The following is a 72089-nucleotide window of genomic DNA, read 5'->3' as shown; positions in this document are numbered from 1 at the left end:
ATTCAATTTCCTGTTAGCCTTCTCACTTGAGAGCTCTAAGCTTATTTTTGAAAGTTGCACAGTGTTAAGGCAAACACAGTATATTTGCAAACATGTAGCTCTCTAGTGCAATAAGAAATGGCACAAATTAGGTGGTAGCATTTTGATGGATGTGTTATTTCATTATATAAAAGTTCAGGAATATTACAGTGTATGTCATTGAAGAAATACATGCATTTAGCCCATATAGAAGTCACAATTAGTGATAATAATTGTGCCTTGGGTGTAAACAATATAAGTATCACTTATCCTGTTATAAACTGGTCCTTTTCAAGTAAATGGAATACTGGGATGCTTGGGTGGCTCAGTCGGTTAAGCGTCCGGCTTCGGCTCAGGTCATGATCTCATGGTTCATGGGTTCGAGCCCCGCATCGGGCTTTGTGCTGACAGCTCAGAGCCTGGAGCCTGTTTCGGATTCTGTGTCTCCCTCTATCTCTGATCCTCCCTTGTTCAGGCTGTCTCTCTCTCTCAGAAATAAATAAAACATTAAAAATTTAAAAAAAATGGAATACTTACTCTTGCAGCCATAAATGCAGGTGAGTTGTTGTCTTGATCAATGCCTTCCCCTATTTCCTTCTAGCAAATTAGCTCACTGCATCCAGAGATTTTATTGATTTAAATTAAACTATGAAAGTTCAGAATAATGAAAAATTAGAACTGGAAGAAAGACTATTAATGATCTACATGATACTGTAATCCATCTTATACCTATTGACCATGATATTTGACCAGAAAATGGAAGAATCCATAACATAACAGTAGGAAAGAAAGTATAAAAATACAGTGATGTCAATGGACTGGAATCCCAAGGAGATCAAAGTATGACAGAGAGATCTGGGATGATCTGAGGTGCTGATCAGAGAGTGACCTTCAAAAGATGAAATTTTAGCAAGGACACAGAATAATGATGTGTCCAGGAAACTGAGAGGAGCTAAGATCTTCAGAAATGTCAACAATATCACAGTGCCCAAATCCATAATGAATGATTCACCTAAGATATTGTCAAGTCAAGAGGAATAAGAGCCAGTAAATCATTATTGAAGGTAGAAATGAGAAAACAATAATGCTACAAGGTGATAATCCCCCATTCAACACATTTAATTGTTTGATATAATATTTTTTTTCTGTTATAGTCTAGATGTGAAAAAAATTGGCTTCTTATTCCCAAGAGAGTGGAGAACTTCTTATTTGTCAATAACAAATCCTAATTTCTGCCTCAGAGTTCTTGTCCATGGCATTTTCTTTTTCTCTTAACAATTTTCTATCTCCTCTGTAATTTCATATCATTAAACTTCATGATAAAACAGCCCAACATTCTAGGATATTTTCCTAATAAATTCTACCATACTCTGAATTTTTACTTTCTCCTCAGCATTTTGCCATTTGCACATGATTTTTTATTGCTTAAAATTTGCATTATTAAGTTCTTTCAATGTTGATTCAATGTACATTTAAGCTGTCAAACTATTTATCAGCAATAGCGGTGTCCTTCCCCCACAGTGATCATTTATTGTATAAGGAGAAAGGTGAATATTTAACAAAAAATTGTTCCCTAGGTCTCTATGATTTCCATAAAACCTGGGTCTTTTTGAACAAAATCATATAAGCATAATATTATCAAAGGAACTACAAAATGCTATTCATTAGACTGAAATTTCTCAATCAGGAAACATTTTATTGTTCTATAGAATCACAAGCTAGAAATACGAGATTTGTTTCATTTTCTATCTTCCTCTCCACTTAAGAAGGCGACAACAGTGTGTATCATGTTTATTTGGTATCCAAAATAAATAAGGCAGGCCTGACTAGTAGCAGTTGTTTACTCAATAGTTGCAGAATAAAATAAGAAATGAGTTCATTTTTTAAAGGGACTTGCATGTGAGTTTCTGGACAACATCAGTATAAAAGTCATAAGTTACTAATGTTCCCATTTTCCCATTTCCCTACTTATTGATACAAGTAAGTAAAATATAAAATATAGATATTTTATGGTGACAGTGTATTAAGACTGGAAGGACATATCCACCATTTTATTAAAAATTGTTTGTAATAGTTGATTTTATTTATACTTTCTCGTTGGAAAACAAAACAAAACAAAGCTGTAACCCATTTATTAATACAGGGTATATTGTGTCATGTTTAAGCACATAGACTAGGAAAGAGGGGGAGATGACTTAGGTTGAAAGAATTATGAGTTGACACCTATAAAATGCTTAGAACAGTACCTAGCACACACAGTGACTATTACGTAAATATTAGCAATTCAATGATCCTTATTCATATTATAAAATACAGACTGAATATGAAACAATAAACTGAAAATGAGGAAATAAAACCAAAAGTAATATCAGTGAAAGAATACAATTAAACCTTGTCTTCCTAATTTTGTCTTCCTAGGAAGCTCAGAACCAAAAAATGAGAATTTTAGAAAAATATTTAAAAGTAATTTTGCTTCTCCTTTCTCTGGCCTAAATCAGTGTTTTCCTTTGGTAATATAACTTAGATGTATAATCTAATTTTACAAGTTACTGTTACACAGCTATCCTTGTGACTTTGCTTATTCTATGTCTGTTTCCTAATCTGTAAACTGGATATAAATAAAGCACGTACTTCATAGTACTCCAGTAATAATTAAACAAGTTATGCAATGTGCAGTACAATTTTTACGTCATTATCACAATGTCATCATCATCATCATCATCATCATCATCATCATCATTTACAGCTTGGGACATAAATGGAAACAGACCTGAAACTGAGAGAATCTGGCACTACTAGGTACCAGTCATTGCAATGATCCTAGATAATAAAAGTATATATGATACTATATTTATAAATAAAATTCTACTTGTCAAGTTTTATTGTTTGAATTGTTTTCCTCACATCTTTCTCAAAGTGCTTGTGGAAAACTAGGAGTCAGGTATGTGAATAAATAAACGTCAAGACTGTGTGATGAGTAAAATAATAAAAGTATGTTTGTGGAAAAAGGCAACACAGAGAGAAGAGTTATTGGGTATTTTGCAGTGCAGTAAGGATTTTGGAATATAGTGAAGGGTAAGAGAATTTTTGAGATATCAACCTTATCCTTATTCTGACATGTAACCAATGTTTGAATATACCTTGAAATATTATAGACTGACAAAACATTTGATCTCATAGACTGTATCAAGTTAATGCACCTTAGTCAGTTTACAAGTTTAGGCACTAAAGATATTTTATAATTGCATAATATTTTACAAACACTGCATATATTAAATATCCACAAGTGGAGAGCAATTTCCTTTTTTGCCAAAGGGAAAATAAAAACACAAGAGTAAAATTTATGGGGAAAAATTTAAAGGGAAAGTCAAATGAACTCAACAATTTTTGACTTAATAACTTCATGTCTCTTCAAGATTTACTCCCACCTTGATGTGCATTAAGAAGCCTTAGGAGTGGATATACCACTTTGAGTGACACAGTAAATAATAGGAAAGTCTTATGATGTCAGAGGTCCTGGAAAGACTGTCATGGGTCTAGGGGCTTCCATGTATTTTCTTCTCAGGGAAAATGTTTATAAATGACAAGAGCGACTTTTTATAAGAATTATTTTTACTGAGGTATAATTGACATTATATTTGTTTCAGGTTGCAGCAAGATTCACTATTTGTAAATACTGCAAAATAACCACCATAGTAAGACTAATTAGTATCTATCACTGTCCATAGTTACATTTTTTCTTTTTTAATTTTTTTAATGTTTTATTTATTTCTGAGAGAGAGAGAGAGACAGCCTGAGCAGGGGAGGGTCAGAGAGAGAGGGAGACACAGAATCTGAAACAGGCTCCAGGCTCTGAGCTAGCTGTCAGCACAGAGCCCGACGTGAGGCTTGAACCCACGAACCGTGAGTTCATTACCTGAGTCGAAGTCAGATGCGCAACCAACTGAGCCACCCAGATGCCCCACATTTTTTCTTGTGATAAGGACTTTCAAGGTTGCTTCTCTCATCAAATTTCAAATATACAATGCAGTATTATTAACTACAGTCACCATGCTGGATATTACATCCTATGACCTATTTTATAACTGAAAGTTTGTACCTTTTGGCCCATGTTATGAAGGAGACAGAGGGTCCAAAATGGAGTCACTTGTGCTAAACCCCACCAAGATGCAATACTTGACCTAAATGCAGCTTCAGTTTCTCCCAGAAATGTGACCTTTAACCAGCTAGACATGGAAATTCCTGCACAGCACTAAGAGGTAATCCGCTGATACACCCCTTCCATTTACCTTAGGAGCATGACCTTGCCTAAAACAGTGCATTTTTTGTTAGAAATTTCCTTTTCTCTCCTCCCTCTTTGACTTTAAAAACCTTTCCCCTTCTATAGCCCTTGGAGCTCCTTTCTGTTTGCTAGATGGGATGCTGACCAAGTCATAAGTCATCAAATAAAGCCAGTTTGATCCTTATGTTTACTCACATAAATTTTGGTTTTTAACATTTATGTTAAAAAAAATGTCCTTCCCTATATGGCTTAGATTGGGTTCACAGATGCTCCTGTGTTTTCCTATGACAAGGCCAGACACAGACTCTCTAAATTCCCATTTTTTGCTTCCTAAATGATTTGCTGAATTGCTTATCCCAGCTGATCAATTGAAACAAAAGCGCTTGCTAACTAAATTTTGGTTAAAATTCTCTCCTTCCCCAGACCCCTGAACTGTGACCCAGCCTTGCCTGAGGAAGCACACAACACCTCTGTAAAGATTTCTCTGCCAAAGAGACTGACCTCAGGGTAAAAAATTCATCCCCTGTTCAATTATGCCACCCTTGCTCATCCTACTTCCCCATGTCCATATGTCTAGCATGTGTGTGTGTGTGTGTGTGCGCGCGCGCATCCCTGTTGACCTAACCTTTACAATGCTTTCAGATTCCTCCTATTCTAACAGCCCCTTCTCTCAGCTTCTCCTATTGTCATAGTCCTTTCTTCCCTCCTGCAATAATGCTTCAAAGAAAGTCTCTCCTTAACCAAGTCCACAGTTGTTTTGTATTTGAGAAGAGAAAAATGAAAAAGAAAATAAAGAAGCCACATGGGGACCCAAAGCAATTACTGACAATATTAAGGCACATTTCATGATTGCTCTGCTTATAGAAACACAAACTGAGAACTTGAAAACCTGAAGTTATTTCCTAGCTCTGCCTCTTAACACTTGATGTAACCTTGGGCAAGTCATAAAATTTTTGAGACCTGAATTTCTTCCCTGATAAAGCAGGAATCACAATGCCTTCCTCCAGGGATATTGCAAGGATTGCATGAGATAATGTATATAAAAGAGATTAGCAACTTGCAAAGTCCCTTCATATTGCATTTATTACCTATATATGGCTTTCCTCAACTCACTATTGATGACTCAAAATGGTTCCAGTCTTGTAAGGATGGTTTAAAATGCTTGCAGATTTATTAACTGTGATCATCCCTGCAGGACAGAATAGAAGGTAAATAGAGAAAAATAAAATTTAACCAGAAATATGTCCACTTAAGCCCTCTTTGTTTTTTAACCTTCACCATAAGGGTTTTCCTAAAAAAATTTTTTTCAAGTAACACAGGGAGAATTAACACTAGACTAGAGAATACAGTATGATGAAAATGACATATTCCAAGGAGGGGCGCCTGGGTGGCTCAGTCGGTTGAGTGTCCGACTTCGGCTCTGGTCATGATCTCACGGTTCATGGGTTCGAGCCCCGCATTGGGCTCTGTGCTGACAGCTAGCTCTGAGGCTGGAGCCTGCTTCAGATTCTATATCTCCTTCTCTCTCTGACCCTCCTCTGCTCATGCTGTCTCTCTCTCTCTCTCTCAGAAATAAATAAAATATTAAAAAAAAGAAAACATATTCCAAGGGTTAAAAGAAGTCCTTTTTAAAAGCACAAAATTTTATATGATCATAAAATATAACTTTATTTTGTAAAGAATTTGATAAAAGTTTTTAAAAAGAGAGAAGCTTGCTGTCATATAATTAAGATGAAGCTAGACTGATTTTGCTTGAAGTTTAGGAAAGTGATACTTTTTTGAGGCTATAGAATCAGTCTTGCTGTAAGATTTTCGTTTTTTAATTCTTAATCTTTAAAATTAAAAACATTTTGGGGCTCCTGGGTGACTTAGTCGGTTAAGCGTCCGATTTTCGCTTAGGTCATGATCTAGCGGTTCGTGGGTTCGAGCCCCGCATCCGGCTCTGTGCTGACTGTCAGTTCAGACCCTGGAGCCTGTTTCAGAGTCTGTATCTCCCTCTCTCTCTGACCCTCCCCTGCTCACGCTGTCTCTCTCTCTCTCTCTCCTAGAAATAAATAAAAAATATTAAAAAAAAAACAAAACAAACAAAAAAACCAAAAACGTTTTAATTTATTTTCTCTGGTTCAGAGAGATAGCAGTTTGAATCTTTTCTTTTTGACCCAAAGAGACATCTTTTTAAATTTTACACCTCAAAGTTATAGTATTTCTTAAAATATTTTTTTCTTTCTCATATTCAGGGACTTCACCTATCTGAATATTTTTTCTTGCATATATTTTTAAATCAGAAAGTATTTTAATTTATATTATTTTCCTATTTTATATATTGTAAACAAATCGAAACTAATCATTTTGGAACAATCCAGACTTATCCTGAATCATTTTGGTCAAGTACTTTCAATCTTTTTAAAGTTTATTTATTTATTGTGAAACAAAAAAAAAAAAAATAGAGAGAGAACATAAGCAGAGGAGGGGCAGAAAGAGAAGGAGAGAGAAAGAGTATCCCAAGCAGGCTCTGCACTGTCAGTACAGAGCCCGATGTGGGGCTCAAAATTCACAAACTGTGAGATCATGACCTGAGTTTAAGCCAAGAGCTGGTCGCTTAACCAACCATATCAAACTAATTGCAAACACATTTTGTTTGGCTTGGTTTTACAATCATAAATACATACTTGACCCTTGAACAACACAATTTGAACCACACAGATCTACTTATATGCATATTTTTCTGATAAATACAGTACTGTAAATGTATTTTCTCACCTGATTTTCTTTTTTTTAATTGTTTTTACTTTTATTTATTTTTGAGAGACAGAGATAGACAGAGCACAAGTGGTGGAGGGGCAGAGAGAGAAGGAGACACAGAATCCGAAGCAGGCTCCAGGCTCTGAGCTGTCAGCACAGATCCTGATGCAGGTCTCGAACCCGCAAACTGCAAGATCATGACCTGAGCCAAAGTCAGTTGCTTAACTGACTGAGCCACCCAGGGGCACCTTGATGATTTTCTTAATAACATTTCTCTTCTCTAGGTTACCCTAAGAATGTAGTATGTAATGCATATATAAAATACATGTTAATCTACTGTTTATATTATTATAACATAAGGTAAGGCTTTGAGTCAACAGTAGGCTACTAGTAGTTACATTTTTGGGGATTCAAAAGCTATTCGTAGACTTTTTTTTTTTTTTACTATGCTGGGGTCCAGTTCCCTAATCCCCATGTTGTTGAAGGCATAACAGTACTTATTCCAAAAAAAAGATCCTCCATTCAAAGTCATGTCTTGGGTTGCCCGACCTTTCAAATTGAACTTTTCATATCACATAGACTGAACTCTGGGAGAGCCCAAATCCTAAAGTTTGCTTTCCTTTGACACCAACAGTGTTTTACTCCTCAGTAAACCAGTTTACATTTTGAGTCTCTCTTTCTCTCTATCATAAAACACAGATAATGGTCTTTGCTTTGTGGGAGTTAGGGGATTACTCTAAGCATCAAAGGAACAACAACCTATGCATTGTGAACTATAAAACATAGGATATTTTATTCAAACTGAAATGTCACCATTTTGGGTGCCCTTTCTTAAACAGGTATTGTGAAAACAAGTAAGGAAAAGCTCATTAAAATGGAGCAGGGAAGCTGGGAAGGAGATCTCACATGGGAACCACTCTATGCAGCCACATAACCAGCAGGAAGAAGAGAATTATTTTGACAAGGAAGTATGTTATTACATACGAATTTTATTTCCTGGTTACAGGGGAAAAGGGAAGATCCCTCTGTGCCCCCAGCAGCACAACATGAACAACTGTTTGCTGCCCAAGAAACACCATCACAACCTCACACTCATGTTCTTCTCCAGCGGACTTTCGTCCAAAACAACCCTCCCCCGTGTCCTCCTAAAACCTAATAAAACCTATTCTTCCTTTTGTGTCCTTGGGATTGCCAATGGTTTACCAAAGTTCAGCTTGTCCACGTTTCAGTTCTTCTGCTATTTCCAAAAAAATCTCATTTGGGCAGTAAAATAACTGCCATTTTATTTTTAACATTGGCTCTATCATCTTTACTATACAAGCTTTGGATACTTATCATTTTTATTTTTAAAAGATGAGGATGGAACCATGTAGGTTTTCCATTTCAAAGAAGCTGAACTCGGGGCGCCTGGGTGGCTCAGTCAGTTAGGCTTCCGACTTCGGCTCAGGTCATGATCTCATGGTTCAAGGGTTCAAGCCCCGCGTCGGGCTCTGTGCTGACACCTAGCTCAGAGCCTGGAGCCTGTTTTGGATTCTGTATCTCCTCTCTCTGCCCCTCCTCTGCTCATGCTGTCTCTCTCTCCCTCTCTCTCTCTCTCTGAAATAAATTAAAAAAAAAAACACTAAAAAATTGAAAAAAAAAAAAGCTGAACTTTCTTGCTCTAACATAAAGGTCAATCTTAGAGTCCCATGAGCTTGCCTTCTGAATCACTGAAGATTAATACAGAGACCAGCATTAACTCTAGAATCAAATAGTCAGTTATAAAATTTGGTTAAATGCATGTAAAGGAGGATTAGGAGGAATACGAGAAACTTAAGGGAGGACCATGGGGGAGAAGAAGGGGAAAAATAGTGGGGGAGAGGGAGGGAGGCAAACCATGAGAGACTCTTGAATGCCGAGAACAAACTGAGGGCAGAGAGGGATGATGGGCATGGAGGAGGGCCCTTGTGGGGATGAGCACTGGGTATTATATGGAAACCAAATTGACATTAAACTATTTAAAAAACATATTTGGTTAAAAAAAACTCTCAGTATGTGATGCCTGGATGTCTCAGCTGGATAAGTATCTGATTCTTGATTTTAGCACAGGTCATGATCCCAGCGTCTTGGGTTGAGGGCTGTGTTGGCTCTGCACTGAGCATGAGCCTACTTAATATTCTCTCCCGCTCCCTCTGTCCTTCCCCTTCCCTCTCACGCTCTCTTTCTCTCTCAAAATATAAAATAAAATAAAATAAAATAAAATAAAATAAAATAAAATAAAATAAAAAACTCTCAGAGTGAAAATTACCTTTGCTGGCTGCTTATTTAGCTAATAAGTTAAAAGTTTTCATTTGGGTGAAAGAACACCAAAAACAATAGTTTTTAAAGCCATGAAATCATTCAGTATGGGTAAATGCTAATGTGCAGGAACCAACGAGAGTCTCATAGAGTTCAAATCATCTCACTCCAGACTATACATTTTCATTAACTGGAATGGTCACTTAAACTCTCCATAAAATTTAAATTTGTTCTTTGGCTTTTTGCTTTTTAGCCTCAGCAAAACTCTACCCTTGCCCCATCTCTGACATTCAGAACTGTTTTTCTTCTTAATTGAGCCATGCCCTCAATTTAAAAATATGTCTATTCCCTGCTCTTTTTCTCCTATTTCTCCTTTCTGTTTCCTATCCTGATCATAAGACTGGAGGTGCCCTCAGAGCATTAGAGATACAATGTACTTCTTGGAAGCTGAAAGATGGTGTCCTCCCACTCAAAAGAACTTTTCTACAGAGTAGTTTCTTGCCTTACCCTTTATAAATTTCTGTTAAACTTTATCATCTGGAGTAACAAATTTCCCCTTGTAACAAAATGTTCACCTTTTACCAAGTCGGAGTTTTGTCTATTTCATCTCTAGTGCATATAATGTGTTTAACGGTATTATTCTATTGTGATGCTTATGGACTTGCTAACTGGATTGCATGCAACATGGACTGGAGAATTATCTTCCTATGGTGTTCTTTTTGTGTGTACATGTCTCCAAATTTCCCCTTTTTTGAGAGGACACCAGTCACAGTGGAGTAGAGGTCCACTTTACTTTGGTGTGGCCTCATTTTAACTATATCTGCAATAATTCTATTTCTAAATTAGGTCACATTCTTTAACAAATTTTATTTTATTTTTTAAATTTTTAAAATTTATTTCTGAGAGAGAGAGAGAGACAGCATGAGCAGGGAGGGTCAGACAGAGAGGGAGATACAGAATCTGAAACAGGCTCCAGGCTCTGAGCTGGCTGTCAGCACAGAGCCCGATGTGGGGCTCGAACCCACGGACCATGTGATCATGACCTGAGCCAAAGTCAGATGCTCAACCAACTGAGTCACCCAGGAGTCCCTAAATTAGGTCACATTCTGAGATACCAGGGTTAGGACTTCTACATATATACGGGGGGAGGCAAACAATTCGACTCCTAAACCTCACATTTAAAATATTTTGCTTTGCTTTCCTATAGGCAAGTACATTTGTTAGATTCTCATTTGCAGATTGAAAAATACTAATATTGTGCAACAGAGAATTCGCTGAAAGGATACTGAGTACTTTAAGGATTGTCAGGAAGTTTCAAGAAAACATGCACAGAGAAAGGACAACTCTAGAACTAGAACTCTAGAAAACCAGAATCAGAGACAATATCAGGGAACTCTAGAACTCAGAATCAGAGACAATATAGGGAACTCTAGATAACCAGAATCAGAGACTATATCAGGTGTCCTAATAGTAAAGTAAGGGTACAGCTGTGGCTGCTACTGAATGCTGTCACCCTGTCCCTCCCAGAATGGTGCAGCCACTCAACTTTGGAAGCATACACTGCTGCCTTTTGAAATTGGGCTGACTGCTCTTGATGATTCATTTTTTAACTGCATAGCTACAGATTCTAATTTTTGTTCCAGGAAATTGGTAGCGAAGTCTAGACACTGTGTCTATAGCTTGGCATTCTGAATGGCTAGGAAAACCATTTCATCTTCTATAGTTGGAGGGAAGCTCTTCTCCCAATAAGCCCCACATACTAGAACATTCTGGAAATATATTAATGGGGTTTATATGTTGGACAGTCTAGGACTGACAAGCACCCTCAATAACTTGCTGTTATTTGTTTTCTCATGGTTTTGAGAGTGTACTTATATAAATAATACCATATTAAAAATTATCTGTGGGGAGAGGAAGTAGAGAGAGGGTATGGTGTCGCCATGGCAAACAATGGGATAATAAACACTGTTAAGATTCAAAGGTAAGAAAAATTCCATGAGCATGAGCCAGACATAGAATTGAGGGCTGGAACTTAAAATTAGCTGAGGAAGAGGCAGAGCATCTATGAAAAGATGAGACACTGAGGGAAGAGGGAATGGGATATCTTTGGAGTAAATATAATTTATAAATTTAGCTGGAGTGAAACATCTTTATAGTGAATGATGAATTGATATGACAATCTCTGGACAGATCATTTATGGGCTTGCATGCCACAACAAAGGGTCTGAATGCATTCTAAAGATAAGGAGCCATTGTTCAGGAGAAGGGAGAGGGATCTTTAGGAAGAATATTCTAACATAAGATATTTTGCAGAGTAGATTTTTGCAGGCACAAAACCTGATAGAAGAAAATGCAGTAGTTGTGAAAAATGACTACAATCAATGTAGCATTTTGGAAATATAGCAAAATAGTCAAACATGTGAAATTTTACAGAGGGAAAGTAATAGAACTTGGAAGAGAAATAAAGCACTAGAAGACAAATGTATCTCTGTGGTTTTAGGCCTACATGACTACAGGAAATGCAATTTCTTTGGCATATATGTGAGATAAGAAGGAAAACAATCTTATTGTTAAATATTTTATACCCTTTAAATGTTGTATTTAAAATGGTAGCATAATATTCAATAACGAATGTGTTCACATTGAGAAGAAACATGTCTACTCAGAAGAAAGGACAAAGCTGAAGACATGAACTTGAGAGACCTTTTTAGAGACAAACAATCCAAACAACTTGCCTCTGAAGAAGAAAGATGCAGAGAAGCACACAGGGTCAAAATCATTAAAAGCCTTGCATCTAAAGTCAAGATGTGTTAGTTTGATACTACTCATGAAAATTCTCATAACCTAAATTTTAAAAAATGGATCTTTGCCCAGGATAATAATGAACTGGGGTATTATTTATCATTTATTTTAATTCTACGAGAGTTATTTTTATGCATTATATATAAGGCATAGCTATTAAATAACAAATTTTCTTCCCAAACAATTCAGTATATTATCTAACTACATTATCTATATGTATGTTCTTATAACTTTAATTATGAACTCTGACTAAAATTAAGGATCTTATGATGGTTCAGATCTTCAATATCAACAGCTGTGATATAAATTATGTTAATTTTTTTCTTACTAACCATCTTCAGTGTAATTCATAGTTTGGTGGTGTGTGAAATATGCAGTAATTCTCTGTTTTTTTTTTCCATTGTAAGTATCAGTGTGTTTAATTATGCAGCATAACCACCAAACTCATATTAAAAAAGGATAAATACATGAAATAGAAAAACATGAGTTCAGAATATATTTGCATCTTGGTTTCGATTTTTCTTTGATGAAGACTGTGAAAGTTACCCTTGTTTATCAGTGTTTATTTTTCTGAATCAAAATAACAAGTCAGGCCAAACTAGTCTTACCAAATACAAGTCTCAAACAGTCTGCGACTATTACTTTGTAATAGTTGTGGTGAACTGAAAACAAATCCTGACTGATACAAATGATAAATCCACCTTATGCACCAAAAATTGAGTTGCTTATTTTCTGTTTTGCTTTTCAGAAGTAACTTTAGACAAGTAACCCCACTTCTCTGACTCTTATTTGCCCCCTTGATAAAATGTAAACAATAATACTTCATTTATCTGGTTCATGGAATTGCTGTAAGCATGAAACAAGATAATAGAAAAATGGCCTTTAAATTATAAGGTAGATGAGAGAGTTCATCCAAACAAAAATGTCTCAAAATTCAATGCTTTAAAAACATAAGCAAAAACTGTCCATTGACTTCATCAGAGGTCTCAGGGATAAACTTCCATTAAAAATCACTAGTATTTCTTTTCCTCACTTCTCATCTCCTTGTTGTAGTTCAATCTACCCAAACCTGGCTAGTGTTCCCAACTTTACTCTGAAACTGGTCTACAGTCTAGACAATACACCCAATGCCATTCTTGTTGCTAAATATCAGCATATCGTTATTTATCTAGAATTACAAGCAGAATTTAAGAAAAGTGGCCGTATCATGGGAGACCTTGGGGAAATGTTAGCCCCATCATTTTCTCTATCACTTCTCCTCAAACCATAGTAAATGAATATATGTGATCTATGTAAAACTATTTCCCTATCTTCCTGCAATCATATGACTCCAACTCTGTTCTTAGAGTTCTCCTATGTAACAATTGTAGAGGTGATGTCATTAAGCATCTTCTTCACAAAATGCATGTTTTTCTTGCTTTCGGCAACACCACCATCTTCTGATTTTCCAGGACAGGTATGGTTGCTCCTTCACGGGCACTTTTGCTAAACACACCTCTATTTGGCATCTCAAGACTAGAACTCTTTGGAACTTGAATTTAACTCTTCTGCTCTCTTGTTTATATTCTTTCTCTAGATAATCATATCCATTTTTTGACTGTCTGCTGGCTATATGCTGATGAGTCTCAAATGTATGTACATAGAATTTCATCATTAATTTCTACTTCTTATTTGTTCTTTTTTATTTAAGTGCAAGTTTTTAAAATGCAGTGTATTATTGGTTTCAGGTGTAGAACTTAATGATTCATCACTTACATATAACACCCAGTGCTCATTCCAACAAGTGCCCTCCTTAATTCCTGTCACCCATTTCGCTCATACCCTCACCCACCTCCCGTCCAGCAACACTGTTTGTTCTATTTAGTTAAGAGTCCATTATGGCTTGCCTCTCTCTGTTTTTATCTTATTTTATTCTTCCTTCCCTTTCCCTATGTTCACCTGTTTTGTTTCTTAAATTCCACATATGTAAAATCATAGGATATTTGTCTTTTTCTGACTGCCTTTTTTCACTTAGCGTAATACTACTATTGTCGTAAATTGTAAGCTTTCCTTCTTTGAAATCTCACATGCATTTTACTTTCTCATTTCCCGAATTTAACAGTTTTCTCTCAAAACTTATTTCCTTCCCAGCTTTCTCATGCCAGTAAATGTCAATTCTACCAAAGTCAAAATACTCAGAATTTTCCATGACTTTTCTTTCTCATTTACTTTCAAAATCTATTCATCGGCAACTTAATTTCTTTGCACCACCTAAAAACAATCTCTAGTACAGCCATCTCTCCCCCTTACTACTGCCAGCCACTCTCTCTACTTCTTCTCTGACTTCTTTAATCAATTCCCCACAGAACAACCAGATGGTATTGTGAAAATGCCCTCTGCTTCTAATACGCTGAAGGCTTCCAATTGTCTTCACATGTTTTCAAAAGCCTGGGTGATTACCCCCTGCTTATCTCTCTTGTTTTATCTAGTGCCATTGTTTTGATACAGCTACAGAAGGCTTTTATTCTTCTGAGGGTATTAATTTCGTTCTTGCTCCAAGACTTCTGCACATGCTGCTATTTCTGTTATGACAGCCAGCTCTCCACACATGTACCACCTTGCTAACAGTCCCTTTTACCCTTCCCTCCATGTCTCCTTCTCTTAATTCAGGAACCATCTTGTCACCTCCTGTGAAAGACCCTCCCCCACTGTTTCAAATACATATGCCTTATACGGCATCCCACATTTGTGTATTTGTTGTGATACCTGCTACAAATGATCTGTCCACTTGTTCTTTTAATAGCTTAGTAACTGTTTTCACCGCTTTAATTGTACTCCTGAAGAGAACAAGAACCACCTACACTGAACAATTGCTTCAGTGTCTGGTGCATAGTGTCTGTACCTGTCTAGTGTACAGAGAAAAGGAAGTAATTAAGGATTGTTTTTGAAGTTTATTTATTTATTTGTTGAGAGAGAGAGAGAGAAAGCATGAATGAGGGAGGGTCAGAGAGAGAGAGGACTGGGAGAATCCTAAGCAGGCTCCAACTTGTCAGTTAATAGGCTGATGTGGTGTTTGATCTGAAAACTGTGAGATCATGACCTGGGCCGAAACCAAGAGTCAGATAGATGCTTAACCAACTGAACCACCCAGATGCCCCATTAATTAAGGATTTTAAATGATGCCGTATAACTAATAATAGTTTCTTATATTAGGCAAAATATGAGAAATATATTGACACCTTTAGTTAAAGAAACTTTGGCCATCCATATATTCTCATGCACAGTTTTATTTTACTTTTTATCTGCAATATCTCTTAAACATAGTAGTTACTAATTTATAAATATCTTTTTTTATTATTTATAGCAACCTGTAATCTATATATGATTATTACCCTTACTGTGTAGATGACAAATCTAAAATTTACAATAGATGAATAGTTTGGGGTCTTTTGTTTTTTGTTTTGTTTGTTTGTTTGTTTTTAGATAATAGAATTAAACAAGAGTCAAACGTGAAATCCTATTCAGTTCTTCGGATTCCTGAGGCAGGTTTAAAAAAAAAAAAACATCTCACAGGGATGCCTGGGTGGCTCAGGAGGTCTGACTTTGGTTCAGGTCATGATTTAGTGGTTGGTGAGTCTAAGTTCTGTGTTGGGCTCTGTGCTGACAGCTCAGAGCCTGGGACCCGTTTCGGATTCTGTCTCCCTCTCTATTTGCTCTTCCTCTGCTTGTTCTCTCTCTCTCAATAATAATAAACTATGAAAATAATGAAAAAATCACCTCACATGATTACATTTCACAGAGATGAGTCTACTCATCTGTTCATTATAATTAATTCTATCATTTCTTCATTAAGCACCCATTAACTACAAAATCTGACTTTTCTGCAAAAAGGTCAAATCTTTCACTCACTTCATTTGTACTGTCACCACAGGTCTGAGTGTAAGGTTGTGTTGCTGAGGGCTCAGACTGGAAAAGCTCAGGCACAAAGAAAACATGATTTCTTATGCATCCTTTTATAAAATTGATGTCACTGAACTATTAATAAAAGTTGATTATTATTATAATAATATTAGTATAATATTATATATTACATATAATATATTATAATATATAATAACATATTATAATAGTATTAGTATAATACTATTAATATTATTAATATTAGTATTAATGTACTCATTAACTTGAAAAGCATATGTGCAGTTTATTTGTAATAATTTTAAAAACCATTTATGATTAAAAAAACCTTCTAAACTCTCTTATAGAAAGAAGAAAACATTTGGATCAAAGAAACAGCAAAGGTATAATTCCTTGGATATGTGAATTGCTATTTGTAAGCATGATCATATGTCACATAAATCTATTGGTGTGACATTCCTCATTCCACATTATTTGGAACTGAATTAGTATGCAGCATCTACATGACAAAAATAAAAGCAACATACTAATGTTAATTAATCTGAATAATGATCTCGTGGATAAGATGGGTCATAAACATCATTTATGATTTAATTTTATATAAATCAAGATGAACATCATGCATAAATGTTAGTTAAATGATGAAGAATAATATTGTCATGATTGCGATGAGTTTATTGTTGAACAGATGATGAGGAGGAGAAAGATGGGAGTAGTTAGGTCCTGTAGCTCAATAAAACATATGGAAATGAATGCTTTCATTAATTATTGGAGAAAATAATGAAAAAAATGTTCTCCTTCCCCTTGGAAAAGATTATATCAAACACTTATTTTTGACAGGGCCAAATAATTACTGAAGTGTTTTACATCTGTAATATGGTCTGATGGTAAAGGATATTTCATCAAAATCAAAGTACCTATCTCCATCCTTCCCTATTTTATGTATTATGTATTTCATTTGCACTAACATTGTAAAAACTCAGAGAAAAAGTCAAGTTACTGGGAACCTGAGTGGCTCAGTTGATTAAGCTTCTGGTCATGACCTCAATGTTTGTGAGTTGGAGCCCAACATCAAGCTCTCTCTCCCTCTCTCTCTGCCCTCCCTTGCTTGTGTTTGCTTGCTCTCTCTCTCTCTCAAAATAAATAAACATAAACTTAAAAAAGTCAATTTAAGATAATATGCATGCCTTTTCTCCCTCTCAATGACTAATAACTTTCCACTTGAATTATATCCCTTTTCATCCCCAAATCACATACTAGAGATTGAATATCTTATGACTGCTTACTCACTTAACTTCATTTTTGAATTCACTTTACTTTCTCCCTAACCCCATACACAATCAAGTTAGCAATTAGTTATACAAAATATCCTTCAATTTAATTTATTTAAAAAATTAATTGAATAATATATGTTTCCAGCACAATTCCTTTTATGTAAGGGTCTAAAGGAATAGTGCTTCCCTTCAAAGAATTGAGTGTGTAGTGAACCTACTTGAAGAAGCAAGGAGAATTAGCAAGATTTTAGGAGTGGTCCACAGAAGTGATGTGTGGAGTTTGTCTGGAAGAGTAAATTGTTTCTCTCTCTCTCTTTAAGTTTATTTATTTATTTTTGAGAGAGAGAGAGGAATAGAGAGAGAGTGCGAGAGAGAGTCCCAAGCAGGCTCCACACTCTCAGTGCAGAGCCTGATGCCAGGATAGATCTCACGAAGAGTGAGTGAGATCATGACCTGAGCCAAAGTCAAGAGTTGCATGCATGCTTAACCAACTGAGCCACCCAGGTGCTCCAAATCATTTTTCTATGCAGGAAAGGAAACTGTTACAATGTAAGGAGGGGAACATGTATATAATTTAGAATTGTTAGAGTCTGAGTACATACAAAAATTATAGAGAAATAAGAAATGAAGAGTATTAAGGGGTGGATGTAAAAGATAAAACTGGAGATAAGCATTAACATGCATTTTTTCCTCTGAGCACATTGGTATGGTCAATTAAAAAAACTCTTTTAAGGAGCTAATTCTGCTAAAGACTTAATATACCGATTAAGAGTAGGCACAAGTAAGAAGCATATTAAAAAAAAAATCTCCAAAAGGAGGCAGTGCCCAACAGCTTTACCATTTCTTATTGTGTGTATTATCATAAAATAACTTTAACTGATATCTCTGCATTTCCCACCTTCTGTTTGCACATTACGTGGCTTATCATAAAATAGTCTTATTTGTCCTTCTCACATTTTCCCTCTGCTGTCACATAGTACATTGTTTACCTATATTAAAGCAATCATCATTATTTTACTAAATTGCTTCCCTATTTCTATTCATGTAATACATAAACTAAATTTGTAACAGTAGGTAACAACCAAAAAACAACTTCATTCTTGATTATTTATTCTATACAGACATTTGGAATAGATTCACCAACCAGCCTTACAGACAAATTTAGTTAAACATTATATATCATGTCTAACTTAGTCCTACAGATGAAACATATTTTTTGAAACCATACTTATTTTAAGTACTGTAAGCCTTGTAAGTAACATTGAAGATTAAAAGTTTATTTACCTAAAAGATGTCATTGGATGGTCTCTCCTAATGAAATTATTTCAACTCACTTCTTAGCTGTTGTTGTCCTTTCTGGCACATCTATCTTTGTTTTACTTTGTTCGAGGATCGATCTATCTGGAAAACCTCAGTGTGCATTCTTCATACATATATAGTTTCACTTTCAACATAATTTGGGTTTAAAGGTGTTAATTTAAGGGACAGAAATAAATTGAAAATCTGTCTCCCTTGCCTTTCTTTTCTCTGAAGAAATTGTCAAGAGAGGAAGGCATTCTATTTTCAGCATTATTCCTTAACTGACTTTGATAGTCTGTGTTCCCACATGCAAAACACAATTATAGTACCTAGAAACTACATTAGCACTAATCCCACTAATTTTATTAGAATTATTTTCATGCTTTTTGTTTAAATTGCAAATGCAGAATTCATCAAAATATCATCTTCCTTGGGAAATAGCAAAGGCATGGCTTGTCTTGTGGCTATACTAACAATCACAAGGGTCATTTTAGGGAATGGCCCAATAATTAATGCTAGTAGGGTAAGAATAACAGAGTGTTCTACATTTATTTTGTAATAATCTAAAAATATAATCTTTCCTATAGTTCCTTGAGTGTCATTTTTATTCCTATTTTCATTTTTATAAATTATTTTAGACAAGCAAGATCACTTATTTTTTAATACAAAACGGAATATGCTATTGACATTCTTATTTTTTATTGTATTCTAGTTTGGGGGAAAAAACAGCCTTTCATCATAAATACACTTACTACTCTTTCTATGGCTTTGAGAGTAGACATAAATCAAGAACACATAAAATGGAAGCTATTTTTATGGGTATAAAATCACTATTCATTATATAATTTTATTGGGTCACAATATGTAAATATAATTCATGATACACAAAAGATTGCATAATTCTAACTTTGTTTCTGCTCTTATTTTCAATCTGAAAATAACTATAAGCTAAGTAAAATGTCCTTCCTGGGTCTTTCAATTTCATGAAAGTAGTATGAATTTGCTACTTCTGTAAGCTGTTTAACGACACAAGTTTATCAACTGCTAAGTATGCTTAGAGTACAAATAACGTCATGTTTTATTGTTTTAAATGAAATTTAGGTTAGCCTTCCCCATAATAACACTTGCCAGTGATCCTGATTCAATGTGTTTCCAGGTCGATCTTTCCTTCTTCCTAACAAAGAAAACTGTTTCCATGAAAAAATGCAGGAAATGTGCTTGGCCATCTGTCTGCAAATTTCCAAAACCTGGAGGGACCCCTTGAAAGCACGTGGCTAGGCAGTGCTCCCACTTCTTCCTTTCTATGAGGTGTTCATCCAGACTCCCCACTGCTGTGGCTTCCATTGGGCTGCCGTCATCAGCATCCCCCAAAGCCTCTGATGCGAAACCACCTCACATGTTCACTTTTCTGTATATGCTAAAGAGCATGCGGCTTTGAACACCTTAGTCTCCTGGAATCCAACGTCACTTGGTCAGACCTGCTGCCTCATTTCCTATCTTTTGTTTTAAGCTTATTTATTTATTTCTATGTTTATTTTTGAGAAAGAGACAGAGCATGAGTGAGGGAGTTGTTGGCAGAGAGCCGGATGTGGGGCTCGAACTCAGGAACAGTGAGACCATAACCTGAACCAAAGTCGGTTGTTAACCAACTGAGCCACCCAGGCATCCCAACTTTATTTACCTATTTTGAGAGAAAGAGAAAGAGAGAGAGCACATGTGGGGAGGGGCGGGGGAGAGGGAGAGAGAGACTCTCAAGGAGGCTTCAAGCTGTCAGCGCAGAGCCTGATATGGGGCTGGATCTCACGAACTGTGAGAATATGACCTGAGCTCATTTCAAGAATCTGAGGCTCAACCACTGACCCACCCAGAAACCATCCCGCCCCCCAGTCTTTTAAACTTTAGACTTTAAATCCTCCTTCTTCTCTGTTTAGACAGTTCAAAATAATGTTTTCTTTGGCTTCTTTCAAAGTATTAAGCAATATTTAGAGTTTGCATTTGGAATGTTCCTACTTTCCTCTTTTATTCACACACACACACACACACACACACAAGTTAATCTACAGGAGTAAATTGAGGCTAAAGACAGTACTTGAGTACATCCTGGAGAGGAGATGTAAATGGCATTTGATTTCTCTTTCATTCAGGCTAATGAGTCTGTCTATTGAAAACTGCCATATATTTTCTCAATAGGTTATTCAGCTACATTGAACTTGCAAGACTACAGTCTTATTATATTTTACTCTAAAATTGTGTTTTTATGGACTTTGAGTAATATCAATCCTGAGTTTAAAAGAAATACTGCTTTATGTAGTCACTCATAATCCAAATGTGAATATAGGTATATATAAATATATATGTGCATGTATATAAGCATAGATATGTGCAATACATATACCTATATGTATGAGTGTATATGCATATACATATTGTCTACATTTGTATTGCAGTAAAAAATAGTCTGTTATAATCTTTTGTTGCTGGTAGGAGAACTGGGAGATAAGAACAACCTGGAATATTACAATAGATTAAATCTTTTTTTTTTTTTTGCTTTTTAGTCTCCTTTTTCCTTAAATCCTCACTACTTCTGCAAAATTGACTCTCCTAAAATTACCACCTTATAGTTTCTACACCCTGTACAAAAATCTCTAATGGCTTTCCTTTGCTCAAAACAGAAGTCTTCAAAATTGTTTTAATTTTGTCTGAAAATAACGATGACAAAAAATCAAATATGTCTATGACATTATAGTTAAGATTTATGTGGATGGTTGTATAATTCATGGCAATAGCGAATAATCAACTGATTTTTTTTCCCACTATGTAAGTGTATCATTATGCTAGGGAAGGACTATGACTTACAAAAGGGCTAAATTGAAACTCATTCTAATTTATAATGAGTTGTAATTAAAATTATTGAAAATTACATGTCTATATTAGAAATTAATTAGGGGCACCTGTGTGGCTCAGTTAAGCATCTGACTTTGGCTCAGGTCATGACCTTGTGGTCTGTGGGTTCAAGTCCCACATTGGACTCTGTGCTCACAGCTTAGAGCCTGGAGCCTGCTCCAGATTCTGTCTCCCTCTCTCTCTGCCCCTCCCCCATTTACACTATGTCTTTCTCTCTCTCAAAAATAAATAACCATTAAAATTTTTAAAAAATGAATTAGTAACTCATCCTTTTCCAAACACTCTAATGGGTTACAACATCACACACACACACACAAAAAGAATCATGACTTCAAAATAAAATTCACAGTCAAATTTTCATTAAAGGTCCTGCATAAATCAATCCCTATTTACTTCTTTAGCCTTATTTTCTAATATCCCTATTCTATAATCATCTTTGAAACATATTTTATTCATTTTACCTGGAAAACTTTGTTTATAATGTTTCCCTCCTTCTTTTACTATCCAAGTCCTATCTCCTTTTAATCATCCCTTACAGCAAATAGTTATATTGCATCTGAGTTTATAATAATTTGACCACTTCTATGAAAGCAAGTAGGACTTACAATTCTGGCAATATATTTTATTGATTAATTTTATGTGCTACCACTAGACTTAAATATAGCATACATATGTGTGTATATTATAGATGCTATATATTACATGCAGTACATTACATATATATTATATATACTGCACATATTCGTATATGAGCACACACACAGGTAGCATATATCTCCTTTGAACTCATAAAATATGTATGTCTCTCAGCTGATGTGATCTTGTCCTTTATGAGACATGAAATTACCTCAATCCTTCTATAGAAAAATATCAAAACTAATATATCAATTCACAAGAACATACAATCTTAAGATTTTACACTGTTTCTTATTGCTTCCAAATTTCATACATACATTGCCTCTTACTGCCTGCATACAGCTCCTTTCTTCCCACTGTGCCATAATTGTGTGCCACGGCACACACATCACTGTTCTCCATTTCAGAGACAGAGAAGAAAATAAAATATTTTATGTGACCATTCTGTGTATGCCAAACTTCAATAAATTTTGGAGAAAACGTGTGGTACAGGACTAAATGTAAAGCAAAGATACCTTGGATTTTAGTAACATGCAAACCTGTCTTTTGATATTCTTCACACCCTACCATCGGAAATGTCATGTTGATGCTTCCTCTTCCAGGGTCCAACCACTCACGCTACTGCCTATCCCTTTAACTCCTGTCTTTCTCTTCTCTTCCCCTTTTGCTTTTATTTCTAAATTTCTCTATATTCTGTAGAGTTTATTTGCTATCTCTTTGTTTTTCTTTGTAAGGCTTGCTATGGACTGACTTGTGTCTCTGCACCTCCCCAAACTCATATGTTAATGTTCTAACTCCCAGTGTAACTGTATTTGAAGATCAGGCTTTTAGGATGTTATCGGGATTAGGTAAGTCATAAGGGTGGGGTTCTTAGCTGATAGGATTGGTAGCTTTATAAGAAAAAGACAAAGAGCTCTATCTCCCTCCATTTGTACACACTGAGGAATGGTCATGGGTGGACACAGTAAGAAAGTTGGCCATAACTTTGATCTTGGACTTTCATCCTCCAGAACTGTGAGAAATAAATTTCTGTCATTTAAGCCACCTGTCTATGGTATTTTGTAATGTCAGCTAAACTACAGTATGATAACACCTATTTTGAAATCCCCATAATTCTATTTCTGTAAAACTTTTCATGTTATTTCTTAAATATGGATCATTTTCTCCTAAAGAGTAAACTTTATACCAGATAGTAGTGAAAAAATGTTATTTCTGTACCTTGCTTCAATTAAATTCAGTCCATATGATGAAATTCGGCATTTTTGTTTTCCGGTGATGCCTTCTAGAATGCCCTAGGCATCCTGGGAATGAATAAGATTGACAATAGATTAAAAATAGCCATGACTAGCTTATGTACAGCCTGTGGACTACTGTCAAAATTATAAAATTAAGTAGATTATAATTGATAAACCTAATTAATTCTTTGTCCACTCTGTATTAACTGCTTTCATCTGTAATTTTTCTATATCCATATATTTACCCTTATCATCAAGTGAAAGTCTTTTCAAAAAAAAAAAAAAAAAAAAAAACATTTAAAGCACAGTGTTACCAGTCAACATGGCCTTTTAAGATAGTTGGTTTTAATATAGCTCTAAGTAAGTATGGACTAGAAATTTCTTTGACTGTAGCTTAATTTATTGGCCAAGAATAAAACTCACTCATTCCTCTTAAGCTATAAGTTACCAGTCCTGATAATTTTGGAAATATTTTTCTACCTTTTGTAGACAATCTAAACTAAGAGTAGGTTTATTTAAAAAGGTAAGTTGGGACACCTTGGTGGCTTAGTCAGTTAAGCCATCAGCTCAGAGCCTCCTTGAGATTCTCTGTCTCCCTCTCTTTCAGCCCCTCCCTTGTATGTGGGTGCATGCTCTCTCTCTCTTTCAAAAATAAATAATTAAACATTTAAAAATATAAAAAAATAAAAAGCATAAGTTACTTGTGTCTTTCTAAATACACCTGATAATATAGCTTAGTGATGCCAGTGTTGCTTTGAAACATTGTGTCCCTCAGCAAAACACCAACTTTGATTTCAATATGGCCAATTCAGTTCCATTCACTCTGATGAGTTGAAAATATTCACCTTTTCTTTCATGTGAAGTTATTAAACATTTTCTTCTTACTAACGGAAAACTTGAAACTTAAAAATTTAAACTTTTTTTCATGAAAAAAGATAAATGGTGTCACAGTTGTCTGGCTTTTAGCTTGAATTGAAAACAAACCTATGACACCAACAGCTTTTAATTTTCTTTTTCTTTTTATAATCCTCTAAAAATTGTTATTGAATTAGGTCAGTAAAGTAAATTGTTGATCAGAAAAAACATATACTGGGGCGCCTGGGTGGCTTAGTCGGTTAAGCGTCCGACTTTCGCTTAGGTCATGATCTCGCGGTTCATGGGTTCAAGCCCCGCGTCGGGCTCTGTGCTGACTGACAGCTCAGAGCCTGGAGCCTGTTTCAGTCTGTGACTCCCTCTCTCTCTGACCCTCCCCTGCTCGCGCTGTCTCTCTCTCTCCTAGAAATAAATAAAACATTAAAAAAAGAAAAAGAAAAAACATATACTTCAAGTAGTAGTATAATGAAAGTTACTGTTCAAATCTATGTCTCAGTAAACATTCTAGATTTTTCTCAGGACTGAATGATATTCCAGTGTGTGTGTGTGTGTGTGTGTGTGTGTGTGTGTGTATAAAATACCACATCGCCTTTATTCTTTCACCTGTCATTTGCAACAACATGGATGGACTTTGAGCACGTTAAGCTAAGTGAGAAAGACAAGTACAATATGGTATCACTTATACGTGGAATCTAAAATACCTAAACTAGTAAAATCAGAGGATAAAATGGTGGTTACCAGGGAATGGGGAAAGGGGAATAGGTAAGATGTTACTTAAGTGTACAAATTTGCAACAAGTGGTAGATAAACCTAGAGATCTAATGCACAGTATAGTGATTAAACACAACAATATTGTATTATAATCATCAAACTTGCTAAGAAACTACCACATAATTATTCCAAACACTAAAATGAAATGATAATTAGGTAACATAATATAAAGTGCTAATTATTATCACCATGGCAATCATATGTATATTAAAATATGTGTACCAAATTAATGTTGTACACCTTAAATTTACACAATGTTGCATGTCAAATATATTTCAGTAAAATATCATAAATTTTTGTATTTAAGAGTTAAAACAGACTGGCCATAAAGATGTAATGCCTTCAAATGTAGCTAGCTATGGGTTTTATTTTTATATAGTTTTCTGTACAATTCTGAAAACTTGGGTAAGCTAGTTAACCTGCTTAAGTTTATGAAGTAGTGATAACTATACCTAATTCGTGGAATTGGATTGAGAATTAAATTTTAAAAATGATTAAATAGGATGTTTCTCTCCATAATGTTTCTTATTTCTTAGGTATTCAAGATATACCATTATTATTATTTTTAATAATTGCTATAAATATAAATTAAAATAGTAAAAATTTAAAATCCTGAATACAAGAAGTATAAAACAATATGCTTTTATGTTCAACCTGTGTCAATTCTTGGTAAAGGAAATGATGAAGATTAAAAACACTCCTTTGCATAGAATGCAAGAAATTTCACTTTCTGGCCATATTCTACCTTTGAAACTAGAAAGCCCTTCACATTTTGACCTACTTCAAATCACCTTATATTCTCATACAGTATATGTCAAGAGTCCCTGGACTGTCAGAGGCATAAAATTCCCTTTTCTAAGTCCTTCTCTTCTTCTCAAAAATGTTATTAATCTTCAGCATTCTTGATGACCTCTCCCCACTTTTCCCAGATGTTTATTATTTCTTTGCAAATTCACAGAACACATTGCATTGATACTTTTATAACAGCAAGCAGCCTGATGAATCATCAGCTATTTATAGATCTACATCAAGACAGTGAATTTCTTGAGGATTATTATGATTGACTAATTATCTTTATATCTCCAATGACTAGCAACAGGTTAAATTAATAGCATGCCTTCATAGATCACTCTCTTGACTTTTATGAAGTGAAAGATGAAAGTATATTATGAAATAATTATCTAGCTCATCATTGGTAATTAAAAGTATGCTGTTGATAAAACACCAGTGAGTAGCTTAGTCAGATTATGTATTTAGGGAGTGTACTGGGTCCTGGAGGCAGTGAGAGGTGGGTGGGTTGTGGGTGGTGAGAGATTATATTTTTAGAGATTCTTATAGGGAAGTACTTTAATGAACAACAGCCTAAGTAAACAATTTTTATTTTAACCACAAAGAAACAAAATAACATTCAAGGGTACAGTTCAGTTTTATAGATAATTTCATATTATCTAGTCAATATAAATTTAAAGGATTCCAGATAAGACTAGTCTCATAAAAAAATCAGATCATGGCATTTTCTATATCTTACAGACAAGTTTTCACATATAGTAAACTTCATAAAGATCGAACCCATAAGTACATGTAACACCCATATTTTCTAATATTAAAGAAATATACATTTTACGATTGTATTTTTCTACCACTTGATTTGAAAAGAAAAGTTATACCTTGTATTTTAATAAGAAAAATAAATAACTTAAGGAGCAACATAAGTTTAAGTTTCATAAAATTGTTGTCTTTATGCCAAACATAAATGTGTGGATGACCAAAGTCTATTGTCTCTCATTCTTATGGTTAATGTTCATGACAACTTCACAATCCTGTGGAAGCTATCTTGATTTTGTTTCTATTCTGTTTTTATTAAAAATCAGTATAAAAATGCATCATATTGGTTTGTAACTATTTGAGAAACAGTACACACAGACATATCTCTATATGTAGTAGAAATGCATTAAAGAAAATTTACAGCATCTAAATTATGAAATACACAATATACTGTGACTATTTTCCATTGGCTCATCCATCTCCATTCTCCACTCTTCTCCCATGCCACCCTGTGTCCCTAGGGGCTTACTTCTGTGGGCTGGGAGAAGGGCGGTCCTTGCCTTTTTACTGCTGTTGGATTGGCCAATGGAAAGCAGTATCATGAGCTCATGATATTTCTTTCTCTAGCTCCATCAATGATTTTCCCCCCAAATAGGTTGATTTATATGACTATTTGCTTACAATTATCCTGCTCCGTACTTTTAGTCATTTTTTTATATCAGCTAACTCAAAAGTGTCAAAAGTAATTGGTTTCTCATATATATATATGAACAAAATCTATAAGCTCATTAAAGCTTTCTTATTTTAATGCCTTTAATACAGACATATTTTTATAATCAAATGATGTCTTCATCTTAAAATTAGAAAATATAGAAGTGTAAATATTAGAACATAATTTTGTCTTTTTACATATTGCAGCAAAAATGTTAATAAGTTAATTAGCATTTGTGCTATCATGATACATCAATACATAAAAAGTTCATTCCGTGAACACCCCATTTAACAACTAAGCATTAGCTTGTGCTTATATATTTATGTGCATGCATCATAGACAAAATGAGTATAACCGACTTTTCCCTTCAAACTCATAATTAACCAAGTGTTTATATTATTGTATTATTCTTTAAAACAATGCCATAAAACTGATCTTTCTCCATTTTTTAACACTGTTCCTTTAAAATACCCAGGTGCCTGGTGGCTCAGTTGGCTCAGTCAGTGCCTGACTCTCAGTTTCAGCTCAGGTCATAATCTCAGGACTCATGAGTTTGAGTCCCTTGTTTGGGAGCTGATTCTGTTGAGCCTGTTTAAGATTCTGTTTCCCTTTCTCTCTGCCTTTCCACCACTTGCGCCCTCTGGCTCTCTCTCTCTCTTTCTCTCTCAAAAATAAATAAATGTTAAAAAAATAAAGAGAAAAAAATAATCCGTTTGGTGAGACTGAATGTCATTGTCTGTAACAAAAAATATATAATACCAAATTTAGTTATTAAAAATGATTTTTGTATGGCATTGTTATCGATATTTGTAATTATCACTGTTTCTTCTTTTTTTTTTTTTTTACTTTTCTCAATTTGACTCCTCATGAGCTTTCTAAATTTACATCTTGAACATACGCTTCATCACATATATTCCAGAATCATACAGGTTTAATGACTTTCTAGTCTTTATCAAGTTCAATTTGCATAGTTTTCTGATATGCATGACTCTTCATTACCTGCCTGGCCTCCAAGTTTACTTCTCCTTTTCCTTGTTATTTTATGCTCACTTCTCTGTTTTACAAGAATATTGATAATTATTTCCATTCCCTTCCATGTTGTTCCCCACTTCCAAAATTAAATCTTATTTCCCTACCAAATTTCAAGGCTTACCACTTATCTTCCTGTTCCCTGAATAATTATATGTATACATATATGTATAAATATATATATAGGATATGCATGTATATATCTTAACTTTTACTTAAATTCCACTTAGTGAACATACAATGTAATATTAGTTTCATGTACAATACAGTGTATCAACACTTCCACATATTTTCAAAGGGAGTTTGAAAACAGTTTATAAAACAATAATTCACCTCACATTCACATTGGATAAACATAACAATTCTACAGGAAATGTTAGAATTCCCACAAGGGAAAAAGGAAGAGCATTTTATTAGCACCAAAAAATAAGTGATTACAATAAGCACTACATTTAAATGTAATTATATAATGACATTTAATGTCTATTAATGTACAATATGAGATGATTGTTAGCTCACAAAGGGCAGGGAGTTTTAGCACTTTTTGTATTTGTTACTAATATGATGCAGACTCTGTAGTATATGCTCATTTGTTATTAACTGACTAATTGATAAGGCCTTAAACCTGCTTCACCGTGTGTGGTTTCAGCTTTTATCTCTGCTAATTTTGTCACTGCAATTATTCATCATCACTTTGACCCTTAATTTTCCCTTTGATCAAGATCAGTCAATCCATTGTTTTGGCATGCCATGTCTAGGATGATCTTTCAACTAGCAGATCTGCTGTATGTAATATTTTAAGTTGTATGCATCAATTTACTCTTTTACCCAAGATCAATACTGTATCTCCCATGGTTGTGAAATGATTCTAAATGTACATATATACAAAGGCTATGAGCCAATGGAAATTCAAACACAGAGTAAGAGAAAAGATTAAAGAAATAAATTTTCCTTATATTTCATTGGACAAGAAGCTATTTTCAATGTGACTTTTATTTAGTTCTCCTAGGTCTGTAGCATCAGAGTACATTAGTCACAACAGGCGCCTCTTTCTTTGCCCGTTTTTAGGGTAGTGAAAAGAGAAGAGTGATCTGTGCCAATGGACCACAAAATTCACATCCTGAAAATTAAAATTGAGTTACACTGTGATCTTTATCCCATGTACGGCTCTAAATTTGTTCTTGCTTGTTACAGAGTGCCCTTTTGGCTCCAGATTCACTTTAGCAGACTGGCCAGCCTTCTCCAGTTTTGAACTGCACAGTTTTTATTTGTCTATTAAGTAAATATTTTTGTGAGTTATAACAACAGCAAATGCTCAAGAAAAGCTATTTTGAAATTCAGGAAAAAAGAATAGAGCAAATTCTGGCAAAATCTAACATGAGGGTCTTTAAGTAAAAAGTTTGGATTATATTTTGCTTTACATGAACACAAGACTTTTATGTTCTCTAGTGCCTGATGCCTTTTTTTGTTTTTTTTACTAAAATTTTAAGTTTTTTACTTATAAAGTCGTGTCCTATAATTTCAAGAAAGAAAATTTTCACAACAGCTTCTAATTTCCAGTTTTGTTTTATTCATCTTTTGCTTCAGAGGATAGCTTGATGTAATGGACTTGGGGTCTAGATTATCTGTGTTTCAGTCCTAACTCTATCCATTAATAGCTGTTTTAAACTGTTATGGTATCTAGTCTGGATCATCTGGCAGAAGAGCCAAGAGGCACCCGGAGATCTTGGAAGGCAGGAGGTTTATTTTACATCAGTGGGCTCAGAAGAGATCATTCTCCAGAGGTCTTGAGCACAGAGCATTAGCAGAGGGAACAATGTACAGCCTGTTACTTCCGCATTCCTCATTAATCAGGGACAGGTGTTTTCTTGTTAGTCTTTCCAGCCATCTTACAAGAGATTTTCCCTATCACTGTCAGTCATCTTACAGCAGATTTTCTCTCCCAAAACAAGGGCAAATTATTTTTTCTCTATCTTTGTTTTAGCATCTGTAGAAAAGGAGATAATATCATAGATACTATAATAGATCTGGTAGTCTAATAATGTATTTATTATGATAAATAAATGGTTAATACACATAAGGTCTTAAAACCCTTCCAAGAATATATGTCGCCTTTTATATAGAACACATTTATGACTGTTTATGTGTATGCAAATGTACGTATACCACATACGTGATTGGATTGAAACTGACTACCACTCCTGAGAAAGTCTGAATTTTCAGAGACATTTTTTTCCCAGTGTTGCTTGTTATTAGAGATCTTGTACTGTACCTAGAAATTTTAAAACAGTGCTTTTTAATCTGCATTAAAATTGACAAAAAAAGGTGATCTTTCAGAGTATCATTCTTTAATTCCTTCATGTTTTTCTTTCTTTATATTTTTTTATATTTTTTATAATTATTTCTAGGAGAGAGAGAGAGAGAGAGACAGCGTGAGCAGGGGAGGGTCAGAGAGAGAGGGAGACACAGACTCTGAAACAGGCTCCAGGCTCTGAGCTGGCAGTCAGCACAGAGCCCGACGCGGGGCTCGAACCCACAAACCGCGAGATCATGACCTAAGCGAAAGTCGGATGCTTAACTGACTAAGCCACCCAGGCGCCCCTCTTTATTTTTTCATTAATGTTTATTTTTGAGAGAGAGAGAGAGAGATAAAGAGAGAGAGAGAGAGCATGAGCTGGGAAGAGGTAGAGAGAGAGGGAGACATGGAAGCTGAAGCAGGCTCCAGACTCTGAGCTGTCAGCACAGAGCCCCATGCGGGGCTCAAATGCACAAACTGAGATCATGACCCAAGCCGAATTAGACGCTTAACCAACTGAGTCATCCAGGTACCCCAATTCCTTCATGTTTTAATATAACAAATATTTTCACATTTGGTGATAGTTACTGTTGATACAGTGACGTAACAAGACAGAGAAAGTCCTTGCCTTCGTCATTTACATTAAAGCCGTTAAGAGAATAAATATCAAATGAACAAATACATAAATAGTTAATTGTGGGTTGTGATAGTGCTTTTAACAAAAATAACAAGATGCTGTAATAAAGAATAAAGGGAAATAATTAGATAGAGATTGTCTGAAGACGTGAAGTTAAACTGATATTTCATTTTTGAGAGACAGCCAAGAGAATAGCCTAGTGAACAATTGTTCCAATAGAACTAACTCAAAACTCAAAAATTACTATTACTACTATCAAAAGTTTTTAACGTTTTTATTTATTTTTTAGAGAGAGTCAGAGTGTGAACGGGGGAGGAGCAGAGAGAGAGGGAGACACAGAATCCAAATTAGGCTCCAAGCTCTGAGCTGTCAACACAGTCCAACATAAGGCTTGAACTCAAGAATCGTGAGATCATGACCTGAGCTGAAATCGGGTTCTTAACTGATTGAGCCACTCAAACACTCCACCACTGCTACTATTTTTTAAGTTGACTCTCATACTATGGTTCCCATTGGGACTCAAACTTGAGTGGCAATTTCTTAAAGGTGGAGGTGTTACAGCCAACCAGAGCAAATTACAACTTAATATACCATTCTCCTTTTAAAGTCTTTTTTCTCCCTCACCATGATTTTTGATAATTTTCCTCTCTTCCTTCTGATATTCTCTCTTTCCTCTTCTCCCTGTAATTTCTGATTCTTGATTAGACAACTTATCTGCAGTCTTATCTTAAAATCTACAGTCTTATCCTTGCATTGAGGGTGAATTTTCTCATCTTGTGTGACTTATATTGGTTCAAGTCATCCTTTATAAATCCATTCTCAATTTAACAATTAAAAATTTCAACAGAGGGGTGCCGGGATGGCTCAGTCATTTGAGCATCCAACTTCGGCTCAGGTCATGATCTCACACTCTGTGAGTTCGAGCCACACATCGGGCTCTCTGCTGACAGCTCAGAGCCTGTTTTGGATTCTGTCTCCTTCTCTCTCTCTGCCTCTCCCCAGCTCACGCTCTATTCTCTCTGTCTTTCAAAAATGAATAAATGTTAAAATTTTTTTAAAAAGTCCACAGAATATTTTAGTCTCCACAAACCATCTTTTCCAACATACAATTTTTGATATTACAATAAAAATACTACTTTGAAAAATATAGTTTCTCATCTTCATGGGTGTCTCTTAATAAAAACATCTCATGTGAACTCTAAAGGTGAGATGATAATAAAATCAAGAGATCTTCAGAGGTTTCTTTAATAGCTACAGTATCTCAAACACTAGAGTAGTTTATTTATTTTCATCACAGAGTAGAGTTCCAAAATGTCTCTCTGGTCTTGCTTTTAATGCATCACATGTAGTGAAGAATCAACAAAGGCTTGGTTATTTCCTTAAAAAAAAATTAAGATTCCAAATGAGTGAAATTAACAAAAATTCCTATAGGCAAACAAAATAGCAGAACATCATAAGCACATAAGTTTCACAAGGCAATATGTATAAATCTGGATTCAATTTCAAATAAATCCAAATGCAATCTCAATTCTATGATTATCTCATCTGATGCATGCTATCATTAAATGTCAATGTTTTAAGAAGAAAAGAAAAACAAAGTAAGACAGTTTTTTGAGCTGATGTTTTATGGGAGGCACCATGAAAGGTATTTGAATGAATATATTCCTCAGAAGAAAGCTCTGTGATAGCTACTACTCCGGCATCATAAATAAGAAAACTGAAGTTCAGAAGCACAGCATTAATTTGTTCATTTAAAAATATTTAATAAGAACTTTTTATGTGCTAGGTATCTTGGTAGGCACTTGGTATTAAGTAGTAAATCAGGGCAGAAGCAACCTCTGTCCTCACGGAGCTTACTGTGTGGAGGGAGTAATAAGACATTAATAATCAATGGTACTCTTTAATTATAAACAGTATTATGTAGTATAAATTAAGTGTGAACAGCGCTATATGAGCCTGGCATTGTATGGGAGTTTAAGAAAGCTCTTTTAAGGAATAGAAAATGGAATTGAGAGATACTTATAGAATCCAGCAATATAAAGAAGAATGGCTGAGTATATTCTAGTCACAGAGAGTAACAGGTGGAAAGTGGCTGCAATGGCAGATAAACATGGTTTATTTAAAATTCTGAAAGAGGTACGGTTGTATTAGAGGCCAGAGATGAGTAAAGTTTAAGATTGCATAGGTAAAACATGCAGACTTCCTAAGGCAATTTCTAATAGTATTTTTAATTTTTTTCTTAAGAGATGGGAAATCAGTTAGAAGACTTTAAGCATGAAAAAGTCAGATTAACAGGGAAAATAGTATGTCTGTAATTTGGAGAACTGTTTGGAGGAGAATAAAATCGGATGCCAATTTTTAAGACAATCTAAGAAAAGTTGAGAGTATCTTGGACTGTAGGAAAGCAGCAAGGAAAGTAAATATCCGAGACATATCCATGAAGAAAAAAAATGTAGTGATTGGGAATGAAAAGGTGAAAAATCCAAAGAGCCATTTATCAGATATGACACTCATGGGTCATGCATGTTGGATTATGGCATATTTGGCATCAAAATTTTCAATTAATGAGGTGTTTAGAAGTTGATGGACGGTAATTATGAACAAATAGATAGAGAAGAAGAATTTAATAGTGTAAATTTCAAATGACTAGAGATTTTTAAAGGACCAGGGCTTTTAATGGTTTACAGACTTAGTGTCCAATGCACCGTGTCCTAGAGGCCTCTCATTCTTTACTCAGGCCACATTCTGGCCTATTGTAAGTGATTGACTTTTATTTCTCAATGAACCACAGACCATGTTCATTTGTACACCCATTTTATAAATGTACACAGCAAACACAGTACATACCAAAAATGATGTGAATCATTGTAATACAAGAATACAAACAAAGGGTGCATCTTCCTTACATTCAAATTTATTTAAATTAATTTTAGTATTTCTGAAAATTAAGTGTGCCTGAAAATTCCCTTGGTAACTTATTTAAAGTGCAGAGTTCTGAGTCCTTTGTTAGCTGATTAAATGTTGCCAGTCATTGGCAGAAAAAAAAATCTGCATTGCAACAAGTACTTGAGTTGATTTCAAAGTCAGTGGCTCAGAGAAAATCCCAAACTAATGCATGATTTTCTCTAATGTAAAACAAACAAACAAAACATTTTTTAAAGCACAAAATATATTTTCCTCCTTATATTTTGACCATAGTCTATGCATGTATTTTCTTCTCTTTCTGGATATAAGTCTAAGATGTTTAAGAATGTATCACATTTTGTTAATTGTTTCTGCATCACCACTCAGGTCCTCCCAAATAGTGTAGCAGCCAGCTGAGCAAAACTTATTTCTCATACACAGTTGCTGGGAGTGACCTGAAATTTCAGTGGTCTGAAAGTGATCCAGGGAGGACCAATAAGAGAACTGAGAATTTTCCCCCTTTCTTTCTTTTTCTCTCTCTCTTTCCTTCCTTCCTTCCTTCCTTCCTTCCTTCCTTCCTTCCTTCCTTCCTTCCTTCCTTCCTAATTTGAATAAAGGAGATTTCTCCCCTGGATGGACTATTGTGCATTTCTGAATTCTGGGATATATGGACATTTAGCATCCATGGATAAGTCTGAAAATTGTAGATGGAGAAAGGCAAAACCAAGGGAATTTTATTTGATGCCTTTAACCCTGCCTTCAGTTAACCCTCCTATGAACCCTCTACATTTTGTTTCTCCAGCCAGCTGGTGACTGGACTTGACTGGAAACAATAGTAACTTAGTTTTGGACTCTGAGTTGGATTTTTATTATCTTGTGAGTCGTCCTAAAATAAGAATTAGGAATGATTGCTCATAGAATACAACAAAGAACTGCTTAAATTATTTTTACCTTTTTCTTATCCTTCCTTTCATTCTTACTTAACTAACCCCTCTTTTATAATTATAACCCACATTAGAATGCTAATAAAAATTAGTCTTTTTGATCAAACAACAATATACCCATTAATAGAAAACCGTGATTTTTAAAATAATGGATATAAATCTATTGTCTTATAGAAATAATTTTATTATGCATATAAAACATAAATAATTAATCTGTCAGTGAAATAGGCAACCCAATATTAGATTTTATTTCTCCATAAATAGCTGTCACATATTTTCATTGTTTGAGTAAAGGTTATTTTCAAATGTAACATGACTCCTAAAAACTAATTTTCAATAAACGTTGAGTGTTTTCTCATTTATTGATTGTATTAATGTTTTTGGCTTGCAAAAAGGGCATCATTAAATATGAGAACACAAAATCTTGTGATATAAAAGAGCACTCTCTTTGAGAAAATGTAAATGAATTATATTTTTAAATATCAAGATAGAATATAGTTATTACAACATTCATGAAGAAATTTTTATCACTTTGTTATTAATACAACTGAGAAGACAACTATCAGTTTTAAAATAAGAAATATATACATATTTCCAAACAACATTGAGATTATAAACTTTAATTTTTAAACCTCCATTATTTAAGTCCACATTTGTAGAATTATTCTCATCTCTCTTCCATCATTTTCCCATAATTTTATTATCATTTTTTCTGTGTGATATCTCTAAACATGGAGTTAATAAGAATTCTATCATTTGTCTATGAGAAATATCCAAATAAATGTTAATTTGGCATTCTCAAATGAATCATCTAAATAAACAACAAGTGAGGCTCCTGGGTGACTCAGTCAGTTGAGCGTCCAACTTCGGCTCCCATCATGATCTCACATTCTATGGGTTCGAGTTCTGTATCAGGCTCTGTGCTGACAGCTCAGAGCCTGGCACCTGCTTTGGATTCTGTCTCCCTCTCTGTCTGCCCCTCCCCCACTTGTGCTCAGTCTCTCTCTCTCTCAAAAATAAAAATAAACATAAAAATGTTTAAAAAATAAACAACAAGAATGTGTCTGAATCAAAAATATAAATATGATTTTATATTTAATAAATGATAGAAAATCTTCCATAATTGGATGCCTTTGTCGTTCTGGTATATATGACCTTAAACTCTGTATCTCAGCAATAACGAAGTTGTGAGTATTTAAAAAAATAACTCATCATTCTGTTCTTCTTGGTTTTATGTATGCTACCTTCTCTGCCATCCCTGAACTTCTCTCCAAAACAAAATGTTTGCCTGGCTAAAGCCTACACATGAATTGAAATCAAATTCAGTTACCAATTCTTTCAGAAAGTATTCTTTAACTGTCTCCCAACCAAAAGAAAAAAAATGACTTAGACATTCTTTATCTTTAAAATTCTGCAAGGAAAACCATAGTATTCCACTTCCATTAAATTTTGATAGGCACATCAAATTATATCTCTATTAAGTAAGTTAAAAAAAGAGTAGTTATTGGAGCCTAGGCTCAATTTTCTGTCTTGTGGTAGAAAGAAGATGTTGACAGACTAAGAAAAAAAAGGATGTTGTTTGCAATTCAGGCTGGGTTCATAGCAGCATGAGTACTAGTTCTCTACCTTAGTATATCCGCTGCAAGTTGATCTCAGTTCAAGTGGTCTCAGCCCTCATGGCCAAGAAGGCAGTTGAGAATCTCTCCTTATGTATGCTTGCTTGCTGAATTTAAAAACTTGGGAAGCTATCACTCTCAAATCTTTACTCTGTGTTTCTTGTGGCATTTGCTATATTATAAAACTAATTCTGGACAGAGAAGGGTTTATTACAGAATTTAGGTTAAAGGTGTTGGGAGGAAACGAAATGCAAATGCTTTGTTTTCCCTAAACAAAGACGTGGTGAGAAGATACATACCACAGGATCATGCTTTTAAAAGTATTAACCAATGTGAGATTTTCATGTATTTGTTTTCTCTTAGAAGAAAAGAAATTCGGGGCGCCTGGGTGGCTTAGTCGGTTAAGCATCCGACTTTCACTTAGGTCATGATCTCGCGGTTCGTGGGTTCGAGCCCTGCATCAGGCTCTGTGCTGACTGCCAGCTCAGAGCCTGGAGCCTGTTTCAGTCTGTGACTCCCTCTCTCTCTGACCCTCCCCTGCTCGCGCTGTCTCTCTCTCTCTCTCCTAGAAATAAATAAAACATTAAAAAAATTATTTAAAAGAAGAAAAGAAATTCATTAATTTATAGAGAGTCATTTAGCTAAACATTGTTTTCATAGCTTAGGCAAGACACGGGACAAGAAAAATGCAAAGATAAACAAGGTCAGTGATTATAGAAACAGAGTCAGTGAACGGACCTTAGTTTTACGAGATCATCTAATGATTAAACTGTATCTTCCTAGACTAAACAGAAATTTCCAAGATTTGTTCAGGGGAAACATTGAGAGCTTCTTATGAAATTTTTTCCTAGGTTCTGAGAATGTCTGTTGATTAGTGTGTTGTATAATCTTTTCTAAACACTTCCATATGCATTATTTATTTTCTAATAGAGCTAATTATCACTAGCTCTTCAATGTTGAGTAGAAGTTTAAAGAAACTTACTATATCAACCTAAACAAGAATCACTTAAGTGTTATGATTTTTTCTTGTCTTTTTTAGTTATCTACAACCTTGCTAGTCAAAGTGTGATTCATGAATCAACAGCAACACCATCACCTGGGAGCTTATTAGAAAAACAGAATCTTAGGTACTTTCCCAAAATTCCTGAGTCAGAATTTGCATGTTAACATAAACCCCTGAGTGGTTTGTATGCACATTAAAATTTGAGTAGCACTATGCTAAAGGTCTCTCCCAAATTTTATTCCTTAGATTCTCTAATTCAAAGGTGTGAAGCATTCTTTGGAAGGAAAATTTAAAATGTCCTTTAAAACATTTATTTCTCTATGAGAACTGCATAATATATGAACATTCTTTTATTATACTACAACATACATATAACCCTAGTGACCCAAAATAATTCCAGTGTCTTACTCTGGAGCTTAATAGGCTTAAGTCATTAAGGTAATGACTTAAACATAAGTTGCACTTCTCAATTTTCACCTCCCTCCAAAAGCAAGTTTTTGTAGTTCTATTTAACAGTTGAAGAAAACTAGTGAAGTCTTGAAGGAGATCACCAACATTGGAAGGTGAGCATCTGGCTACCTCCTGATAAACAGGTTCTGCCCTATGATAGAGATGAGCTGAGCCAGTTTACTATGCAAGAAGCAGAAGCCTACAGGTCTTTTGCTTTTCTTTCACTTTGCTTGTCAACCACAGTTTGTTTGTTTGTTTGACCCAATTCAGTATCAGTCTAATATAACATGCTCCCAGATTATTATTAACTGCACCATCACTAATTAAAATTTACTACTTTGATCTGCACAAATTATATATCATTTGTTCTGACAGGCAGGTTTGAACATTGGTCCCATGTGGGTTTACTCTGAGAAATTTCTAATTCTGTAATTATTTACATGGGTATCATACCCTGAGAATACTAAATAACCCCAAGGGCTCAAACAACATAGTCCTGTAACCNCACACACACACACACACACACACACACACACACACACACAAGAATTCAGTATAAAATGAAATTATATGTGTGACTGATGCACATTTTAAGGCACCAACACACTATATAAGCATATTCTAAAAAGATGATATTAATTTCTGGACACTTCCATATTTAAACAATAAGGCATTCCCATTTTAAATGCACAAAGAAAATATAAAACAAAAAATTAATAACTATATCCAATTTTCAATATATTTTATTAATAAAAAGATTAACAATAAAAATAAATTTGCTGACTACTGTATCTTTAATTTTGAGTAGAAATTTAAAGATCTTTCTATATTGGCTTTAAGATATAATGCTTTTAATTCCGTGATTTTTTTCCAGTCTTTAATAGTTGCCTACCATCTTGATACCAAAAGCTTGATAAAACTCTTACATTCATTATCTAATTTAATGTACACAAGAATATCATGGTTATCTTCAAAATACATTCTGGTTTTTTTTTTAATTTAAATTGCAGTTAGTTAACATATAGTTTAATATTAGTTTCAGGTGTACAATTTAATGATTCAGCACTTCCATACATCACCAGGTACTCATCCCAGAGAGTGCCCTCCTTAATCCCCATCACTTATTTCACCCATCCCTCCACCCACCCACCTCCCTCTGGTAACCATCAGTTTGTTCTCCTTGGTTAAGAGTCTGTTTCTCGGTTTACCTCTTGCTCTTGTTTTTAAATTTTTATAGTTTTTTTATGATTATTTAATTTTGAGAGAGAGAAAGACATGGAGCACAAGTGAAGAAGGGGCAGAGAGAGAGACACAGAATCAGAAGCAGGCTCCAGGCTCTGAGCTATCAGCACAAAGCCCAATGTGGGGATTGAACTCATGAGCAGTAAAATCATGACCTGAGCCAAGGTCAGACACTTAACTGAGCCACCCAGGCACCCCTTACCTCTCTCTCTTATTTTTCTTATGCTCCTTTGTTTTGTTTCTTAAATTCCACATAGAAATGAAATCATATGGTGTCTTTCTCTGAGGTCTATTTTGCTAACACAATACTTTCTAGCTTCATCCACACCATTGCAAATGGTAAAATGTATTCTGAATTCAATCATTTTCTCTTTACCTCCTGTCACGACTCTAGTCCAAGCAGTTGTAACCTCTCACCTAGACCACCTTCATAACACTGTACCTGTCTCCTGCTAACAGCAACTCAACACTGGAGTCCTAATCTCCTCAGTGCCTGAAGCCACTCTCCTTGGTTTTCTTCCTTGTTTGTTTGGTTTTGTTTTGTTTTGTTTTCATTTGAATTGAATCAGGTCAAAATTATGCTCAAAAGATTTTAAAAGCTTTCCAACACACATAGAATAAAATTCAAATTATTCACCATGGATTAGGGGTATAAAATTTAATAACGATTATGCTACAATTTGCACCATTTTTCTTGTTTGCTTGGTCCAAATCAACCATCTTTCTATTCTTTACATATTTCACGTTTTGTCCAAATTTGAAGCATTTTCACTTGCTGCTTTTTCTGGCTCGGATTTACTTCTAAGATTCTCTCCTACATTTTGTTCTAGTTTCTAGGCAAATGTCATTTTTTCAGTTAGACCTTATCCAGCTACTCTAAAATGCCTGTCCCCATCAATCTTAATCCCTTTGCTTTATTTTTCTTGAAAGCATCAATGAAATGCTAACTGAAATTGTATTATATATTTATTACACTATATTGTAATTCTCTCTCTCTCTAAAAAGTAAGTCTATGTGGGCAAGGATTTGCCTCCTTTGTTCATTGCTATATCTTTCAGTTGCTACAAGTATTGATATATATATATAGATAGATAGATATAGATATACATAGATATATATACATACATATATAATATGCATTACTTTCAATTCATTAATAAATACACATACATATGTATATATACATTCACACATTTTTTTAAGTAGCATCCACATGGGGTACCTGGGCACCTCAGTTGGTTAAGCGTCTGGCTTTGGCTCAGGTCATGATATCACAGTCTGTGAGTTTGAGTCCCACTGTGCTGACAGCTCAGAGCCTGGAGTCTGCTTTAGATTCTGTCTCCTTCTCTCTGCCTCTCCCCCCTCATGCTCTGTCTGTCTCAAAAATAAATAAACATTAAAAAAAAAAAAGAAGAAGGGTCCATGATGGCTAACATAGGGCTTGAACTCACAACACTAAGATCAAGACAGGAGCTGAGATCAAGAGTCAGCAGCTTAACTGACTGAGCCACCCAGGAACCCCCACATATACATATTTTAACCCTTATTTTAAGAGACAGCATGATAGAAGCTATCAGTTCTGACACATAAAAATTGTATGATTTTGGACTGAATGCTCAAAAGGGTCATTTTATGAACCATTCAACTGAATTTGTTTATCCCCAAAAGGAAATTAAAATGTTCTTTTCCTAAACTCGCTTAAGATAATTAAATGAGAGGGTATCCTCCACAGTATCCTCCTCTAAACTTGATTATAAGGATTAAATTAGATAAAATAGTCCTTTTCCTATTTCCTAGAAAATAGTTGGGGCTCAATTAATGTCTTTTTCCTTCCTGGTTGACTAGAAACCTTGCAATCAGAGGTCACATTCTTCCTTTCCTTTTTTCTCCCACAACACTTATCCCAGACACTGAATTGATATTTAATGATCTTGAGTTACTGGAAAGAGCTTCAAACTTTACTGGGATGAAAACACACAGAGTAAATAGCATTGCTGCTAATTACAAGTCATAAATTAGCACTTTGAAAGTCTGTTTTCTTATCTCAAGGCACATGTTTTGATGCTTCTTTCCAAGTGACTGCCTCTTAGGTGTTCAATGAAAAAGGACCTGAAATTAGTGCAGATTCCCTTGAAACCAAATCAGCAGGATATATTTATCAAAGAATTCACTTTGTACATAGTTCAGGTTTATTCACAGGTATAGCTCAATCATTTGGTTAGCCTGAAACTTTAATAGGATCCTAAAGTAATTATAGCACAAAATCAAGTCTCAGATAACAAACAAGGTGTCAAGTTTACTCTAGGGCTAGGACTATTTCATTTTCCAATTAAAAAGTCTGTAACAGCTCCATTAACGATCACATTGTATCTCTGACTCATGCTTTGAAAACTTGCATTTTAATTTAAAAGTCATATCCTGTGACGATTTTGTGTTATGTATACAAAGAGATTATTACTTACAGATTTGAATCTAATATTAATAACATAGTCTATCATCTAAAATTATATTAATACTATTCCTTATAAGCACTAATTATACCTGATTATAGGTTAAAAATAAAAAAATTATATTAATACTTATCAATATACTATATATGATTACATCTTTGTATAATGATTAAGAATTTTCGAACAAATCAATATTTATGTAATTTTTACCTTATAGTAACCCACTGAACAGGAAGGGATTATCTTCATTTTGCAATTAGAAACCAAGTCAAACAAGATTCAAATGTCACACTGAGAACTATAAAACCAGACTAGAACACAGAGTCAATGTCCATCCTCCAGTATCTTTTCTTCATGGTACACACTGTATTCTATGGACTGTGGGACAGAAGTAAGAGTAATATGTTTTGAAACACTATNAAAAAAATTATATTAATACTTATCAATATACTATATATGATTACATTTTTGTATAATGATTAAGAATTTTCAAACAAATCAATATTGATTATGTAATTTTTACCTTATAGTAACCCACTGAACAGGAAGGGATTATCTTCATTTTGCAATTAGAAACCAAGTCAAACAAGATTCAAATGTCACACTGAGAACTATAAAACCAGACTAGAACACAGAGTCAATGTCCATCCTCCAGTATCTTTTCTTCATGGTACACACTGTATTCTATGGACTGTGGGACAGAAGTAAGAGTAATATGTTTTGAAACACTATGGAGCTAATAGTTCCAGGGATGAATCTGGACTTTTTAAGAAACTGATATAAAATAGCGGGGGGCGAGGCGGGGGCAGAGCTTGATGAGATTAGTGGAGAGAACCACAGGAAATCTCAGTAGTGGCGAGTATTTTATAAGGACCAGAGCGGGACAGGTCTTCCAAGGAAGAGGATTGCAGGCAGAAACCCTGAGTTCCTCAGAGCAGAGGTACAAGTCTTGGAGATGGAGTTGTCTTACCTGGATCTTCCTTTTCTCCTGAAGAAACTACAGTATGTTTTCTAGCAGCCAAGATAAATCCATAAAGTTCACATTCAATATTTTGAAGAAGATTACTCTTGAATCAATGCAGAGGAAGACATCAGTAGATCTCCTTGCTCACTAGGTTGCCAACAATTTGAAGAGTTCTATAGTTACTATATGGTAGTCATTCAACAACTACTGGTTGAATGAGTGAATGCCATGGCAAATACAAATAAATGGTGGAAGATGCAGAAAGAAGAGACTAAAGACAGAACAGAGAAATCTCTGACTTCCCAATTTCCCCCTCTAGATGATTATAAAAGGAAAGTCATTACTTGTTAGAGCCTGTAACCACTGCATTTTCTTCTACAGCGTATATTTACAAAATAAAGAGATTCTCAGAGTCATGCACATAAAAATAATGGGTTAATTAATCGGTAGTCCCATTCAGTAGAATTCTCATATATTTTTCATATTTCTGAATCATGGCATCCTTTCAACGTTGTGAAGAACTTATCATATCCCACTGGTTCCCCACAGCATGGATTATTCTATTTGACAGACTCACAATCAGGTTTTGTCCCCACAGAGGGACAAATACAATGTTTAAAGTGTGTGAGAACCAAATAATTCTATAGTGCTGCTCCAATTAAGCCTTTACTTTAGTGTAACTCTAACAGAAAAGGTTCCAATTAAATTTCATTTATGGTCATTTCATTTAAACAAAAGTAGTTTCTTTGTTCTTATTTTGATAGTTCAGCAAAATACATTCCCAATAAAATGTCAATTCTAGAATGAAAAATGCCTTAAAATGCCTTAACCAATGGTTTCTAATGTAATATGCTATTATATTTCACATTCTTTTCCCTTCACACATGACATGAATAGTATACTAAAGTGCCAATGAAATAGAAAAATGGAAATCAACAATGTGGAGAAATATTGTGAGTCTACTTTGAATGAAAATTTAAAAAAGTATTATTCCATTTATGTGCACTTTAAAAGTATGCTACATTCTTGATGGTCACTTGCATCATTAATAAAATTATATATACCAGAGTGGAGGAGATGTTCAAACACATTAAGATATTTGCTACTTCCATGAAGAGAAGGAGGGGACTAGAATGCTGTATTTGGAGAGAAGTGTAGATCTTCAATACAATCTATAATGCTTTCTTTCCCCCAAACTAATCATAGTCATGTATGTAAAAGATTTATATTTACTAGATGTAGCACAAGTGGGTTTTCCTGAGCTTGTTAAATTCTCTTTTTTTTTCTCTTTGATATTACTTACAATTATTAAAATAACTAAATCGGGGCATCTGCATGGTTCAGTCACTTAAGCGTCTGACTTCAGTTCGGGTCATGATTTCATTGTTCATGGGTTTGAGCCTGCCTTGGGCTCTGTGCTGAGGGGTCAGAGTCTGGAGCCTGTTTCAGATTCTCTCTCTCTTCCTCCCTCTCTCTCTCTCTCTTTCTCCCTGCCAGTGCCTCACTCACACTTTCTCTCCCTCTCTCAAAAATAAATAAACATTAAAAGAATTTTAAAAAAGATATGACATGATGACAATACAAATATAGACAGCTCCCTGCCCTATTATATTGGTCATGTTCTCCAATGGAAAAGAACCAATGGAATATATGTAACTATAGAGAAAGAAATTCATTATGAAGATTTGGCTTAGGGGATTATGGATGTTGAGAAGTCCCATAATCTTACATCTGCAACCTGGAGAACTAGGGAAACCCAAAGCCCTGAGAATCAGGAGCACTGATGTCTGAGGGCAGATGAAGATGGATGTCCCAGCTCAAATGGAATGTAAATTTATCCTTCCTCCACCTTTATGTTCTATTCAGGCCCCCGTGGGTAGGATGATTCCCTCCTGCATTGGTGAGGGCAATCTTCTTTACTTCATCTTTCCATCCAGATGCTAGTCTCTTCCAGAAACACCTTCACAGACACATCCAAAAATAATGTTTCCCTAGCTCTTTGGCCACCCCTTTGCCCAGTCAAGTTGACACATAAAATGAACTACCACGCTTATTAACTAATGGTCTTGTAGATAGGAACAGGATATACAGACAATAATAAAACACTGTCTTGACAATGTAAACAAGATATACATCTAATTCTTACAATACATTTTATATCTGGAAGAAATTCTGCTAAACAGATGACAAAGAGAGCATTTTAGTAAAAAGTAATAAAGCATTCAGAGGGTTGGTGAGCCTTTGAAGAATACTTAGGTGAAAAGATTTTTCATATTAAAAATGGAAGAGCCTTAATTTTATAAATGTTCAAGCAGCTAGCTACCTTGGAAGTAAATTTACTTCTGACAACTTTGAAATGAGATATAGATGACTCTGCTTTCTCAATAATATTTAAAAGAACATTTCATTAATGAAAATACTGGAAGCCTTCTAAAAAAGACAGAAGTTTGAGACAAATATCTCAGGCAAGTGAAAAACATGTTTGTATAATTTAAAATCACAGTGGAAGAGCTGTGGGCTTTAAAGAATTTGTATTGAATTTATTTAAATAGTGATATTTCAAGTGACTTTTAAAAATATTATTCCTGTATTTATATGACATTTTATAATAAGGATTTCTATAATCAGACAAAATAATTTTTCTGTTGAAAGCAAATATCCCCTCACATATTTTTTCTGAATATTGAATAAGATCAGGCTCATAAAAGCTACTTGACAGATAAGAGATACCTATTAAAAGAATAGCAAATAGTAGTAAAAATGGTAGACTCTGTGGTTATAGAGAATTGAGTATAAGTACAAACTCTACATCTTCCTAAATGTGTTACCTTGGGGTAGTGACTTAATCTCCCTCAACTGCATTGGAAAATGACTAAAAGAAAGAATCCATCTGATACGGTTTGGTGAGGATTAAATAAGCTAATTATCTTAGTATAGCACTTGACCCAACTAAAATGCTTAATATGCAATAACATTAGTTTCTTTCAAATGATATAAAGAGCTATAACCCCCCCAACCTACTATATAGCTTGCCTCAAAAGAAAGAAAATACATTGTAAATTATTTTGTGACCTGAAAGGTACCATCAGTCACATGAAATCACTAAACCTTGTGATAGATGAAATGGGGATAATTTAAGCCCACTTCAATGTAAGTTTCTATCAACTTTAGGTCATTTCCAGTGTAATGTTCCTTTCACTACTAGTCATTAGATGTGTTTGTTTACACAAGCAGTATGTCTCTTAAAGGCCTCATGAATGAACATAAACTTTCTGAAGGCAAATGCTTATAATATTTGATAATTCTACAGTCACATACAAGGAAATTTCCTAAGTGGAAAACTTAACTTCTATATAGAACAAACTGTTTTTTTTTTTTTTTTTTGCCTTACACAAGGCACAGGAATCCACTTGTATTAACAAATATAATATTCATTCATATACTTTCCACATGTATGCACACATGCACACATTTCTAAGTCGAGAAATGTGTAGCAGTGTACATTGGATCTGTTGCTAATGAACTGTAAGACACATCTTGTAATGAAGGAACTAGTTGGAGAACTAGAAACTTCCTGAAGCAAGGGGGCACTGTTTGTGCTATTTCTATTTGAATTTTTCCCTTGCAACATCATGACCCAAGGAAGATATTAACAATATATAACTGAAACAAATGTGTAAGAAGTAACCCAACATGAAATAAGTGTATTCCATTATTTATTTACCTGATATTATTCTACTTTTAAAAAATGTAGTCTGCAATCCACTAAATTGACTTCAAAAACCAACAATACATCATGTCACATACTGATAATCCCGAGGTTTGGATGTGTCATTGTGTTTAACTGTCTCCCAACTAAGAGGTATGTCTTCTTCCTAGAGTCCCATTTGGAATCAGTGGATATTCACTTATTTGTTCATTCAACAGACATTTACTGAACACTACTAGGTGCTCAGGTCTGGAAGTCATGGATATAATATGAAATATAATGTAGTATTGTCTTTAAAGATGTTTCCCTTATGTAGCAATTATATCTCTCATTTCTTCATCAAAAACACAATATGAGAGTTAACAAATGTCAATTATATCCTAAAAAATCTGTGAAAAAAGTAAAAAAAAGAAAAAAATGGAAAGTTAAAACAGAAGCAAAATTAAAACAACAAAAAACCCACCCAATGTCAGACTAAAATAATCCCAATCTTAGAAAATAGTGAAAAGTATAAAACTATCTATACCATATTCTACTGTGGAGAAATGAAAATGAGAGCTTGAGTTTTTTCTCCTGGAAACACACAAACTGGAATATAGCTTGTTATGGGAAAGAAGGAATTATGAGGCACCTAATTTTTTCCCAAGTTGTGGAATCAGAATTTTAATAGGGACTTCAGGTGGAGGAAGGATCCAATGACTTATTTTGTTTCCTCAACTGAACCCTGAGATGTTTGGCTTCATGTTAATCAGTTCATTTGCCTAAAATTGGCAGTTTGCTTAATTAGCATTTAGCACAATAACATGCATATGGTAAGAATATCAGGTGACATTAGAATTACGTTTGAGGGGTCCCTGGGTGGCTCAGTCACGTAAGTATCTGACTCTTGATTTCTGCTCAGGTCGTGATCTCAAGGTTCATGGGTTCAAGCCCCACATCAGGCTCTGCGATGACAGCACAGAGCCTGCTTAGCATTTTCTCTCTCCCCCTCTCTCTCTGCCATTCCCCTGCTTACAGTCTCTCTCTCAAAATAAATAGATAAACTTAAAAAATCTACAAAAAAGAATATATTTGACTTTAATCTGTGACTCTGAAAACAGTAGTCTTAATCTAATATTCATACCATGTAATCATTTCCTTTACAACTTTAACAATTTGGAGTTCACAGTCATAATCACCATAATGTGCTCTCATGTGTAACCTCACTAGCTATCATAAAGCTATTTATAGAAATAATGATGGCAAGTACCCAAAGTACTTCTACTATTACCACTCGTATCAGTCTTGCTATTATTGCTATTACTTCTACAATTTATCAGGTTCACACTATATACAAGCAATTGAAATGCACAATTTGTATGAAGTATAATCTCATTTTTAGACAAAATTATAAATAGTAGCAAGTAAGTTGTAGAATAATATATAGGTGAAATGAGAATAACATAGAATAGAGAAAATTTTTCAAAATTATGAAATATTACATTTAAGAATAAGCATTTAGTTTTGTTAAAGATAACCATAAAAAACAGAATGCATCATTTTAATCTATATAATTCCATCAGTTTAATTACAATGATAAAAATTCATATTTGATTATCAATGTGGCTAAATCACTGTGGTAGCCAAAAAATACTAATATTAAACAGTAAGTGTTTTTTGTTAACAATATAAAAATTTTTATAGTTCATTTCTTTTCCTTTAGTATGCACAAATAAACCTGTCATTAATTTAACATTCTACTATAAAATAGGGGAAATAGCTTAGTTTCCTTATTAAACATATCAGAAAAGCATTATATAATTTTACAGCATTACTCAGTTTTACTTTGTTCATGTTTAATGCTGTTTTTATTCAATTTTATCTCTTGTAAGAATGGAATTGCTTCACATATTGCATAGTTTGAGATAAAATTAGAGGTGATGCCTTTATTTTTTCCTCATCTCAAAATATTCATATTGCTATCTTTTAATAAGAAATAATTTAGGAAAAATTATGTTTCTTGCTAGCTACTGATTATACTCTAAAAAGAAAACAGTAAAGAGGGAGGAATGTAAAAAATTCACTTTAGTTATTATAGCTCTCACCATTTCAACTGCTAACTTCAATTACCAAGGGAAACACACTCATACAAGTTTATATAATGATGACACATTGTTTCCTCCCACACTCACAATTGATTATTATAAAAATTATTAAAATACAAGAAAATATAGATTGGCCTAAATGTGCCTGTTACTCCTTGTTATAAATATATACTGTACATTGTTCTAAATGAAGACTTGGAACATTTACCCATTATGTTTTTTGTAATATTTATTTACAATGTTATTTATTTTTGAGAGACAGAAAGAAAGAGAGCAGGCATGTACAAGAGGGGGAGGGGCAGAGAGGGGATTGGACACAGAATCTGAAGCAGGCTCCAGGCTCTGTTGTCAGCACAGAGCTCCATTCAGGGCTTGAACCCATGAACTGTGAGATCATGACCTGAGCTGAAGTCGGATATTTAACTGACTGAGCCTCCCAGGAGCCCCCAAAAACTAAAAAAAAAAAAAAAAAGTTGATCTTCCTTTTCTGAAGGTCTGAAGTGAATCATACTGGGGTAAAATTAAGATGTCTGTATATCTACATGCTTAGGAGACTTTCTGTAGAAGAACCTGTTTCCTTTCTTTTCCAGCATTCAGAGGCTGCTTCTATTCCTCGGTTCATGGTACCATTTCTCCATCTTCAATAGTGGCAATGCCAGTCTTTTTCACGCTGCTATTTCTTTGCTTTTGTTTGTTTGTTTATTTTTGTTTTATTTTTTTTTTCCAATTCCTTCCTCTACTTTTAAAGACCCTTGTGATTACAATGGAACCAACTAGATTAATCCAGGATAATTTCTTTATTTTAAAGTCACTAGATTGGCAGCCTTAATTCCATCTGCATCTTTGATTCACTTCTTCATCATGCAACCTAACAGTCACAGATTTTTGGAATTAGGACATGGAACCTTTGGGGGGAGTTATTCTGCCTATAATACCATAATACCATGTAATTAACTTAAAATTGCAGACTCTAAAGAAGGGTATCATGGATTTTGAGAAGAATTTTAGGTTATATCACAAAATGGGAACCAATTAAATTATTTAAGCAGGAGAAGCATCAATAATTCAATTTATCTTTTTAAAAGATCACTTATGTGCAGTGTACAGAATTAATAGAAGGAATTAAGAGTTGGATGAAAGGTGTGAGATGAATTCGATGAAAGGTGTGAGGAAAAGAAAACTTAACAAAGCATAGGTCCTGAATAGTTTAAATCAAATTTTGGGTTCCCACTTAGTAAGCTGGATGACTTTGTAAGTTTCTGCTGCAGTTCCCTCATGGGTAAATTGAGGATAATACTGGTTCCAAACTCAGTTTTTGATTTTGTTTTGCTTTCTAATAAACCTAAGATAATGGATGTGAATAAATCTAAAGTGTTAGTACATGAATACTTTTTACTAAATGTTAAATGAACAATTATATTAGGGGTAGAATTTACTAAATGACTGAAGGTGGGTTTAAGGCAAATATTAACGATGACTTCCAAGTTTCTGAAAATTGAGGTTTTTCAAATAATAAAAACTGAAGTTGGGGCATATATGGCTAAAGTACACACAAACTTTTGTTTTCTTTTTTTTTTTTAACATGATGAACAAGATGCTTGAGAAAAATCCAAGTACAAATGTTGAGAAAAAGTTGTATATAACTTCCATTGCTCGATGAAGCTTTGGAATTGAGAGGAGAATCAATATATGTCAAGGCCAATTCTGCCTTTTTTCACATAGAAGATATGATAGAATGTGGGTGCATCAATATTTTTTGTACCACTCATAAAAAAATTAAAATTGCCAGTAGAAATATGACATGCAATGAACTTACAGGTGAATTACTTTTTTTTTGATGTTAACACATTAAAGAAATGCACAGAGTCAATAGAATAAATTTTATTATTTTTGACAACTTGTGAGGAAATTAAATCATCTAGGTAAATAATGTAGAGTGAAGAGTGAAGGCCTTGGGAAGATTTGATATATAATAGTAGTGACTAAGAAATAGGAGATGAAAAAATAGAAATTATGGGTATAAGCAATACCTCTTTGAAGTTACTGTGAATGGAAGGGATCTGAAGAAAACAGTGTCTACATTTTTTTAAATGTTTATTTGTTTTTGAGAGAGAGAGAGAGAGAGAACAGGGGAAGGACAGAGAAGGAGACACAGAATCTGGAGGAGGCTCTAGGCTCTGAGCTGTCAGCACAGAGCCTGATGCTGTCTTGAACTCATGAGCTGTGAGATCATGACCTGAGCTGAAGTTGGATGCTTAGCCAACTGAGCCATGCAGGTGCCCCAAGACATGGTGTCTAAAAATCCTCTTTTTCTTTCTTTTTTTGAAGATGGGAGCCATCAACACGTTTGGGCAATGAAGAGGGATTACAAGGACCAGTAGGCAGGAAGAAGATAATTGTGTAAAAGAGAAATGTATGTACAACTACAAAGGCCTTTCGCTGGGAGCCATTCATCCGCCTCCTCACTGAATATAGGAAACAGACCGATTTGCCCACAGACAATGTTGACAAAATGAAACTGTGGGTGAAGATGTTCGCCCACCAAGTGCAGAAGAATCTGGCTTTTAGGCCTGGCCTGGGCTATCTAGAAGGAAGTGACTACCAGCCTGGCCTATCTGCCTGAATGGAAGGAAAATATTATGAAATTATGTCCCTCACACAGATGCCCCACTGAAATTGAAGTCGAGAAGTGCAAAAGAGAATTGACACATCTCAGCAAAGAAATTGGAATTGATTTCATGATAACTGAAGAAGATCTCAACACATTTCTGGAAGAGAGGCTGTGGATGCGGTGTGATAGTGAATAAAAGAGTGAAGGTATCTTTCAGACAGAACAGAAGCTGATCTGAACAACTCAATCCCAAAGAAACATGAGCACCTGAGAAATATATAAAGAGTTATACCAGTTGTAAATTTGAATCCCATCCTATAGTACCCAATCAGTGTGCAGAACACAGGCAGTATACCATTGGTACCCATTAAAAATCTGTTGTTACTTTAAAAAGTAAATAAATACACTAAAATAAAATAAATAAAATAAATAAAATAAAATAAAATAAAATAAAATAAAGAGAAATAAGAAATTGAACAATATCCTATAGAAAGCCAGTTGTATGTAAAGAAGAGGCTGGGGTCCAGCATACATGGTCATATAAATTTTCCCTGATGGACAGAGAGATAATTCTGTCACTGTGACAGGGGGGATGTTCTGTCACTGTGACGGTGGGAGTACCTCCAGAGTTGCTAGAGAGGGATTGTGGCAATAAGAAAAAGAGTTCATTGGAGGGCTTTAATTCAGTCAGTGAAAGATAAGGTGAGGTCATCCACTAAAAGTAATGAGGCAGAGTTTAGATTCAGGGAGTCCATGAAAGAAAATAGTATGCAAATCATTGTAGCAAATAGTGAATACATGAATTCAATACAGAAATGCACCAACATGAAAAAGTGAAATTAAAAATTCCATTGAATGTGGTGATAAAAAAAATTTATCCAAAGGATATTGTGCAGATTCTCTGTTTTCCTGGCATAAAGTAAGTGAAGCTATAAATATTATCATGTAACAAATTCCAGATTATAAAATATTATTCAGTGGCCTTAAGCTACTTTAACACAAAAGAATGGATAAATTTATTTAGGATTGAGGTTTAGCAAATAGGAAAAATATCAACGGTTTGAAGAAATTTCCTAAGAGTGAAGACAATTCTGGATCATAGAATTCAAGCTGGACAAAAAGTAAAACCAAGAGCGTGTGTAATCACTTTGTCCACAATGATGAACATTAATATACTTAGGCTAATAACAGGAATCTGGTTAAAGATGTAAACTGTAAGTCTGATGCTAAACTCATTATAAACCATGGACTATCCACAGAAGGACAATAAGTGGCAATACTGAAGTTGCATGTTTAGTTAAATGGCAGTAACTTCAAGACAGTAGTATATAAGAAGTTCTAAGAGTAATAGCCACTGGGCAGAAGCATGGATACTGTGACAGTTTAGCAATATTTAACATTTCATTTGGATTGCAGTACCAGGAGAATGAGGGAAAGGGATTCAATGTGGCACTTTATGTCTAACCAAGTATAACTTCCTGTCATGTGTTTATTCCTTCAGGCAATGTTTAACAATGTGCTAGTCAATGAACTAATCCTAGAAATGTTGTGAAGGACAGAAATAGCAAGTCTCTACCCTCCTCAGTCATCTGCCATGCTACTGAGAAAAACAGGCTGGAAAAATGGCCATATCAGCCATGAGGAGATAGAACACATAATATTTTTATGAGGCCGCAAAATGGAAGATCTCAAGTCCCTTTGAGATCTAAGGGTGCAGTAGATATTAGCCACACATAAACCTCAAGAACAATGTCATAGGGAGAGGGAACGCTATACATAATGGTCATGAACAGAACAGAATGCTCTATATTTATACTATTAGAAGACAGTTCTATCAGAGTACTGAAAGGAAGAGAAATGAGTGCTGACGGAGGAGGTTGATGATGTAAGCAGAGCTCAAATGACAGACATAACGTATCACAGGTTTGCTCAAAACTTTGGATTTTAAACTAAAAGCAGTAGAAAGTGTATCATCTTACACATGGAAGATACATGATGATGTTTCCAGTAAAATAAAAAAATATGTGACACACTCGCTACACTGTGAAGAGAACCTAAAGGAAGTTGACCTTAGAGTTGACCTTAGAAATATACTATGAAAGTGTGGTCAGAGAGAAGAGATCAAGAGAAGAGGATGAAGCACATTGCCCACCTGTGTGTCTGTGCTATGAATACACGCACCAGTGTACACATGAGAAATCTCCCCCCCCCACACACAAATACATGCCCTCATACATGCATGCAGTTTAAGCAACAAGATGGTGCTTAATTGGAAGTGAGAGAATAGATTATAGCTGAAAGAAATGAAACACGGCAGACATTACCTGGTGCTTTAACCATAAAATTATTTACCTATGAAAATATTTATTTACAGTACGGAAAACTAAATTAAAATTAATATTCAATCAAAGGATGTTTAAGTATCTTTGAAAATATAAAGGACAGTTTTATATAGTTTGATGTTAAAATCTGAGAAAACTTCCTCTGCTAATACGTGAAAAATTTAGCACTTTATATGAAGGAACTGAAAACGAAGAAGTTATCTGTTATACTGTATAGAGACACTCTTCTGTCCTCAGTGAGAAAAATAAACAATTTAATTTGCTCAAGAATAGTCTTTAAAAACAATGACTTTGCCAAAACACAGTTGTGCTGTCATATCTTTCTTTATGGTATGTTCTCAATACATTTCTCTAAACCTTTTAGCTTAGTGAAACATTTATTGTCTAAAAAAATGCATAAAGATAACTTTTCCCATCTCACTTCAACTCATCCTCCACCATGAGTCACTTTACTTCCAAAATGTGTTATGATATGCATATGCATATCATCTCCACTCATCCACACATCTCATGCTTGGACAGAATCTGTTCTCCATCCCTAGTGGGACCCCTGTCTCCTTAAATTCTATTAGGCATGATTATCAAGAAATTACTTTCATCCTGATCTCACTCTGCACACCAGATTTTATCCTGAACTCTTTCATCTAAATATATAAAAATAGTTTTCACTAGTGTGGTAGACACATATGATGAAGACTATTTTTAAGAGTATCCAAACCACATCTTTTCTTGTTTTTGTCTTCCATTCAGATTATAAACTAATGCTGAGAATCCAAACTTTACTGGATACAAATATATTCATATAATGTCAATAGTATGAATCTCAAGCCCTCCACTGCTCTGTGATCTTCTATAGATTGTTCCTAATTCAAGTAAAATTAATTTATTTTAATTAAAGTTTGAGATTGTATTAATCATATTTTATCATTCCTGCCACATTTCTTGGCAATGTTTCCAAATAATTCAAGCAGGAGAAAGGTTATCTTCATGAATTGAGTAGAAGAATCAATAAGGCCTATCTTTCAAACTAGATCACCTTTATGATTCCTGAAATACAGAGGGGAATGGAGTGGCAGATTACACTGTTATTCATACTGCCAGTTTAGAATTGGTATAAAGCAAAGCACAAAGTCAATGAAAAATCTTATATGCTTCCAAGTAGGGGTTCTAAAAGTTTAGAAATGATCTTTGTGAGGTATGTTAATGAGTCTGATCATTCTGACATTACAATAGCGGTTCTTGAAAATGAAATGTACAGGATCTATCTATGTATGAAAGACCTAATCCATTTATGGACTGCAACAGTCCATTTACATTTTATCTAAAAGGTATGAGGGGCCAATTGAAACAAGTTACCACTGACAAGAGGATGGATTTGTGTAGTAATTCAGATAGCTGCAGGAACAGGTTTTTATCATGGTTGACCTAGTGTGAACCAATACTTTCCTTTTAGAAATACTCTGATTTGAATTCTCATTAAGCCATGTAAAACATCGCACTTTCAACATAGTATGTATTCTAGAAATAAAGGCTATTAAGTTTTCAGCAGCCATAGAAAGCCTATAATTTATATCTTAGATGATGAGTCTTCAGATGGCTTTAAAACTGATTACATTTACATTTTTTGATTTAATCTTTTCTGTTCGCATTACAAAATGATAGCACATTGTTATATGCAAGCAAAGCTAATCTTTCTGACTTAGGAAAAAAAAAATAGTACTAGAAAGTTTCCCTGGTTTATGCTCCCTTCTGTGTTACTGCAAATACCAGATAGTCTATACTCTTTATTCTGAGCCTAGCATAATGTCTTTAATCTTAAATTCAGTGCAATGACCATGAGCATCAGAGCTCAGCACTACTCTTGTTGTAAAATGATACTTTGATTTAGTACTCAAAATGCCATGGAACTGAAGACTGCAGAAGTAATGTATCACTTTGCAACTATGGCAACTCAAAATAACAGGTTCTAATTATGAGATATTGATTGTATGCCACCAAAATAATGTAAAAATGCACTGAATTGCTGTTAAAAGTATAGTTAGTATACATATTTTATCTGTTTCCTAGGAAAGATAATTCTACCTATAGACTTCATTATTTTTTGCTGTTTCAGATGAGGACATATATGATGGTTTTTAAATTGAGAATGCATAACTGAGACAGCACAAACAAGAGCTATGGTGATTATTTTAAAATGTGCATACTTGTGATAAATGTTTTAGTCATCCCCAGAAAGTTGGCATGTTTATGCTAATAGAATAATTATGTCCATTTACATATAAAATAAAACTGTTGGTGTGTCAATACAATAACATGAGTTTCCACTCAACTGATGACTGTTTGAATATTAAAAGAAGTTTGATCCATCCTCATCCTCTTTTGAGGTGAAATGAGATGTGCCCTATTTTTTATGTGTTATTACCAACATACTTGATCATTGCTCTCCCAGAATCACTTCATTATTCTGGATCCTTTGCAGCCAATGTACAGGAGGTGAAAGGGATCAAATTTTATGTAAACTAAGTTAATAATTATTGTTTAAAATATTCTTTGGGCTTCCTGTCATAATTAGAAAAAAGAACTTATATTCTTTACCATCGCCTTTACGATATAAGAGCTGATCCTAAGCAGATGTAAATTGCTTACCATAACCACATGGTTAATAAGTGGTGTAGTAGAATTCTCATTCTTTTATTAGCTAAATCCAATACATTTCATATTCATAACTCTGCCTCTCCATGTCAACTGGAGATGAAAATTTATCTGATTATAGGCATATACAATCCCTTACAATGAATTGTAGATTAACCTATCACCAAGTAGAAATATATCCATTCCAAACTGAGTGTACTCAGTTGAAGAAATACAGTAGGGAGGAGGTCACAGTCAATGTCCCTGTCTCTGTTAAAGAGCATATTTTGACCAGAAGCAAAATGTTTCCTAAGCCAAACAACCATATCATGGATTTCACCTGGGCAATCTTTTTTAATAAGCATACTATTTTGTGTTTATAAGTATATTAATATCTATTATAAATCAAAATGGCTCAAGGACAAAGTTTCTCTAGACTCTATTTTTTTAAAGTAACCAGACGCTTTTTCTGATCCTCATCTTGTTAATTTGTAAGCATAATAGAGGTAGTAACCTTGTGTTGTAAAAAATGCAAGAACTATAATTTTGTACTCTCTCCTAAGCATAAATATAGTAAACTGAATGCCATATGGCACATTATAAAAGTTAGTATTTCCACTTGCTTTGTAAATCTCTTCAATTTTATGGAGCATAGAAAGAGAACTAATTGCTAAATGAGATCATAGCATTCTCTCTCTGAAGCACTAAACATTCATAAGCTTGGTATAAATTTTTTAAGTAGAAAAGTAAATTATATTTGTAAATGGAGGCTATTATGATGTAATTACTATTTATTTCCCCAGCTTTTTGTGAGATGTATGTTTACTGGGAAACTATCAAACAAAATTCATTACTGTCCTTTTTAGCCAAATAAGATGGATTTATTAAAAATATAATAATGAGACTTTTTAGTAATCCACTGTAAATTAGTTTTCACATAAATGAAGACTTTCACAGGGCCAGAGCTAAACTCTTTATAAAACAAATAGAAAATGATTTAGTTTGGGAAGCATTATATTTTGTTTTAACTTTTTCTTAAATCAGCCATTAATTTTAATCTTACAAATACATTTCTTTTGTAAGATTATTTTTCTATTTGCCAATTTTATCAGTATGCCCAGATGTACTGCATAATGAAGGAAATCACATTGCATACAGTGTTTGATATAAAGCAATAGAAACTGTTTCCATCGCTTACCATCATTAATGTGATTCTGTCTCTTAGTGTGGTCATAACAAGCATCAAATCAAAATTTTAGCAGTTGCAATATAACTTTTAAATATTGGGCAAATAGACTACTCTTAAGGTCACACTACGGTGGTGGTAGTGGTCTGTGTGTGGATATGGTGAACAACACCGGCAATGTACTCTTGCTTTGTCTGTAATTTAATGAGTGATGGTGTTTCAAAGATTTAGAAGTATTGATTGCATGTCTTTTTAACAAGAACTAATTTTCTAAGATGACACACAAAACTGGATTAAAACTCCCTCTTTTAACAAGGAGTTATATATGTATTGCCCCAAAAGTATCTTCTTAATGGTATGAACATTTAATATTTAAAAATTATATTTATTAATATATTTTTAAATGATGATAGGTTTTTAATCAGTTAAGTATTCTGCATTGAGTTATTTCTATAATTGAATTTTAAAGAAAAATGCATCCACATGCATAATTTATAGTTTAGACATATAATTGTTTTGTTTGTCCTATCATTTATAATGTTCTGTAGTATGATAGCATGTATAATTTAAGCATGTGAGAAATATTAAAATTGTAAATAATCCTCAATTTTAATAATGATTTGTATTTTAACAATGTCTTTCAACTAAGTTTTGACTACAAGTGTATGGCTTTCAAGTATAGTTTGAATGAGCACACACTTTAATGAAATTGTGTCCCACATCTCTCAAATAATGGAAGAATAAAGAGAAAACTTCAAAGCTGAGGAGTAATTGAATGTTTTTAAGCTGAAGTTAGATACTGATTATTTATAAACACAGAATTAAATCCTTATTAGAAACTTAGGGAATGTTAATATTTCATCCATAAGCACTTTCACATAGTCAAGAGTTTACCTTGTAACTGAGTATTAGCTAAGAATATTTACAGTATGCCCTGAGAACTCATTTTCTTAGCATTATTGAGGTATAATTGGCATATAAAACCTTGAGCACACTTAACGTATACATCTTGATGAGTTTGGACCTAGATAAACATCCATGACACCATCACAACAATTAAAACACTAAATATACCAATCACTTGCAAAAAATGTTTTCCGTTCTTTTGTGGTTTGTTTGTTTGGGATAAGAACCTTTAAACTGAGATCTACTCTCTTAACATTTATTAAAGTGTGTAAGACCATATCGTTATTTATAGGCCCTATGTTGTACAGCAAATCTCTAGAATTTCTCGCATAGCAGAAACTATATCCTCTAAGTAACAATTCCCAATTCCCTCCTCCTCTCAGTCTCTGGGAACCACTATTCTACTCTCTGCTTTTAGAAGTCTACTTCAGATTACCTCCTGTAAGTGGAATCATGCAGTGTTTGTCCTTCTGCGACCGACTTATTGACTTAGCATAATGTCCTATGGGTTCATCCATGTCATGACAAATGCAGGATTTTCTTCTTTTTAAAGGTTAATATTCTATTGTATGTATATAGCTAATTTTATTTATCCATTCTTCTGTTGACAAACATTTGGTTGTTTCCATATCTTGGCTACTGTGAATAATACTGAAATGAACATGAGGGTGCAGCTACTTCATTGAAATCCTGATTGAAAAAAGAAAACAAAAGCAACTGATAACCTTTGGGGAAATAACTGAATTTGCTTAAAAAATACCTTAAAATATTTTTTGAAACTATTTTTATTTGCAGAAGCATTTATTGTCATAATTTTAGGAAAACAAACAAACATGTATTTATGTATTTCATAAAAAATGTAGGTGGATTTTTCTCTCATGTTTAGAATTTTTAGGATAATTCTAATATGTTAACATAAAAACTATTTTTTCTGATTTCCCAACATTCCAAATAGTGATAATTTTATATTCTTATTTCAAATAATAAGTACATGATAACATAAAGCAAAACACTTTCATTTTATGAAACTTCAGTGTTCCATGCTGAATGATGAGAGAAGTTTGCAAGGCATCTGGGCGGCTCAGTCGGTAAAGCATTTGACTCTTCGTTATGGCTCAACTCATGATCTCACGCTTTGTGAGTTCAAGCCCTGCATCAGGCTCTGTGCTGTCAGCCCAGAACCTGCTTGGGATTCTTACTCACTCTCTCTCTCTGCCCCTCGGAACCCCTTCTCTTTCAAAATAAATAAATAAACTTAAAAAAAAAGAAAATGTCAGGACATGCAAGCTGTGATGAAAATCTATGCAAGGAATACAGACAAAATAAAAATTCAAACCTCCTATTAAATGTATGACACAGATAGCTGGAGCACAATTGTCAGTGCCAGAAGAAAAAATTTATCATATGAAGGGCAAAAATAAATAATGCAGGGGAAGAGGTATCAGAAATTAAAAACAAAATGGTAGGCATGAAGATAGCTATAAAAAAAAATAATTTGTACCCCCATTTCAGCAACATGGAAATTAAATTCAGAAATATTGTGACTTTCCCAAGGTCACCAACAATTGGAAGCTGAAAAAGCTGTTTCATAAATAAACAGAATTTCTCTATACTATGTCAAACTATAAAAATTCATTTAACAGTTTGACCCTTAAAATGTTTGACATTAATTGTTTGACAATTCTGACCATTAACCATGAACCATTACCATCTCATTAAACATTAAATTGGGATTATATCATTTAATGTATTAAACAACACTGACCTTAAACTAGTTAAGCAATATTTCTATTCTTTTTCATGGTATCACCTGAGACACAGGAAATTATCAAAACATGATTATTTTATTTTTATTTATTTTTATTTTTTAATGTTTATTTTTGAGACAGAAGGAGACAGAGTGCGAGCAGGGGAGGGGCTGAGAGGGAGACAAAGAATATGAAATAGGCTCCAGGCTCTGAGCTGTCAACACAAAACTCAATGCAGAGCTTGAACCCATGAACTGTGAGATCACGACCTGAGCTAAAGTCAGAAGCTTAGCCGACTAAGCCACCCAGGTGCTTGAAAACATAATCATTTTATCATTAGGCTATTATTTGAAAACTTTCATATGCAAAAACGTCTATTTTCTATAATTTTCTCCATTTAAAAGAAAATATAAATATACTTGGAAAATGAACTAAAACTAATTTATTATTGGTTTATGTGCATACAAACATCTCTTGACAGCTAAAATTACTATGGGAAATACTGCATGGTGTTGATCAGAAAGCTATTAGTAAGGACTGATTAGGTATTGGTCATTTACTGAACAAAAATTGAAAATATAAATGTGAAGTGTCAGATGAATGTTATATATACTGTATTTTCAAGGTAAGATTATTCTTTCAGCTCTAAGCAAAGAGAATTTCAGAGCTCATTCTTTCTCCATATAAAAAATATTTACACAAATGTCTTTAGACCTAAGTGTTTTTGCATGGCAACCCTCTAAAAAAGTGATTTAAGGGAAATTTAGCCAATCTGTTCCCTAAAAGAAAAGAAAAAGTCATTATTTTCTTTTCATTCACCAGTTATCATTCAAGAAGTATACAAAACTTTTTATGGATTTGTCAAGCACTATTCTAGGCACTAAGTAGAATTACAGCACACAACTTGTCTCCATACTGTCATAAAAAGACATAAATTGAATAATAAACCAATAGCTAGATAACACAATTTAAACTACTGATAAGTGCAGCAAAGGAATAAAAAAATAACATATAAGAGAGTAAATATCTGAGAGCTGAGTCCTTAGGTTCTCTAGCTTGGTCTGAGAAGATGTTTATTCATTTTTTTTTAAGGCAGTCTAGTCTATGATCTAAGGTATAAATAATGAAGTAAAGCTAGTTGTATGAACATCTGAAACCAGGGCAAGGAAAGACCTTGAAGAAGACAAGAGCCTGGTGAGAGTGGTACGAAAAGAACCATGAACAAGGAAACCTGGGTTTATAGCAGCCAACAGAGCCAGACTAAGCAGGTTTCTGAGGCCTGAATAAAGAATTTAGATTTTTATTTTACACATGATAGGAAGATAATGTGAGCTGTTGAGATATAAGATAACATGATTTGTTGGGGGACCTGGGTCTCTCAGTCAGTTAAACGTCTGACTTCAGATCATGATCTCATGCTCGTGGGTTCGAGCCCTGTGTTGGGTGTTGTGTTAACAGGTTAGAGCCTGGAACCTACTTGGAGTTCTGTGATTCCCTCTCCTTCCGAACTCCCCCCTTGCACTCTGTTTCTGTCTCTGTCTCTGTCTCTCTCTCTCAAAAATAAATAGAATTTTTTTAAATTGAAAAACAAAAACAAAACAAAAATGTGATTTGCGTTATTATGTTTAATGAAGCTTTCTAGGTGCTAAATAGGTGACATATTAAGAAGGTTAAAGTACATGCAAGAAGATTTTTCAGAATGGCTTTTAGCACTTTAGGTAAGAGATGACAGTTTTCACTAAAAAATTCTTTGAGAAGACGAAAAGAAGTGGTTGAACTCAATATGTTTTGGCAATACAGATAATAAGACTTGCTAAAGGTTTGGATGTCAAGAGAAAAAGTATGGGCTCAAGTGTAGTTCTGAGTATTTAGCTTGAATATCTAAGAAGCACAGGTGTGGTAATTACTGAGATGGGGGGTGGGGTGGGGAAGGAAGAGACATCCTTGGAGATGAGTTGTGATAAAATATCAAGAATTCTGTTTCTTTCATTTAAGTTTATTTTTATCTATTAGATATTTAAGTCCACTTATGTCAGTTCTTTGTATTTATGGAAATGAAAAAGCACAACTAAAGAAAGAGAAATATCAAACTCTAATTAACAGCAATGACTATTTGATTATTGCAGCTCTAACTCTCAATAATTGGCTATTTGACAATTAGTCAAAATTGACTGAACAAAATTATTTCGTCTACTTAACATGACACTCTGTGATATCTGTAATGTAAATCATAATTTGAGTTACAATTTTAATTCCTTTTTAATTCCTAACCGTTGGTTTTGATTTTCAAATAAAGAAAATATTTCAAATATAGCATTCTATTTTAATAGAATATGCAAACGGCCATGAATTCTTTGGTTTCATATATTTTTAACCTTGCAATGAGATTTATAGTGCTTTTTATCAAAATGAGGAAACTTTTCCAGCCCTTGAATGTGGGAAAGCCTTGTCATTTACTTTGGGTGGTAGGGAAGTAGCCACTTTGACACAAACAAAATGTTTCAAGTTTAAGGACTGTGAGGTCTACCCTCTTACTGCTGTTTGAATCTACCTGCCATGTGAACAAGTCCAGGATAGCCTCCTGCCTGATGACAACCTTAGCCTCTATTACCCCAGCCCAAATCCGGGAAATACCAAACATGCAAATTAGGCCATTCCACACATGTTAATTTCCAGCTAACCTGCCAACTGTAAAAAGTCCATGAGTGAGCCCCGCAGAAATTAACTGAACTTGACCAAGAAGAGAAAAACTATCCAGATCATTCACAAATGAAAATAACATGCAAACCAATATATCTGGGTTTTTTTTTTTTTTTTGTCATACAGCAAAACTTAACAGGCACTGTTAGGTTGTCAGATATTTTAATAGAAACATACCGATTAATAGTTTACAGGTAATTCTAAAATATATGTAAAAGGCTGTTGCGGCCTTGCTATGGAAAGCACAGAAGTGTTCTAGTTTGCTTAATGTATCTTTACCTGTCTTATAGACAAAGAAATGTAGAGTACAGTATACCGAATCAACACACATATATTCTCAAATGATCTTGTTTGAAGGTGCAACTAAACACCATAAGTTTTGCTCTGATTATTAAAGACTTAAAATAGAGTATTCATAAGATTTTTGGTATAAAATAGAGATTAAAGTTGCCCTATTCTATCAGTTTAGGAAATGAAAGGGGAAAATATAGTTTCTACATAATGTACACCGTATTATAATACACTGTCAAGTGAAGGGAAGAATGAGGAGGAAGATTGGAAGGAGTTGTTTACATCACACAAAAAGGAAATGAGTTTTTATACAAAGTTATCCATATTTCAGAGCCTCATCATTTTAAGACTAGTTAACCTAGTTCTTTTATCTTGCCTTTAATTTTCTTAATGTTCTCTGTTATATGTGAAATACAGAGAAATTAAAGCAGAGGTGACCAGTTAAAAAGAAACCTATAATCAGCAAGAAATTATTTTGTTTTTGCAAGATTGCATTTTCAAGTATATTCTAATGTGCTGGAGACCTAGAGTCTACAAGACGGATTGAAGTTAGCTTGTGCTTTAAATTACCGTAAGGTTATCTGGGACATTCTTTGAAGGCAACCTAATAGGACACCAAGTGTTTTGTTAGATCTGCAATAAGCAGTTTTATTTTACATCAAACAGAGGTAAGTTTAATAGTTTGACCTAATTTCTTATGAACAGAGCTCTTGGTGTAAAACACTTGAGAAGAGTTTGTTCTAGTATATTCAAGGACATTAAGAAAATATCTCTGTGTTATGGTTTTTCTTGCAGGTTCAGGAGTTGTTGAACTAGCTTAAATGACCTGTTCTTCATAAAATGCCCTTTTAATTTGCTGATTTTGCTCCCAAGACATACAAGTCTGCTGATGTACTGATCACTAAGTTCTGTTGGGATAATTATTTCAGAATAATTTCCCTGAGTTGCAAGACAGGTCAAAGGGAGAAAAAAGAAAAACTTCCAAAGTTTAATGCCTAAAGGAAGGGCACTGATAAATGTTTTCAAATTAATGGTGTAGGCAGAATTTAAAAGGCAAGCTAACCCCAAATAGTTACTACGTTAAAATCATTGCTTACTTCTAAATAAATACTTTATTCTGAGCCCCTGAAGGGAATGATCTCAAAGCATTTGAAATAAAATGTTTTATAAACCGACTTATGTGTAAAACTTGGTAGCAGAGAAATGTACTTCATCAGCATACAAGTCAGAGCTTGGAATGGACATGTTCAGTCTTAACATATTTTATTTTATTACTGTCTTTCCTTCCCAGTCAAATGGAATGTGGTTTATAGACATGGGTATTTAATTAAAATAGTGAGTGAGATCTATAGGAAGCTGAATAGCATGATTCTGTCTATAGTTTGCCTGCAGATAGATCAAAGAATTTGATTATTAAAGCCCATTGTGCTTAGGATCTATATATGTCTCACAAAAAAGAAAAGTGACAAAAGTAACTATCTAATCTATCCCATTTTAATGGAATATGCAAGCTTTAAGTGGTCTTTGAAAAGAAATGAACCCTCCATTCGGATTCATTTATTACATGATTTTATGCAAATAATGCAGCACTTTTCAGTCCTTCTGAATTAAATTTTTTTTAAAAAAGAAAAAAGGTATAAATTACCTTTTTTCCTCTCTATAATACCAAGAAGATAAAAATAGAGTCCAGAAGGGCGCCTGAGGACTCCTTTGGTGAAGGCTCTGACTTTGGCTCAGGTCATGATTTCTGTTTGTGAGGTCGAGCCCTGCATCAGGCTTTCTACTGGCAGTGCAGAGACTGCTTCAGAACCTCTGTCCCTCTCTTTCTGCCCTTCTCTTGCTTGTGCTCCTTGTCCTTCTCTCTAAAAAATAAATAAACATTAAAAACGACTTCATTAAAAAAAGAATGTGGCCCAGATTCATAAAAATTAACTGAATAGTAGAGTATATACAAATAACCCATAGTCAATGAATGCTAATTTTCAAGTACCTGTCAAGCCTTCCCCAAGGTCACATATGCTAATAGTCTTATTCAGATTATATAATCATTTAATAATTTGAAGTATTTTAAAAAGTTCATATAAATATGATGACCCAAACTGTTCACATAAATAGGGATCATTAATTTACTTTTTCTGTAAATGGTCAAATGGTTTATATATTCTATTTTGTGAGGCATACAGTTTCCATAGCAACTGTGTTATAGTACAAAAACAGCCACAGAAAATAATGCACTTAATAAAAATGTGTGTAACTATGTTCTAATAAAACTTTATTTACAAAAATAACCTTGGGGCACCTGGACAACTCAATCTCTTAAGCGCCAGAGTTTGGCTCAAGTCATGATCTTTTAGTTCATGGGTTTAAGCCCCAAGTTGGGCTCTGTGCTGACAGCTCAGAGCCTGGAGCCTGCTTAAGATTCTGTGTCTCCCCCTCTCTCTGCTCCCTTCTTCATCACACTCTGTCTCTCCCTCTCTCTAAAAAATAAACATTATAGTAAATAAATAAAATCTATAAAAATTAAATTAAATTAAAAAACAAAAATAACCTTTGCCCCGTTTTGCCAATCCCTGTTAATGAAAATGAATATCCTGAAGGATTTTAGTTGGTTAGTGAAATACTTATGTTTCAAATATGTTCAAGTAATTAGCAAACTACAACCCTTCTTTGAACTCTATCACACAGTAGCATATCAAAAATTCTAAGATTAGTTTTAAGAAGCTTCTTTAACACAGAATTTATTCAAATTATCAATTCTTTTACCCTTTTCAAAAGAGAATTTCCAGCTATTACTGAAATATACAAATGATATGTTATTCATGTTATCACATTAGCAATTATCATTTATACAACTTTATTATAATTAAGTATATATACATAAATAAAGTAGAATTACTATAGAAATCCATCTCAGGATACCTTCAGAAAAGAAAAGCAGATATTGCTTATATTGTATAATTTAAAAAGTCTTCTCCTGAATGTATGTTTGTAGTGAAGTGAATGAAGAAGCTGATTTACAGAATCTGAGACATACATCTTTGTCTGATGTGGATCACAGAAGGTGACATCACAGGGACTCCAAGCACTGGGTTTCCCTACTTGGAAAAAATCTCCAAGAGTAAGGAGATTGTCTAAAGTTATAGTTACTCTGTCTCATTTCTAAACTCATTTTATAGCCAGGAATTTTTCAATAATAATTAATACTCATCATAAGTTTTGATAATTACAGTTATACTTCTTTCCAAGTGAGCTACATGAAAATCAATATGGATTTTATAGAAATCACTGAGTTATACAGCCCTTTCCAAATATATCTAACTGAATTCCCTCAAAAGTTTCTGTTAACAGACCCCAGTGTGTGTTAAGAGAACAAATTATACAGTTAAATATCATAGTAATACTACAATACATACCCTATAATCTAAGATTTTAAGGAATCTGAAGTCGATGGAGTGGAAGTTCTCTACAAAGAATTTGATTTCTGGGAGCCCTGAACATAATTGTATTTCTTTAGTTTCCAGTCATGATTGTCAGCAAAAAATTTTCACCGAGTGTATTGTATCATGACTTGCAGCCACTGTTGATAGTAGGATCATATTGAAGCCCTATATAAATAGATCAGCACCAACTTTCAAGATAAATTTGAATAAAACTTCTCCTCATTTCCCTTTTGCCTTCAGTCTTTTTTTCTATGGTGTCAAAATGGGACAATCGCATGACACTAGCCTGTAAGATCTAAAATAGTAAATGTGTTGCTTCAATAGAGCACATTCCGGTTATTTCCTTTGAGTTCCAGAATCACCAACCTATACTTTGGACAAATCTTAAATATATAATTGCTTCTTTGTTCTTTAAGGTAGCTATTGCAAGGATTAAAAAATCCCACTCATTAAAAAATTCATTAAGCATATAGTTTCTTGTAAAATATATTTTAGGTATTAAAATATATAAAAGATTATATGTTATATATAATTAAATATATGAATATAATATAGTTACATATTATTAAATATATTTGTATATTATATAAAATATAATAGCATAAAATACTTCTTATAGTAAAATAAAGCACATTCATTTGTAGAAATTCTTTTTTCTAAATTCAAAATAGGAATAATTTTATGTCTTACTTCAAACAGATAGTAAGCTTTCTCTTGCTTGGTCAGAAAATTGTTCTGTGTGTAATAACATTCCTTTCTCCTAACTTTGTCCTGTCAGGAAGTTTAAAACATGAAACTGGCTTAACCGATGTGTTTTGTCTTTCTTAAATATCTCCTAACATATTTCAATAAACTAGATTCTGACATTTTTGTGGTGACTGTACATATTTTATGCTACTGTTTTTCTCAAGATATATCAAATAAGTTGAATTTAAAAATCCCAAGTATAAGCTTATTCTTTCCTTCCTGTATCTTGACCTAGTTTTTTTTCCTTAAATAGTTTATTGTCAAGTTGGTTTACATATAACACCCAGTGCTCATCCCAACAAGTGCCCTCATCTATGCTCATCACCCCCTTCCCCACTCCCCACCCCAAGACCTCAATTTGTTCTCAGCATTCAAGAATCTTTCTTGGTTCTAGTTTTAAAAAAAATTAGCGTTTATTTATTTTTGAGAGAGAGAGAGACAGAGACAAAGTGCAAGTGGGGGAGGGGCAGAGAGAGAGGTAGACACAGAATCTGAAACAGGCTCCAGGCTCTAAGCTGTCTGTCAGTACAGAGCCCAGTGCAGGGATCAAACCCACGGACTGTGGAGATCCCATGACCTGAGCCGAAGTTGGATGCTTAACCAACTGAGCCACCCAGACGCCCCTATTTTACTCTAGTTTGAAAACCATATCAAGACTATAAAAATTGTCCACATGTAATCCTTTTCCTCTATACTATACTGATGAAGATTCTGAACCTTTATGATGATGTTTTCTCCAGTAAGAGGCAAAAGTTAATTACTAATCTCAGCCTTTGCCAAAGCTGTGACATATTCATGGGAGATATTAGATTAAATAGATGTCCTTCGAATCAATATTACATAATCTAAATATCCAAAAACATTTTCTTTAAATAAACAAGCTAAATTCTATCTTTGACAAACTAGTCATCTTCCTTTTTATGTATACATTTTAGTGAAAAAAAATTTTGTTGTTCAAAATTGCTTTCTATAAAGATTGCCAAGTTTTGAACTATTGCAGAATTACTTATTTTTTTTTTGAACAGTGAGTAAACTACACAAAAGGTATGAAATAATGCTTTTATCATTGTACAACAGACAGTATAGTACTATGGCCCGTGAGAGAGTGAAACAAATGATATAATCCTGTGATATTCCATTCCTTCTGCCTGGAGGCACATTATGGATGTCTGAGCAGAGTTGAAAATCCCAAACAGAGCACAGCAGTTGCTTTGGGTGCAAGGGATGAAACTGATTTTAGATTTGATAGACTAGAAAGAAGTCTGAGAAATACAGAAGTTGCAAGGCAGAAACTCAGAGAGGAAGGAACAATGCCAGCAATCAATATAAATCAATCAAATAATAATAATAATGGCTCCAGAAATTTGCCTAAGGCTACTTTTGAGTCTTTGTAGAGTATAGCGATGTGCATACATATAGAAAAAATTACTAAGACTGAGTAAAACATAAGCGGGGAGCTATGAGCTAACCAAACCCAAGAATTCACAAATAGTTGATAATTTTGCAAGTAACCATAAGCAAGAGTGTGCTCAGTATCAAAGTATTCATTAGAGATTAAATAAGTGTCAAATACTAGTATAGGAGCTCAACTATCTAGAGTAAAAACTATTCTAGAACTTTTCAAATAAACCTTTTTAAGACAAGACAAATCTAGAAAACTTAAGTGTAAGCTAATTTTATTGCTTATTCAGATAAAAACCAAATACTCTTTAAAGAAAAGTACCAAAATCAAAATATTTAACAGTGTCAATTACACAATGCCCATCATCAAGTAAAAAGGTAGTAGGTATGCAAAGAAGCAGGAAAATGTGATCTGTAATAAGAATAGAAACAATTTTGGGGCGCCTGGGTGGTTTAGTCGGTTGAGCGTCCGACTTTCCCTTAGGTCATGATTTCGCGGTTTGTGGGTTCGAGCCCCGCGTCGGGCTCTGTGCTGACTACCAGCTCAGAGCGTGGAGCCTATTTCGGAGTCTGTGTCTCCCTCTCTCTCTGACCCTCCCCTGCTCACGCTGTCTCTCTCTCTCCTAGAAATAAAAAAAAAAAGAATAAAAACAATTTAAAAAAAACACGCTTAGGTGTATCTNCTGTGTCTCCCTCTCTCTCTGACCCTCCCCTGCTCACGCTGTCTCTCTCTCTCCTAGAAATAAAAAAAAAAAAGAATAAAAACAATTTTAAAAAAACACGCTTAGGTGTATCTGGCTGGCTCCATCAGTACAGCATGTGACTCTTTATCTCGGGGTTGTAAATTCAAGCCCCATGGTGGATTGAGAGATTACTTTCAAAAAATAAAATACTGAAAAAAATAGAATCAGACTTAGAAATTATATATGTGACAGAATCAGAAGACACAAAAATTAAAACTGTCATTATTACTATAAACATTTATTTATACAAAGACATGAACAAAGTGATGAGAAATGAAAAATATAGAAGATAACCAAAAGGAATTTCTGCTCATAAAAACTGTAATATCTGAAATTAAAACAATAACAATGGTGTAGATTAGAAACTGTAGAGTAAAAGATTACTAAACATGGCACTACATATTAACAAAATTATGAACAGAATAAAAACAGATACATAGAAAGAAAACAGCTTCAATGATCAGTTGGACAATAAAAGTAATCTCTGTAGCATGAATCTAAAATCTGTTACAGTTTCAAACCATGTTATGTTTTCAGATACTTTGTTAATAGAAAACCTTAATTTTTCATCATAACAATAAAATAAATATACCATATATACACTGAGTCATAATAAAAATATTAGATGAACCAATAGCTAGGAAATAAATATTTTCAAAGAGAGTTGAGAATTAATTTTATCAAATGACTTTCAGATATTACTATATGATTTGGTTTACTGTCCATTGGTAATTGAAAACATCCTTAATAATTTCATTATTTCCATTCTAAGATAGTTCATCTGTTTTGGTGAATGATCTTTTATTTTTGCTGTTATTGTTTTTATTTAATTTTAGAAAGAGAGACAACAGGAGCAGGGGAGATAGAGAGAGAGGGGCACAACGGGTCTGAAGAGAGCTCTATGCTGAGAGCAGAGTGCCCGATGCAGTGCTTGAAATCACAATCCATGAGATCATGACCTGAGCCAAAGTCAGATGCTTAACTGACTGCATTGCCCAGGCACCCCAGTAAATTATTGTTTAAACTAAAGGTTCAAGAATCCATCAATGGGATGTTTGCTAGTGAATTTTAGAGGAGATGGACACAAGCAAATACCTCTCAACAATTAATACATATAATACAAAAAAAGGTGGAGTGGGAGTTATTAAATAATTAAGAAATTATAATAAATAATTGACAATAATCTAAGATGAATCTGAAAACACTGAAAATACTACTTTTAACTAATTTTGGTGGATTTACTTTTAAAGTTTGACCAGGCAGTCCAGCCCATATTTGTGTGGCTTCTTCCGATAATTTTTAGAATGACAGCTAAGCTAAAATAACTTTTAATTTACTGTTAGTTTTTAACAGACTAAAAGTTAAAGGTACTTGTTATGCAGAGAAATAATTAAAACCTCTGATTTACTTAAATGGACTAAAAGAGAGTTCTCAGAGCAAAATGATGTTATACATAATTAAGTAAACTAAATTAAATAACATGTAACCCCTGAATTTGCAGCAGACTCAAATTACCACAAAGAGAACTATGAATTTCAATTTATGCTATCTTTCAAAATCTCCTAGGTAAAGTTTACAGGCTAAATAAACAGCTAATGTGATTAAATGTACCAGAATGTTTGGTAATGAGGCCAGAGATCAAAACTAATCATACGAATTATGAACAGGAAAGAAAGTGGAGAGCAATGATGATATTGAATATATAAAGAATTAAAAGCAAAATTACATGAACCGTGGTTTCAAGCATCAAGAAAAATAAGATCAGAAGAAGAAATATATACATAGTCTATCCCCAGCCACTGACACACTTCATTTGCACTTATTCATATTCATTCAGCTAACACTTATGTTATTGTACACTTACTGTGTGTACTTAATGTAATCAGAGCACTTAATGAGCTAGATCCTAGGGATAGAAACTTGAGCCTGAACTTTAAAGAAACTCAGGTGATTGTTTTGTAACTCAGCTCATTTTTTCTAAGAACAAATGTGTAAAAATTGTGTTAGGTTTCTCGCTGTATCTTTCTGAAGCTAAGGTTTCTGTGAATTCCTCGCAGGCTATCTCAAGTCTTCAAGCACCTTGTAAGCAAATGTCACATTCTCCCTCATTAATCAGGGTATTTTTCCTTTGTTTGCTTCTACTTTTTCATCTCACCTGAGCTTATTGGTAACTTTTATAGCAATAGCTTGCAATTAAATTATTTTGTTTTAATGACTCATTAAATTGCATTATTGAGGAAGTAATGGTATTTGCCTCAACTCCATGAATGTTATATGCATTATGATCACATTTTATAAACAAGGAGAGTGTCTATAATTTTGATCTGAGGATATCATTGAAAACAGGAACTTACTGAATAGACAAAGTTTATTTGCCAATCCAACACATTTGATTTAATATGGGATGTCTTTGCCAAATAATATTAGGGAAAGGAATGTCTGTCACTGGTAAGAACTGTAATATTAATATTTACTCTAAAAATATATTGTCCTATTTTCCACACACATCATTACATTTTTAAAGTTTATTTGTTTATTTTGAGAGAGAAAGAGAACACAAGCAGGGGAGAGGCAGAGAGATAGAGAGAATGAGAATCCCAAGCAAGCTTCACACTGGTGTAGCACAGAGCCTGATGTGGGGTCAATCTCATGAAATGTAAGATCGTGATCTGAGCAGAGATCAAGAGTCCAACACGTAACTGACTTAGCCACCCAGGTGACCCACACGTAACAGAACAATGTATGAAC

General features: G+C 34.2%; 1 long non-coding RNA gene across 1 annotated transcript; it reads left to right on the top strand.

Moving 5' to 3' along the window:
- Positions 1-13528: 13528 nt before the first annotated feature.
- Positions 13529-51603, top strand: LOC144230925 (uncharacterized). The gene is made up of 4 exons (XR_013334926.1): positions 13529-13577; positions 13698-13752; positions 16366-16401; positions 50924-51603. It is a non-coding gene; the product is annotated as an uncharacterized LOC144230925 (long non-coding RNA).
- Positions 51604-72089: the final 20486 nt, after the last annotated feature.

This window comes from Crocuta crocuta, unplaced genomic scaffold (genome assembly GCF_008692635.1).
Source record: "Crocuta crocuta isolate KB4526 unplaced genomic scaffold, BGI_CrCroc_1.0 scaffold858, whole genome shotgun sequence".
Taxonomy (NCBI): domain Eukaryota; kingdom Metazoa; phylum Chordata; class Mammalia; order Carnivora; family Hyaenidae; genus Crocuta; species Crocuta crocuta.
Note: the sequence above shows the minus strand (reverse complement) of the source record. Positions and strands in the feature narration are given on the sequence as shown.